Source organism: Haliotis cracherodii, unplaced genomic scaffold, assembly GCF_022045235.1.
Source record: "Haliotis cracherodii isolate W230 unplaced genomic scaffold, xgHalCrac1.p SCAF_20, whole genome shotgun sequence".
In the NCBI taxonomy this organism is placed as follows: domain Eukaryota; kingdom Metazoa; phylum Mollusca; class Gastropoda; order Lepetellida; family Haliotidae; genus Haliotis; species Haliotis cracherodii.
Genome location: NW_027266276.1, coordinates 17,883,211 through 17,936,424, shown reverse-complemented (window position 1 = coordinate 17,936,424; position 53,214 = coordinate 17,883,211). Strand labels below are relative to the sequence as shown.

At 38.8% G+C, this 53,214-nt stretch overlaps 1 protein-coding gene across 2 annotated transcripts; it reads left to right on the top strand.

Annotated features, from left to right (window-relative positions):
* Positions 1-16,134: 16,134 nt before the first annotated feature.
* LOC139470108 (sepiapterin reductase-like) lies at positions 16,135-50,457 on the top strand. Of its 2 annotated transcripts, XM_071252402.1 has the most exons (4): positions 16,135-16,415; positions 23,063-23,312; positions 27,706-27,861; positions 48,777-50,457. In XM_071252402.1, exons 1-4 carry the CDS (start codon positions 16,137-16,139, stop codon positions 48,887-48,889), a joined length of 798 nt encoding a protein of 265 aa, XP_071108503.1. In that variant the 5' UTR covers positions 16,135-16,136; the 3' UTR covers positions 48,890-50,457. The 2 variants fall into 2 exon arrangements, with proteins under 2 accessions (XP_071108503.1, XP_071108504.1); XM_071252403.1 differs by lacking the exon at positions 27,706-27,861.
* The last annotated feature ends 2,757 nt before the right edge of the window (positions 50,458-53,214 follow it).

The following is a 53,214-nucleotide window of genomic DNA, read 5'->3' as shown; positions in this document are numbered from 1 at the left end:
GTAATCGCGTTGCCATGAGCCCAGCATTCAGTATCCAGCGTGACGTTTATCATATTAACAAAAGCTTAATGTATAATTTTTAATTTTACATAAAACTGTAATAAAAGGCGTTCGTAATGGACGTTTCGTAAAGTTTTAAAAATTGCAAAATTTCAATTTTCAAGTGAACGGAACTTACGGGGTCAAAGGCCTCCAAAGAAATAATCACCAATAATGTCGAGCTGGAAGGTCAATATGGCGGACCCGGCCAGCGGTCTGTTGTCCAGGTTCTGGATGTAGCATGTTGTGTTATGGGTACATGACCTTCCTAACACATATCAATCTGTACATCAAATAACGTACGCCTGTTAACGATATACACCAATAACAGCGTTGTTTTATCTGTATCTTGTGAAATCAATACAAATTACTGTACTTTTAAGAATATCTACTAAACTGCAACTGAGGCAATGTTCTGCTTGTTGTCACACCATCGATACTCGTGCACAATTGTGAATTATTGTTTTTAACCAAAACATAACATATTATCACTGGACATGCTGGATGCCGAATAATGATTTCAAATGTGTTTTTGCGAAGTCTACAAATTAAGGACAAGTAGAATTTCCTCTTAGCCGATATTAGCATTTTGCGTCAATATATAGAGAACGCTAGCGTGAAACATTTGTATCAATACAGTTCGTCAGGAGAGCATTTCATGCAATGTCCAGAAGCAACACGTCTGCTGAGGCGTTCAATTGTGACTGTCAAGTCGTGGTTCAAACCCATGCATCAACCCCAATGACCTGGAGTGAAGACATTCAGAATTCATCTTCATGACGTGGCAAATCACCAGGTGTGTGAAACTGTCTCTGAATACACACATGACACCAAGATGCAGTGAGTCATTGAATGGTTGGGGCATTCAATTTCCTTAATGTAATATGTGGGCAGCCAGAAATAATAGACTGTTGTACTAACTTTCATCTTCACCACGACGTCACACAAAATGCTTCAATTTCAAATTTGACGTATTTAAATTTACTCTGACCTTATGACAATGCAAATACTCTTTGTACTGATATGAAAGGTGTCTGCATTTAGATTGAAATTGTATGAAATATTTGTGAGAAATACATAAGACACTCAGCAATATTCTAGCTATATGAAGGCGGCCTGTATAAATAACCGAGTCTGGACCAGACAATCCAGTGATTGATATCACGTGCATCAATCTACGTAATTGGGATACGATGACATGCATCAACCAAGTGAGCGAGCCTCATCCACCCGATTCTGTCAGTCTCCTCTTACAACAAACATGGGTTGGTGTAATTCAATTCTATAACCTTGATCTTCACGGGGGACAATGATAGATTGCTGATCATGAAGATTAAAAAAATTTCAGTGCTTTCCCACCTTTATCATACTTTGTATTCATGAACAAACTATGCATGTACCAACTTGGTCTCGTCGCTATATCGCTGAAATAATGCCGATGCGACGTTAAATTTTAGCTCACTCACTCACTCATATTATATGAGGTGCTGCTTATGTGTATTCCTTTAATGATAAAAACGGCATGGAAACATATCCTGAAATACTCACCTTCTGGATGCGAGACGGGCTAGTTTGCTCTAAAGTGATACGGTGACCAGTGTATGACCACTGTATGCCTGCAATGACCGACCGCCCACTGCATGCCTGGGCTTATGTGAAGTATTGGTAAAATCAGTGGTCGGTCTAAGGTTTCCAGTTAAGGTGATTATAGCATACATGCACGTACGTGTGTGTGTGTGTGTGTGTGTGTGTGTGTGTGTGTGTGTGTGCGTGTGCGTGTGTGTGTGTGTGTGTGCGTGCGGATTATGCCGATTTTATTAAGCTCGCCCACTGAGATACCATGCCACAGTTTATCATGAATACCCTACTCAGACACAGTATACTGACTCCGAACCGACCAGTCTTAGCCCCTTAATGCCGAGCGCCAGACAGAGTAACAACAAGTACCATCTTTTAACGTCTTTTAATCTTTTTTCCAGCTTGGCAAATCCACCAAAACGTCGAAGTCGTATCAAGAAATGGGTTTAAAAATATGGACTACTGGTACAATGTCGATAATATTTACCTAACGATCACTGTATAATGTTAAAGCATGCATCGCATTGACACGCTCCCGTCAACAGCCACACACTTTTGTCTCCACGCAGCCGAGACCGTACCAGGATTGTTCAAATTTTGATTTCTGAATTTCATTGGTTAGGTACTACTTTGAAGTTTATATCATTGTGGTACATGTCATCCTCCGCCTCACAATGGTTGCTTAGTGTAGGAATTGGTTGTAGTCGCTGCAGGCTCCCAAGAAACATACACAACTGCCCAGGATAACATAATATACTCTTCAAACATAGAAGGGGGTCAGGAAATATATATGTTAATGCCAAGTATTAAAACAAAGATAAGTGTTGACAAACGTCCTATGCAAGATCGTTTATGCCTGAAAAAACCCACACATACTATAGTTTGCACGTGCCTCACGCAGTCATTTCCGATTTTGACACTTTCAAGAAAGGTCGATTATTCTCTGTGGATAAATATTTCTGTCAATGTTATTGATTCTGCTTATCATACAGTTGTGATTTATTTCATTTCATCCATTGTTTGTGTATGAACTAGCGATGCGGCAACTGCAACGCACAGAAAGTCTATGGGCTTTTAGCACGCTGGAAGTCAGCGTGCAGTGGCCAATGTTCAATGTTTCAAAGTCTGTTTCACAGTCTGTGATGATCTGACTTTTGAACAGATACAAGCAAACTCAAAATGTTAAGGAGACCCTATTCAGAGCGTCCCAGGTGGACGACAAGAGTGCAAGGTCGACTGATCAAGCTCAAACGGCGAATCAAATTGCTGCAAACTGTCATGCTCCTTGAGTACTCGATGGCGACGTGTTGGTGTCGCACCTTACAAATCGGCATATTGCCAACAGACGTCAATGGTGTACACAACGTCGAAACTGGGGTAATCGTCGCTGGTCACGCTAGGGAGACGTGTGCGTCAACGTCACAGCGCGGACTCCCCAAAATCGCCTTTGGGATCGAGTCTCTTTCGCAGTATAATCATTATTATTATTATTTACAGATTAAAATAAAAACAACACAGCAAAGAGGGTTCAGAAGATCCTGGCGCAGTCAGGCTTGCTCGGCCCATCATCAGCTCAGGTCTAGGGCCCTTGCCCCCTCCACACGAAACGCAGACAGCAAATGGGACTTCTCCCAGGAAGCGCTGCAAAGTCCAACCCACCCAGAACTCTCCAATGTCAGACAACAGATTAGGAGGTACCAAACCTAAGCCACCGAGAAGAATGGGGAATCGGACAACTTTGGACTAAGTATGCAAGCGTGACATTTCGAAAGCGAGGTCCGCATATTTTCCATGTTTTTCCTGAATCTTGTCAATCACATAATTACGAAAAAGGGCAGAAACTTCAATGATATAAATGATTTCATTTGATTTATGAAAGAGGACAATATCTGAGGCTGTATACCGGCCTATTCCAAAGAGTTTTATATTTATCATTTTCCATGACGCCCTCTACTTATACTGGGTCGTACCATGGATGGACCTCTGTGTCAAAACCACAAGCATGGCGTAGACGGTAATAAAAGGATCGAGCCACTCCATCATGTGGCTTAAGATACGGTGTTTGTGCCACAGCGTGGCATCCACTGATCACAGGTTTGGATAGTCTCATTATATTCATTGCATAATCTACATTTCATATTTACATTTTGATGCAAAATCACACACTGACATTTCGAGTGGGAAGTGACTGGTCCTAGCAGAAAACAGAAAGCCTTCTGTCTCACTTTTCTGACCAGCCGACTTCATCTAAGTGAAGGACTCTGCAGGGTTGCTTTTGTTCTCAACACACTGCACACTGGGATGCAGTGGTCGTTCAGACAGCCTCTCTTTGAAAAACTGTGTCTGGGCCGATTGATTATGAGGCTTTTTTTTCATTGACACTCCAGAACCATCAACAAAATCAACATTGACATAGAGATTATGTTCCACAGAGAAAACTGTGGAATGTCTTGTTTTCATTTTGAGTCTTGACGTGCTTCACAAGACGACCATCATAGAAATAAATGCATGCGAAAGTGCACAATACAATTCTATCAAGAAGAGCCTCCACGTCAATCAAACCACGTCCTCCAGTGGTGACTTTATTTTGTTGATGTACACTATCATTGTGATCCCCTGCCTATGGTTCCTCGAGGTTACAGATGCCAGGTACAGATCACAACTGTTTCCAAAACCTTTGACTGGAATCCATGGTGGGTCTTTTCTCATCACTACCTTTGGTTGCATTTAATTGCCTGTTAAAATGTTTTACATCAGATGCTAGTCCCATCTTCTTTTTATTTCTGTCCAAACCTTCAACTTTGCCTTCAGAGAATCAAGAATTTGATTTCGAATTTTCTGTCTTGTTGTCTTGTTGTTTTTTATTAATTTTTTCCAAATTAATTTTAGGCGTTTTGACATTGATTTCCCTGAGGAACGTAATTTCAAGCAAAGTTCTATCCAGGTTGTCTTGCCTTGTTTCATTCAGTTTTATTTTGAATCATGTTTTCCTTGAATTATTGTGTGTATTACCCTTTTGTGGTTCAATAACTTTGGAAATTTTATGGAATTCCTCCAGTGTTCGAGCAGCAGCATACACACAACAATTAATGTCATGCAAAGAGTGAATTCGGCAAAAAGAACAGGTAAACAAACGTGATCAATAAAAATGTGACATTTGTGATGAATAATCACTTGAAATTATGATTTACCGTTTAAATTGTATTTTCTGTTCTGCTAGGCATTGTTTTATGTGCAAAAATAAAGATTACCGTGTGTATTTTCTCGTAAACTAAGCCGGAAAAAAGCAATCAGAAGATGAGTGTATTGACGAATGAGCAAGACTACACTGAAGTTAAGATTCTTTAACTACAAGAAACCGGTATGACAACTGATGAGGGGGAATCCCATGGAGTTCCTGACTTTTAATATACATGTATGTACCCGAGTGCCCTGTGTCAAGAGCGTCATGTCTTTTAATGTTTATACATTATACATTTTGTACATTTAAAAAAATCTATATAAAAATAACTTTGTCAAACAAACTATGCCCGGTGTCTGCAATGGCCAGGAGACGGAACAGATCACACTATAATCCCGCATTGTTCAGCCAATTAACACCTGTGCTACAGCTGACTGCACTTGAGCTCAAAAGGGGGATTTTGAGCTAACTGGGAACTAACCATTTTCAGCAACTCTACTTATAATCCCTCCCTTGCTTTACTACCACGTGCATATTACATAACATGTAGTATATTAACCACACCAGACCTGGATATATAAAACAATCGTAGATTAATTAATTACCCCAGACAGTCTTTGTCTGAACCACTAATTGTACATGTAGTCTTAAGCAACACATGCTTGTCGTTAGAGGCGACTAACGGGATCGGGTAGTCAGGCTCGCTGACAAGGTAAATGCATGTCATCGTATCCCAATTGCGTGGATCGATGCTCAAGATGTCAATCACTGGATTGTCTGGTCCAGACTCGGTTATTTACGAACCGCCGACATATAGCTGGAATATTGCTGAGTGCGGCGTTAAACAACAAACGAACAAACATGTTAGAAAGTCATTAAATGAGCTTCAAGTGAATGACGACAAAGACGCGGGTGGAGGGTTATACGAGGGCTTGTCAAAATGTTCTAAGCTTAATAAACAAAACCAACAATTGTGAAAGTGTTTATAATTTTCTTTTCAACCTAATCTCCCTGCTTTTCAATACACTTCTCATATCGATAGTGAAGCTTTTCAATTCCAGTCAGGAAGAAGTTTTCTGAAGCCACCCCGAACAAACTCATTCGTGGCAGCTTTTAGGTCATCGTTGACATCAAATCGCTTTCCACGAAGGTATTCTTTCAGTTCAGGAAACAGGTGGAAATCACTTGGTGCGAGATCTGGCGAGTGTGGAGGGTAAGGATGCTCTTCGAAACAACATTGTCGCATAGCAGCCTTTGCAAGTCGAGAGGTGTGAGAAGAGAGATAGTCCTGAAGTAGTAGAATTCCAGCAGTCAGCATACCTCGCTGCTTCTCTTTTATAGAATCTCTCAGGCGATGAAGCAAATCAGCATAGTAGGCACCGGTAATCGTATTTTGGCTTTCTAAGTAATCAACAAGGATCACACCCTTTGCATCCCAGCATACAGTTTTCATAACTTTCTTCACTGATCTTCAAGACTTGAATTTCTTTGGTGCCGGAGAAGTGGAATGGTGTCATTCCATGAATTGACGTTTTGACTCGGGATCATAGTGGTAGACCCATGTTTCATCACCCGTTACTAATCGCCTTTTGAATTTGACGAAATCCTCCTCAAATAGCTCTTAAGGAAAATATGAGACATTAAAATGTCAAAATTAAGGTTCCGACCAAGAACTCCATCTATCATGTTATTGTTATATATAAGATAAGTATCGCCTATGGTATGTACTATAATTGCTGATCATATTGGCTTACTTTGAAGTGTCAATGTGAAGCACATATATGCAACTGCTTCAATATTGTCAGTAACTCATTACCAAATCCATTATTTTTCTCCAATACAGTAAGATACATTTAGTCTCTGCCACCACTGCCACTGTTACTCAAGCTCTCAGGTATATGATCTGTGACTGCAGATGAGATGAGTGATATATCAGCCGCCGTATTGTCGTTTGAACCATGGCTCTCAACATGTGTTGCTTGGAAGCATCTTCTATTGGTGGAACATTGTAGCTGCCTTGTCAGTGTTGGAAGCCTGCACATAGCCTAGGTCATTCAGTGCGTTCAAAAGTATAGCAGGAGGACGAATGCTCGAGCAGAGTTTCGGGACATTTCCAGGTGTCTCAATCCAAACCGACTTCAACATTTCAACATGTGTCAGCAATGTCGAGAAAGCTGTCTTCTTTGAATGTATAACCAGACATCATCATAAGAATATCACGTTTCACAATGTTCTTCTAGATCACAATTGCCACCGTGCAACTGCCTTTCACGATTCACTCACATATATATAACAGAGAATACTCAGTCTCGATTATCTCAGCTCATTGCAATCACGCTATTGAAGCTTGGGTCCAAAGCAGTATATCGTTAAGTTAGAATGTGAGTTCAAATATGTTTCATAAGATCTTATCCTTATCTCTGCTAATATTTAGTCATCTAATATGATCTCTGTCTTCATAATAGAGGTGGGCACACTCCATCGCCCCACCCACCACTATAGCTAACCCTCTAAACCGTTTAAACGTTAAGGTACTTGGTGTATCTTGCTCTGAGATGCTTAAAATACAACATCAACACCAAGCAAGAGCTTAAACATGTCCTTTCACATATGTACATTTCTACAATACTTGCTCGACTCTTGCTTGCTGCTGTTTTTATCAAAGCAAAGTGATGAAATATTCAGATAATCAAGTATTTAATGTCTAAATGTGTTTCGATTGGGTATCGTACAACAGTGGACATTTCTCTTCTGACTCTTCTAGACTCATGATATAACGATTGTTACGACAGCAGATGTATGTAAACGTACCTCGTCTTAACTAATGAATGACACCAATAACTTTATTCCACACTTTTGATATTTTGGGATATTGAGCCCCTGACACGTGTTTACATGTCATTAACGTATAGGGTTGAAACACACACAAAATGTTGTTCCTTTCAGCGACATAAATCCAAAGCCTGTTTACATTTAAGTATGTTAAAAACCTATTTTATACCATAGCACATTATTACAATCTATAAATGTGGTAACATCTTATAGACACGACCCTTAAAATTCAGATAACAGATAATTTTTTTAAAGTTATAAAACGTCAACACCAGAGAATAACCAATCCCAAATGTCCGCCAATACAGATTCCACTGGGCGTAACAGCAAAATACCCGTGACAGTTCTATGAATGATCACTGAAAATCAGTGAAAAAGGTAAACGTGTCCTGCCCTACCGGTAACACATTGTCTTTAAAGAAACAAGAGAATCAAGTAATAGACCAGACAGAAAGTCCAGTGACACCATATACTCCTTTTTGTGGAAACTAAAAACCGATATGTTAATTTTCAATTACGTCTGCTGTGTACAAGAGCAGAAGTGTTATTGGAACGCAGCATGGCTACATAGCCACAATATTGTTTTTATGCTATGGGTAAAGATATTTCTCGGTATATATCTCGATCATGTTTATTTGTTGTTACTTTTGGCTGCATTTGACAGTCTAGTCATACCGAACTGTACGCGTTTTGTGGTTAAAGTGACTTTCACTTATAAAGAATCAAGTATGTAATTACAAATAAAATCATAAGCGTGCACTCCTTGGGTGTTAAGAGCAATAGTGTATTCTTAAATATTCTGATTTATATGTCAGATTATGAGGTTAAGATACCTTTATATAGTCTTTGAATGGCATTTAAAAGTGATACACATAAAAAAGAGAATTATTTATGTCAACTTCTTTATTATGAGTAGCATATACTTACTCCTTCATCAAGTAATATGAAACAGAAAACATAAACTAGTATATGGACCTGTAAGAACAACAAAGATAACAAAGCTGGAAACTTAAAGGAAGCCAACAGTTAATTATATTCTCTGCTACATAGCATTAATTCACCTGATGCATGAGTAAGTGTATGCTCTGAAACGTTATATTCCTCATAATAAAGAAGTTGCCCTTATTTCCTTTTATGTGTCATTAGATTGAGTCTACAATATCATCTGCTTGTCTTATTTTGAGGGGAAGCAGTTATTTTGATCTTGTTGTGCACATTTCTTTATTGTCTCTTGGTATATTCTATAGGGAATTACCAACTATACCCAGAACAAATGATGACAGTTGTATGTGTATTTGTAGCATTTTTTAATACTATTTATGTAACAATTTAAAACTTGACCTTCAAAGTGACATTGACCTTCAAATGTACCTCCTCGGTGGTTTAAATAATCATTGATTTTAAGCAAACCTTTAATAATATCCTATATAGAAAAGGTATTTGCAAACGGTGATAGGTATGTGTTGTATAAATCTATTATAAATGAAATTAACAAAATGGGGGATGGGATAACATATTACCAATTCTTTTAAAACTCATAAAAGTTAGTTAGAATATGAACACTGTCATCTCATTATAAGCCGTGTCGGATCATGTTGAGATATCAAATAGCTTTGTTGATAATACTGATAATTAATTACTGGTCTTTTTCCAATAAATGGAAAATGAACATAGAGCAAAAGTCACCAACATTGGGCATATTTCTACTAATAACTCAATTTGTTGGAGGCTATAATTATAAAAATAGTAATAATTCAAGTTTAGAATGTGTTTACAATCACGTAAATATCAAAAATAAGGATTCAATACTTACACTACCTTTTGGGGGGACTTTATTTGATTTTTTCTTTAATTTTAGAAAACTGCACTTTGACCCCAAAACAGTATCTGCCACCAAAACATTTGACCACAACCTCCATTTTCTAGTCTGCTGGATACAAAAAGATCAGGAAAACCTAAGTTTGCTTTGTTCTAATATGAATAGGGGTATGTCGGCAGTTTGAGGGTCTGGCCACTACTCTATATTGTAGTGGGATCACCATATCCCCGATCCCTGAACAGACATAATAAATCCCATGAATCCCCAAGTATTCGTCGTCATTCCACATAGACGTGATACCGCTGATACAATGGCATTCCTTGTGGGATATACGGTCTGTCTGAAGGAGACGATAGAACCCCAACAGCGACAGTGCGTTCAAGGATGTCCCGTGTTCATGACTAATGTCATCGTCGATGTTTCTATTAAACTGAGAAGAGACTGTGCACTGCCATTCACTCTATAAATACGTAATCAGCCTTTAAGATCGTTTCATCATTAGGGATTGTTTCAAAAGATTTCAAGCATTGGTGATTGTAATATCATAAGTCCATGTTAGTATACAACTATGTTTGTGATGTTTATATATATTAGTTGTGCAGATTACATGTTTGTCCCGTGATTGACCAGTCTGCGACTGGGTTTAATATTTACAGCAATTGTATATTGCCTGCTGCCATCATACTTTGCTAGCATATGCTACAACCTGTCATGTTAGACTAGTTAGTTTAGAATAATTAGTTGATACATTAGTTAATCTTGATTAGTTTTCATGATTAGTTGCTCATTGTCGTAATTGGTATGTATTTACATGCAAAGGCATTTTTGTTTAGATTATAAGTTAAGCATAGTTTAGTTTAGTATAGTATAGTTTAGTTTAGTTTAGTTTAAGCCAGTTCAAGTGTTGAATTTGAGCATAAGTCGTTATCCAGCATACTTCATAAAAGCGTTTATTGCCGAGTTAGTTCTAGTTATAACTTTTGTTGATTTCTGGGAAAGTATGTAAATTACCCACCTCCTACATATTAGGTGAGGTGAGGTGAAATTGGGTTTAACGTCGCGTCCAAGATTATTGCACTCATGTAGCGACGTGCATTCACGTTCCTGCATATTAACTTGTGGTTACTACTACCCTGGTTCATTTGGGTAAGGCACAACACCACACAGCTTTGCTCGTCTGTCCTATATCTGTCCTTTGGTCTATCTGAGTACACTTGGGTGTGAATCTGTATATTTGGTTGTATATATTATTGGTTAACTAATTTGTGCACATTAAAATTTTACTAATTTATAAGTATTAATACTCCCACCATTAAAACAAAAGCCACATACAACATGTAGTTTACAAATTACTTCTCTTTTGTGTTGTAGAACACATCCAAACTATTCAATATGCAAACATTTAGCATGCAAACAATGGATTTCTCCACATTCTAGCGCGGCGTCTGTATCTCTACAATGTTCTGCCATCATTTAGTTTGCTTGGTTTTGTACTTCGATATTTGATCGCACCATGTCTCAGTTGGCATCTGAAGAACTTGATTCCTTCCCTGAAAGTTTCAAGAAGTTAAGTGTGATACCTATAGGCAAAACTGAAGATGAACTGAGGGAATGAGTAACCACTGCAACTACCCTGAGGTTAACGGGTTCACTCAGTGTTAAAAAGCCACCTCGGGTGGAATCCTACAGCTAAAGATGAGACGCCTTTTGATGTTTGGCTGTATGAAGTTGACAGTTTGATAACGGATTTATCTTTTTCTGAAGAAGAGATTTAACAGTCTCTTGGGAGAGCTCTGAGAGGAGATGCTGCGCACATCGTTATGAGGTTTAGTCATTCGGCCTCTGTCACTTCCATTCTACGTAAGAAGTACCCATGTTGATTGGCATGGTTAACCAGCTGTCTGCTAAGATTGACAACATGGAGACAAAGATGAGCCAGATGCCATCCATTCACTTACCATAACTTCAGCAAAACAAACAAGTCCATTTTACTGATGACTCCATTCCCTTATCACGGAACCAATATTTTAACATGACCACAAGACGACTGCCTCAAGTACTTCGAGTTGCAATCCGGTGTACAGTGTTACAGATGTGGGCAGTATTGACATATTGCAAGGGGTTGTAGGGTAAGTCTTGACCACTTGAGGCATGGTAATTTAAATTGGAGAGGGCCAATATCAAGGGGCAGACATTAGGTTCTTTTTGACAGAGCCCCTCCGATTTTGTTCGTCCTAACCTACCGGCTGGTTTGATTGGGATGGCAAAAGAAGCCATGGTTACTATCAATGATTTTTTCTAACAAAGCCCTTTTAGATACAGGTTCGTCAGTATCAACCAACCCAGAGACATTCCATTGTGCGCTTTTATCTTCTTTGGATACAGAGGTACAGATGGTGATAGTTTGCCGTATAAGGGTTATGCTGAAGTTTCAGTTGAAACAGTTGGTATGTCCCCTGGACATTCTTCTACTTGTCTTTCACAGTCAGTATAACACGACTGTACCTATCTTACTGGGAACCAACTATCTCATTCCAGTTCTTGAGTCTTGCAGGAAAACTGTCGGACCTCATTTCCGTCAGCACAGCAAATGCACACACCCTGGTATCTTGCATTTAGGTGCATTGTTCTGCAAGACAAAGAGCTGATTAGGAATGATGGGAAACTTGGACTAATGAGAAGCTGCGAAACATCTAGATTAGTGGTAACACCTAATACAACTGTGACAGTAAGGACATCAACTACAAGGAATTGCCTTACCGAGACACCTGTGTCATAATTCAACCCACTAAAAGAGCTTCCATATCACCCGGACTTGAGATAGCACCAGCTTTTATTCCACTATCAACACAAGAAGAAAGTTCAAGTCCCAGTTCAACTTTCCAACCTGACAAACAGCCAGTGGTTATATGTCCATCCTCTGCGAAATTCAGCCAGTCCAAGAAAGAACGCCCACTAGAAAGGTCACAAATGAACGGAAGAAGCTTGGTGATGATTTATTGAAGAAATACATTGACAATTTTTCGCCTGGAGACTTGGACATTATACTGAAGTCAGGCACCGAATTGAACTTACAGATACTACGCCATTCAAGCAACGACATAGACAAATTCCACCTCCAGTTTTCTAAGAGGTGAAGGACAATCTACAACAACTGCTAGCATGCGGTATCATTAGAAGATCACACAGTCCATGGGCTTCTAATGTTGTTCTTGTTCACAAAGCTGATAACTCTTTGAAAATGTGTATTGACTTCAGATCTTTGAATCGGTGGACAGTGAAAGATGCTTGCTTTGCCAAGAATTGAAGATATTTTTTATCGTCTTGCTGGTTCGAAATTCTTTACAGTCTTGGATATGAAGTCCTGATATCATCAGATTAAGGATGATGTAGAGCTCAATGCAAGAACAGCATTTACAGTCGGCCCACTTGGATTATATCGGCTACTCTTTTGACTTGCTAATGCACCAGCTACTTACCAGCGGCAAATTGAGCAAATGCTAGGACAACTGCATTTGGAGATCTGCATGATTTATCTTGATCACCTGATTGTTTTTTCTGTTTCTTTTGAAGAACATCTTTTACGTCTGGAGAAGATATTTCAGCGTCTAAGTGGGAGAGTGGACTGAAGTTAGCTGCCAAAAAGTGTGACTTCTTTCAGGAACATTGTCACATTGTCTCTGCTGATGGGATCCATACAGACCCTGCCAAGATTGAGAAGATTGTTAACTGGCCCACTCCTAAGAACTCTGAAGATGTCAGCGGATTTGCTGGGTATTACAGGAAATATGTCAACAATTTCTCCCATATTGCCCGTCCCCTTTCAGAGTTACCTTCTTCCAAAGTTGATAAGGAACAACATTACAAGAAGAACACAGACAGTACTATAGAGTGGATATTGGACCAACAACAATCAGCTGCCATCCAACAACTGAAAGATGTTCTTTCATCTGCACCCATCTTGTGTCATCCAGACTATTCTTTACCATTTGAAGTTCACACAGATGCCAGCTCCCATCTTTTAAGTGCAGTACTGTACCAGGAACAATATGGTCACAAGAGGGTTGTTGCATATGCCAGCAGAGGTCTCAACAAAGCCAAGAAGAATTATCCCGCACACAAGCTGGAGTTTCTGGCGTTGAAATGGGCTGTCACTGAAAAGTTTTACGACTATCTGTATGGACACAACTTCACTGTGATGACTGATAATAACCCCCATACTTATGTGTTGACCTCAGCAAAGTTGGACGCCAGTGGACACAGATGGTTGGCAGCATTATCCTCATTTAACTTTGACATCAAGTACCGTCCAGGCAAGAGTAATGCAGTTGCTGATGCACTTTCACGATTTCCACAACCAGAAACAGAAGATATGGCTGCAACATTTGTCAAGGCTATTTGCAACAGATGCCAGACACCAATTTATGTGGAAAGTTTGTGTTTATCTGCTAAGATTATTTAAGTTGATGACAACAAGCAGAACATTGCCGTTATGTCTCTCAGGGACTGGAGGAAAGCTCCGGACAAGGATCCAGTTCTCCACAAGGTCATTGATGGAATTCATCAAGGCAACATCCCGGAAGACATACCAGTAGCTCTGTCCAGGGAATTCAATCTTTTACATGGAGTTCTCTACCGTGTAACTGTTCATGAAGGAGTTGAGAAGAAACAACTTGCTCTGCCTGCTAACTTCATCAAGGTAGTCTTGACAGGATAACATGATGATATTGGCCACATGGGAAGAGACAGACATTGGCATTGTGCAGAGACAGGTTCAACTGGCCAGGAATGGCAAAGGATGTGGATCAGTGGATTAAGACTTTTGACAGGTGCATCAGAAGAAAACCTACAGAGAACAGGGCACCTTTAACATCTATTGCCACAAGCCAGCCTTTGGAGCTAGTTTGCGTTGACTTTCTTTCCCTTGAAATGTCTAAAGGAGGATCCCAGCACATTCTTGTACTCACAGATTATTTCACTAGATATGAGGACCGTGTCCTATTGACACAGCTTGCCTTTGATGGGAAGGTGGGAAAATGACACCATGTTGTTGTGGATCAACCTAATCCAGGTGTTCCTGTGTACCGTGTACAGAAGGAAAATAGAGAAGGAAGATCCAGAACACTTCATAGGAACTTGGTGTTGCCAGTTTGTTCATTAGGTTCACCACAGGATTATACTCCGGTTGTTCCTGTTCCTAAGCCAAGGACGACGTGCATGGGGAAAAGGACGGAAGAACACAAGATGCCTGATCAGTCAGATTCAGAAAGCGATTCTGATGATGATTACCCCGTTTTGCTGACATGCAGTTTCTCAGCCTGTTGACCCAGCCGGCAATTCTTCAGAGACCAACATTCCGCCCAATGTTTGTCCCGTTACTGAAGACGTGGAACCCAGTGGATCTAATGGACCAGAATAATCTGTTTCCACTGATGCCATGGATTCGACGAGGGGAGAGGGTGCTGAGGTCACAGTAGGCAATGTATATCAAGCTGAGACTGAGACGGAGACCAACGTGGAACAGGAACCATTCCAAGATCTGATACCGGAACCACCAAGAAGGTCACCTAGGAGAGTTCTCCTAACTCCGCCACCAAGGAGATCCTTGAGAGAGAGAGCCACAAGCACGCATGGCTGACGAGTGGAGATTACTGTAAGAGTATGGTACCAACAGCATCAACAGATTGGAAATGCAGGGCATCATTTCTCCAACGTAGACATGTGACATTGTAAGTCGGGATGGAGAATGTAGCAGAATGTAGCAGAATGTAGCAGAATGTAAATATTGTGTATTTTAAGTTACGTATTTTAAACTTAGGTAAATAATTGAGTTAGGTATGGCAAAAACTAACCTGAGCGCTCTCTACTAATCCTTAGGTAAAGTACGGGGTGTAGTTATGTAAGGTCTTTAGTGATCTGGTCCAGCCACAGCTTGGCCAGTAATTGCCTATTCTATTGTCTCTGTAGCATGTGACCAGGTTGTTAGCTTTAAACACTTAATATTTCTTTTCTCGGGCCACTGCAGCGCCACAGCTCGGCATGATGCACAGCACTGCACTGATTGGGGTAAGTTAGTTTAGACTTCTTTAGTATTTATAGTTATCTTAAGGAGGTTAGGGTCTGATACTTTAGTCAAGTTAAATACACTTTTATCATTTTAATTGCATATTTGTTATATAGTATAATTTGCAGTACCATCCACATGATACGCAATGTTGTAAATATATTACTTATTCTTCAATCATGAGAGAGAGAGAGAGAGAGAGTCATATGTCATAGTTGTATGTATATTGTTATATTTTGATGTGTATTGCATCATATAAATGGGATTTGAAGCTGTAATAATATACTGATGGTTGTTCTGATAATATATGCTTAATATCATGCTCATGGTAAACAATAAATGTAATAATATGTTTGTTTAATATAGATTCTTGTTTATATTACTAATTCAACCTTATTATATTATGTTTTAGGGAATTATCATCCGTATCCATATTGTGGTGAGATCTCTATATTCCCGATCCCTGAACAGACGTAATAAATCCCATGAACCCCCAACAAGTATTGGTCGTCATTCCACACTGACGTGATACCGCTGTTATATATGTGATCTGCATGCCAAATCATTTTTAAAGGGAGATAACTTTACCAGTACGTCGCTTACAATACTCATATCTTCCGACAATGGCTGACTTCACTGGAAAAAAACTGTTTTCTATCAAAACAGTATGCATTGTCACCGGAGCCAGCAGAGGTATTGGAAGGAGTATCGTTGTCAACTTTGCGTCTAAGTTTCCACCAGGATCCGTAGTCATAGCGTTAGCGAGAGATTTGGAACAGCTGGCCGTGACGAAGACTTTGTCAACGAAAGCAAGTACCGGTGTTCCGTGCGTGACCCACCTTTTTGACCAGGGGTCGCTTGATCAACATAAGTACGATGCGTTGCTGAAAGACTGTCTTCAGGTAGGTTCACATGAGGTCATTTACGTAGCTTAGATGCCAGGGACAGTACCAAGACATCGTTGGTACTCTTTAGCTCAAGCAAAATCTTTTATACCTGACAAACTCTATCCTTTAGGCTACATATGCACAGAGTTTACTGTCGTGAATCTCTTTCTTCTTCGACTGCCACGCCCTCTGGCCTAAAGCACGGGAATTGCAAATTTTACACGAATTATTGAAACATGCCTTCCTTGAACTTGCCGAATAAATAATGGTTAGGTCTAGGTGAGGCAGGACTTGTGGGTAGTTAAGGAAAATATAGTTAATGGGCCACATGGGTTGGCAGCAGCAACAGCAACAGCAGCACTAGTGATGAGTGACACTTTTCACCAGTAGCAGTAGCCATAATAAGAAAATAATATATATCCCGCTGAAAGTCAAGCAGAAATTGAATCAAAAGGTGGATTCCCAAGCGCAGATATAAGCAGAGGGCATGGAAGGTTCATTTCATGTACAGTAGGGCTCGGAGGGTAACTCGAGTACTCATGTCGGGTGGGTACTGACTAGGACATGGGTACCCACAGGACTACCCGGATCTGTGGTTTGTCACGTGATATATTGTTTCATGACAAAAATTAAATATATAACTACATGGTTACACGACAATTTTAAGTCTCGAATGTTAGCATTTCTTCATGACTATGAACACGTTCCTTCTCACTTACATAAGTTTGAACAAAGCTAAACCTTCAGTCAACTTCAGTGTATGCCTGACCACATCGTTTTATATATGTATCTATATACATTCTACAGGGCTACTGTCAAACTATTCCCAATCGGACATCTTGTACCTGTCTCTTGACACCAACAGCTGGTAACCGGGTAGGGTCGGGTAATAGGGGTGTGGGTACCCGGGTCGTAAATTTGAGACTCGTCCCAGCCCTAATGTACTGCACTATATGGGATAAACATGACTTCAGCCTCGTAGGCTACATGGGTCAATAAAAATATGATTGTGGACAGCAACAAGTAAAGATCAAAGGTGTCACAAGCTGAGAAGGATCACGCTTTACCATTTTCGGATTTAAGATTGCATCAATTCTTACAACATCCTAAGAATAAATAGTAATCTTATGCACTGTCCCAATACCAAAACAGAAAATGAGATAAGGCAGACATTGCTTGGACAGTTGATAGACATGTCTTAGATTAAACAAATATCATTGTCATTGGCTGGTGCCTGAACACAACATGTTGATATAAGACCATGTTCTGATTGGAATTATTTTGAATACGACTCCCGTACAAACTCTTTCACAAATGTGGGTTTCATTTGTCTACTTTGCATCATTCAAGAAGTTATTGGGTGTCGTGAGAGGAGTAACCCCATTGCTGTCTGGATATAAGGGTGAAACGAGGCACCAAACTCTGATATCACACTGTGCATGGCCTTTGATATGATACGCGATACTTACAGACCTGTACTGCATTTCATGAAGACACAAAGTACTTGTTTATCTGTAACTTTCTCAACGATAGAATAACCCTATCTAAATAGGGATAAATGTGAGCTTGATAGGTCACCTGTGTTTTACAGATCAGCGAGTTGGAATAATTTTGGCATCATGTTACTTTTTATTAACAAGGAAGAAACTGTTGAAATGTTTTTACTCATGGTGTTGTTATTCTGGTGTATCAAGGTACGCATCACATCATAGCCTTCCGTATCTTTGCAATAATGATATCAATGTATCAATAATTTGCGATATTGCGATATCAATGTATCACTAAAAAATCTTCGCTACCCCAGAAACATTTACATTTGATAAGATTATGTTTAAATATGTAATCATGGTAAGGGATCAGCCTATTGTTTATTTAGCATTACGTTGATTAATTGCAGGTCTAGATAGGAAATATTTATTCATACAAACACACAGAATAACTTATTGTTTTAAATCCATATTTCAGGGTATTTTGTGTCGATATAGCAATACTAAGCTTTCCAATCATGACACCAGTGCGTTGCCCCTATACCAGATATAGAAGATCATGCCACTTGGCATTTACTACCGAAATGGCTGTCAAACTAATATAATTTAATGTAGCCTAAATACTACCCATTTCCATTGTCACTGAACCCATAATGCAAGGTAATGTATTTCCCATGAAACGTTTGTCAAGCAACACATTTGTTATCAATGCAGTTGTGAGATTTTAAAACATATGACAAGTAGGGCTGTAACAAAAATATGAATATGTTATGTATCACGAATGTAGGGTAACATATACAAATATTTATTCACAATTACAATAACAAGTCAGCAGTTGATGTATTATTTTTTATATTCAGAGAAACAATAAGAAAATAAATTATTTGACATTGTTTGACCATGTTGACAGTGCTAATTGATCACGACAATGACCAGTGACCACATTACAGTCAAATTAAGTATATATATACTCACCGTCAAAAGAAACCCGAACCATAGAAACATAAAGAGAAATGTTTACCTTAAGAAGAGATGTTTCCGTGTACCACTTGATGACAAAACTAACAATCAGTCAAGTGTTACCACAGAGTGTCGTTATTCTTATCATGATATGCTGCACATGATTTCCAAACTTGACACACTAATCCTGCACGAGACAAATGGTGCATCTAGAGTCATGGATCTATGACGTCACATGTGATGCCTTCTTGAGTGTCGGTTCACACAACATACCAGTATATTCATTTGTGCATCAAACCAATCTGATATCTCTTGAATATGAGTAATTGTGTTGTCTCTGAAGAAATCTATGGATATAATCAGTTCTTATTGATAATTTTAGGTATAGGGTATGTCAATGCATATGACTGCATATTCATGGAGGTAAAAAAATACAGTGATCCCCCAATACATTGATACCATTGGGGTCCCAGTAATTGATGAGCATTAACTGATGATCAGTCGTTAAACCAAGGTAGAGTGGTAGGGGTAGATGACCAATAACATTACATGCTCAGCCTACTTAACATGATCTTCGCCGCTATCGCCTCAGCTCACACATATTAGAGTTTGAAAAAAGGATTAGAATATTGTAGTTGTTTATTATTCACAGTGCAAAAAAATATTTTCAAGTATTATGCACAGTAAAAAGCTACATGATATCCCTTCTGATAGCGAATCAGATGAACGAACAGGTGATAACAAACTTGGTAAAAAAAAGTGAAATTTGAGGTAAAACATCACTAGGTGTGATGCTTTACCATTTAAATTGTTTTTCCTGTTCTCCTAGGCATTGATTTATGTGCAGAGATTAAGATTACTGTGTGTACTTTCTTGTGAACTAAGCTGGAAATATCTATCAGCTGTGTACACATTTTTTCCAAATCTACCAGTGATTCATTAAAAAAATACCCAATAATATAAGTTCAAAGAATCTTGATGCAATGATCGAAGGAATTGTATCTGAAACTGTTATGTTATCAGGAATAATATATTCCAATATTGTCTTATTTTAAATAATTATAACCATAAGCATAGTACTTTGGTTCATCTGCTTTTGCCGGATATTTTTTACATGTGGAACAATTTGACAATCTCACGCTACATGCAATTCGATTGCGAAGACATTATGTTGTCATATAATAGTCAAACCGCAACAATTATGTCTTTTAACAAGTCAAAGTATGGCATTTATGATACATGTATCCATTCCCTGACAACTAAGGTTTGTTTCAAGGCATTGATAGCGGTAATCTGTTTGTGGTTGCTGTGAATAATGTTGGTGCACAATTTCTTTCAAAATTAATGTAAACAATATTGAATGCAAGTTTGAATAGATTTAATAAAATTTACTACAAACATATGTCTACATATACAATAAAAATGTTTTTATAAACAGATAGTGTGATAATAGGAAACAAAATGCCGCATTATGTGCTCATGGTAATCAGCTTGGAATGTCTTTGTGTTGGGGAAAAAACATTGTGTCAGTGTAAAACTTAAGTTTATTGAAAATGTACATCATTTTTTCCATTAATTGCTCAGGTTGAAACATTTCAATGATATTAAAGCAAACAAGCAATATACAAAAAGCCTGACTAACTTTCAACTATGGGCCATAATAAAGTAAAATAGTCAATGTAGTACATTGTTTGAGTAGTTCATTGCGAGTGTATTTGGTCTGTTGAGGCCGTTTGTATATTAAAGTACTGTTGGGAATGCTAGGAAAATGCTTTTTGCCCGTACAAAAAATTCATGAGGAGAAAATTCTAGATGTACATCTTCTAAAATAACAAAATTTGTTTTGTCAACACTGCCCTGTACCAGGAAATGTACACAATTTCTTTACACTTCAGCGAGATAGAGGGAAACCATTTATTAGTTTAGATAGGGTGAATTACTGAACTGCCCAAGCTACTGGGTTTTCAATTCATACCATTAAGTCTCAAATATGATAAATAAAACAAAACAGGTATAGGGATAGTCTCAAAAACAAAACAGGGGCGTAAAAGGATATTAGACAGCTTTGATACAGGGTGATTAGGCGTATAGTGTACAAGCTTTATGAGCAGAAGGTCACTCGACTTGTAGTAAAATTGGGGAGGAAACTAAAGACAGAATTAATGTTTCCCGGACTGCACTAACTATTGCTCTCCACGAGATGTAATTTTGATACACTGTGCGTGGCGATGACAGCAGTTTTCAAGGAAAGTTATTCCATCCTGTCTATGAGGTCACATTATCTCTTCACCATTCATAACTGTCAAAGTCAGGGTTTCCAGATTATTTACCTTGATGACTACATGTGGCTATCATCAGATGGATTAAGGGCACATATAGTACCATCAGGTAAAGGTAATCGTGTCATTGTTTTATCCACCGGAACCCTGATCTGTGGCTTATTGATGGCTAGTTTTCGAGGCAAATAAAATAACTGGTGATTATCATAAGGGAATGAATGGTGATGTGTTCAGAGAGCCCATTTTAAACATACTCAGTGTCATTGTCATGGATAACACCAGTTAATATAACGTCCGGGAATCAGATACTGTTGCGCCAACCATGAGTAGTCTGAGAGTACTCTGTGGGCGGACACTCTGCCACTAGACTACGGAGGCAGTTGGCTTACTATGAAGAGTTCGTGGCAAGACATAATGCAACATTCAAACTCACACATGTCAAAGGGAGGATCAATGCAGTCTTTACTAGATATCAGCCTTGTTAAGGAATAAAGAGAATAACATAGGTGACAGGTTTTCACCTTGTCGTACACCTTTTAGACATTGAAAGTATTCTGTGGTTATTACTTTGCTTTAAATACATGATTTAATATTGCTGTAAATGGAGTATATTATTTTAAGACATTTTCCATTAATCAGTAATTAATAATTAATAAGTTTTGGCCATAATCCCTGTCTCCAGACATTGTCGAATGCTTTTTCAAAATCAATAAAAGCACAGAATAACTTTTTTGTTTACAAAATATGAATAAGACTACAGATTTAAGATATGGTCACTCATAGAATATCCCTTCCAGAATCCAGCTTGAATTTCAGAGAGGGTTTCAGTGTTATCGAGAAAAGAAGTTAGTCTGTTGTTCAAGACCGATGTAAATAACTTGCTCAGACACGATAGGAGTGTAATGGGTCTATAATTGTTTGGGTCTTTAAAGTCTCCTTTATTGTTTTTAATTATAAATGGTTTTAACCAAGACGTTGGATAACATCCAGAATATAAGATTTTATTAATTACAGCTATGTCTATATCTATCGTGATACAAATTGAAGTTTTGATATGCTCATTAATTATATTGTCGCACCCACCTGCTATTTCTTAATTTATTAACCTCAATAGCAATTTCATATGCTGTAAATGATCTGTCCAGATATTCTTTAGCTCCAGTAAAAGCAGGGCTAAAGTCATGATCACCTTCATTTACTTCAGCATCTGGGTTAAGTTTCATTATGTGTGGGCAAGTTTGTGATTGCATCACACAGCTGAATACATCCAAATGTTACCAGTGTTAGGATAGGTTTCCCCAAAGTCTATTCTTAGCCCTTGGATCCCCTTCAAGATCTTTCAACCCTAGCTATAAGATCATTAGGGTTAGGAACCGGTTAATGGCAATTATAGATTCTATAGTGGCTCCTAATATTCTTCACACAAAATGTCAAGAAAGAATGGTGAAATGGTTTTGTGACGAATTTAGTAACGGTTTTGGCTTCTGGAAACTGTCCTGGTACAATTACACAAGCCACTTTCACCTGCTACATTTATTCAATACCGATTCAAAAGCAAACTCACTCTTCGTTCAGTTCCGTAACATCGTAGGCATGACTAGGTCAGTTGCACTAAGTTTCACAGTGCACACATAGCTCAGTTGGTAAGCTGTCGGGCTAACAATCTTAAGGTCACGAGTTTGCGTCTGACAGATTCTCACAAAAACTGGCTGCTTGTGTTTGAGACGTGTGACCTATGGCAGATGGTCCTCACGAGAAGTTGTGGTACTGTATTGCTCCTACCTATGATTCCTTTGATAATTGCCACTTAAGGGATTAATCTTTTATACTATTTGTTTGTTTGTTTGCCGATTTGTAAATGACTGTTGTTTCATTTCAACTCTCTTTTCTTCTTGATGACACTGTTGACACAATCACCTGATTGACTCTGTTGCAGGGAAGAGTGGCAAGTGAGTTCCAGCAAGCAATGATCGTACACAATGCTGGATCTGTTGGCAGTGAGTTCTGTCTAAATTTGACCAACGTGACCCAAGTGTCTCACTACCTGGATGTGAATGTAGCCGGACTTGTTGCACTGAATGCTCAATTTATGCAGATGTTTAAAGATGTACCTTCTAAAGTGGTTGTCAACATAACATCACTATCGGCTGTGCAACCTATGGCCAGCTGGGGACTTTATTGTTCAGGTGAGTATAGTTTAGTATCTGTACACCCAAGGAAAAGGTTTGAAGATGAAATATTGATGTTAAAGTGATTCTGATATTCATGGGGCCTTGGCCATTGACCCCTGAAAACACAAATGTCAATATCTGAGAAACATTTTGTTCTCTCACTGACTTTAGGGCTTTTGGCGCAAAAGATTTCACATCAATCTGAAATTTGATTTTGTGGATGATCGATAGATTAATTTGGAATTATATAATTGTACATTGATATTGAAGTGTGGAATGATAAATTTATCCATGTATAGTCAAGTCTCGTTAATCCGACATCGTTGGTTGCACATGATTGTGTCGGATTAACGAGTATGTCGGATTAACGAAATTAAGTGATTTGTGATCGAAAATCGGACGTCTTCACGATAGATAATAACCGTGTGTACCTTGTAATACAATCATTTAAAACGAAATATTAATATTATGTTGTTTATTCATTCATTCCTTAATTTATAATTAATGACTGTGCAAAAATAATAATAATTTTCCCATTTATACATAACAATAGAGTCATTACTCACTGAATTTATCACATGATCAACGACACACGTTTCCTCGTGTAAATGCAAGTGCTACTGTCTTAACAACTTGTTTCATCTACTTAAAATAGTCTGTCAGTGTTTTCTGTTTCTAACATTTTGAAGGCACATTTCTCAAAGTCCCCTGCTCGCTTGACGTCTAGGGCTTGTGGTTCTTCAGCATCAACATTGTCGAGGTGTAATTTCATTTGCTGTTTCTTATAATAAAGCTTGAAATTCTTTATGATCCCGGCATCTAGTGGCTGAATGTGCAATGTGGTGTTTGGTGGCAAAAAGTGACATTTCACATTAGTTATGTCGACAGTAGCATGGGATGGGGCGTTGTCCAACAGCAATACCACGTGGCGTTGCTCCAATCGCATTTGCCGATCCAAGATCAGTAGCCAGGCTTTGAATATTAATGAAGTCATCCATGCTTTCTTGTTTACATACCAGTCGACCATGGTGAGTCGACCATGTTTTATATACCTGTTCGTATTTTAAACTGGCTTCATGCACATTTATCAGGCTTCAATTTGTAAACTACATTTGTATAGCTTTGTACATACAGGTTTGAATACCTTTTCCTGTTAATTGTTAAGTTAATCTCTGCAGCCAGTGCGTGTCAAAACACGGGGTTGTGAACTCGCGGTCAGTTGACCACGGAGTACGCTGACCACTGTCGGATTAACGAGACTGATTAATGAGTGATTTCGGGATTTCGTTGCAAATTAGGTGTGTCGGAGTCGGAGTGCGAGAATGTCGGATTAACGGGACTAAATAGCACTGAATCAATCGGTTCCCATCATTTGTGTCGGATAAAGCCGAGTGTCGGATTAACGAGTGTCGGATTAACGAGACTTGACTGTATGTATACTTTATAACAAATCTATATAATCATATGATCATGCTAATGGATGAATGATATATACATTCAAGCACATATTGATGATACATATTCATTGATGACTCATATAAATGGATAGATTAAAATGTCATACAGACTGTAGCCAGCATCCTCGCCTAGATGGACACCACCAAGCTAACTGTTGTTCTTTTGCAAAAAAAACGTGAAATGTTCCGAGCAGAGGAATTCAACTATGTATGAAAATAACATCAATTAGGGACACTATCATCATTCGACAATTTCTTTTAGATTGTGCTCATTCCACCTAAACTAATGCCGTTATCAAAGTTTTCACATTTCAATCTTTAATGATTTGATTTTTTTAATGTTCAGAGAATGCTCTACCTACTATTAGAAATCATGAAGCTTCACACCGTCGTGCCTCTGGAAATGCAACTGCGCCACCTCTAGCGGTAATCCCTGTCATCAGCAGCCCATCTAGCCTTTTAGTATGACTCAAACACACAGAAACTTCACAGAACATTCATATTAATCCATTTTCAGCATTAACCATGTCTGGAATTCATTCGAACTCCCAACTTTATAGGGTTCAACTTCTGTTTCAAGTGAATGACTTTGTCATTTTATGTCTTTTGTAAGACCAAGGGACGTAACGTCCAATGGAATTTTTAGGATGGATGACGTCATGACAAATGCAACTCACCGTGTTACTATAGTTAAGGAAGAAATTTATGAATGTCAACTTCTTTATTATGAGGGACACTTACTCCTTCATCAGGTGAATTATTGCTATGAAGCAGAAAACATCTATGTATTTATAAGAACAACAAAAGTAATAAGGTAACAAAGGTGAAAAACTCAACAACGGAAGCCACGGGTGGCAACACTTTCAGGGGGTCTAGTATTTACTTCTAATTAGATTTTGAGTAATTAGATTAGTTCAAATCTACCAGGGAGAATCTACTGGGGCATATCATGCTATTGCCAAGTTGGTAATAAAGTTATAATGTTGAGGAAGACAGATATTGACAAGATGAACAATCTTTAAATTTAATTCTTGCTTGTTTGTTTATCAGATTGGTTGGTGGATATATGAACCTTCCACATATTACTATTTGGAATCAGGTGAACATTACAAGTAGAAGTAACATTCTTTTGACTAAGATGTCACTGCATTGTCAACTACACTATACTGCATCAGAAATTGAGGGAAAACTGTAAATATGCATCTGTTTATCCACATGTGTTGAGTTACCGGTATATATGAATGTTTTACACTTATTTGGCTAACATATTTGCAAAAGTTGAATGTTTTGTAATATACTTTTATTCACAACTGTTCACAATTGTGTGTGATTTCCCAACATGAGGAAGTAGATGCAGTTGCCTTGTGCAAGAAAGTGCACACAAACTCACTTCTGTTTTCCGGTGGACAGTAACATTACATCATCCACTTATCATTTATCTGTGAAAAATGTAAATACTCTGAAAACAGACCAGCAGACATCCTTTGTAAATATAATGATCTTCATGGGCTGTTGGAGGCGTTTAAGTTTTGCTGTGCAGTACCATTGACCTGCAGTGTGGTGATGGCTGAAGTACCATGAAGGGGAAGAATAATATGTTTCTGGCAAGCCTTTCTGTGTCATTTCCATGAGGACACTGGCACTGGAGCAGCTCGACTTCCAGGTGTTGAGCTATGCCCCAACATGGCGGTATGTTTCTGGCAAGCCTTTCTGTGACATTTTCATGAGGACACTGGCACGGTAGCAGCCCGACTTCCAGGTATTGAGCTATGCTCCAACATGGCGGTATGTTTCAGGCAAGGCTTTCCGTGACATTTTTATGAGGACACCGGCACTGGAGCAGCCTGACTTCCAGGTGTTGAGCTATGCCCCAACGTGGCGGTATGTTTCAGGCAAGGCTTTCCGTGACATTTTTATGAGGACACTGGCACTGGAGCAGCCCCACTTCCAGGTGTTGAGCTATGCCCCAACATGGCGGTATGTTTCAGGCAAGGCTTTCCGTGACATTTTTATGAGGACACTGGCACTGGAGCAGCCCCACTTCCAGGTGTTGAGCTATGCCCCAACATGGCGGTATGTTTCGGGCAAGGCTTTCTGTGACATTTTTATGAGGACACTGGCACTGGAGCAGCCCGACTTCCAGGTGTTGAGCTATGTCCCAACATGGCGGTATGTTTCAGACAAGGCTTTCCGTGACATTTTTATGAGGACACTGGCACTGGAGCAGCCCGACTTCCGGGTGTTGAAGGGGGCGGTCAGGTAGCCTTGTGGTTAAAACTTTTGCTAGTCACGACAAAGATCCGGGTTCGATTCCCAACATCAGTACAATGTGTGAAGCCCATTTCTGGTGTCCCCTGCTGTGAAATTGCTGGAATATGGCTAAAAGTGGCTTAAAACCATACTCACTCACTCTCCAGGTTTTGAGCTTTGCCCCGGGTCCTGTTGACACCAACATGTTGGTATGTTTCAGGCAAGGCTTTCCGTGACATGTTCATGAGGATGCTGGCACTGGAGCAGCCTGACTTCCAGGTGTTGATTAGTCAAAATTTACTACCTTGGTAACCTACCCCTAATTACCCAACCGTACCCGGTACCCACTGCAGGTCTCAAGAGCTGGGAACAAAATGTCTGATTGGGAATTGTTTTACCAAAGCCATGGCCAAAATTATTTAAATATACATGTATCAAACGATCAGATCATGCGTACACTGAAGTTGATTGAAGTCAAAAGGATTGTGTACATCACAGAAAAAAATGTGAACATTAGGCAGCTTGTAGTGTAACCATTGAGCTAAAGTGAGTTTTTGTCATTAAAGAATATATCATGTGACTAACCACGGGTCTGGATAGTGCTGTTGGTACCCATGTCCTGCTCAGCACCCATCCGACTTGAAAACCCGAGTTACCTGTCCCAGCCCTGCTGTTGACACCAACATGGTGGTATGTTTCAGGCAAGGCTTTCCGTGACATGTTCATGAGGACGCTGGCACTGGAGCAGCCCGACTTCCGGGTGTTGAACTATGCCCCGGGTCCTGTTGACACAAACATGTTCCACAAAGAGGGGCTCCAGGAAACAAAAGCTGAAGCCCACCTTGAAGCTTTAAGAGGTAAGTGCTATACAAGGGCAATATGTGAGATTGAATTGATTTACTTATATTTTTTACTTATCCTGCATTACTCCTTAATGCATTCACTGCTTAAATTACGACAAATAGAAGGACAGCGCAACTGCGAAGGTCCTGGGTGAAGAAATAAAGTTGTTTTTCTGAAGTCCCAATTACTGACCTTTCGTCGAGGTCCTGTGACCTTGATGACACTTTAGGTCATCTTCACATCCCCGCTTGTCACAGTGCAGCAAGGACGTGTGCCAGCGGAGCTCTCCTTTTGGATTAATTTAGACCTTCAGTTTTCGTCTTCAATCCTAAAATTGATCTGTGATGGGTGATGTATTCTTTTCATATTACTTTCACAATGTTGTGTCGTTTTATTTGGATTAATTAGGCGTGAAAAGACTCTTGTCTTTTTTCCCACCGCATATTTGTTGTTCGCCGCCATTTTGAATTGTGTTACAATCGATTACCTGCCTAGGTAGTCAAATTGTTTACAATTCTCAGCTACGTATGTATAACATATTCTTGTGTTCTTAAATACTACTAGCTTTGGCGTAACAGTTAGTTGCCTATATATAAATTATTGTATACATTACATTTTCAACTCGTTAAAATCATGTTTGCCGATAGATTAATATCAAATCTACGGCTTTCTTCCAGTCCCGCTTCATCAACAATTATTTATTTGCGTTTGCGCGATTGTACTAATTGTCGTGGAAAAAATCTTACAAGATTATCATCGACGTTGTTTGGTTTGCACCCAGATGTGCTCTCCAAATTCTACAGGTAAATAGCCTTGGTTTACATTAAGTTGCATATATAAAAATATTGTATACCCTTGCAACTCATTTTTTTGCTGATAGATCATTGTTCAATTCTATGGCATTCTTCCAGTACCATTTCTTCAACAATAGTTTAATTGCGTAACTAATGTTTGGGTGTTGTACATATTGTCGTGGAAAAAATTGCCCAAAGATGCACGTTGCTCGGCATGCATGTAGATGTGCTCGCCAAATTCTAAATGTAATTTTTGTGTAAATCTCTCTCCAACGAGTTACTCACAATCATATTTTGCAGTAATCCTGTTGTGAGACGAGAGGAATGTCACAATCGCGGAATAGTGAAAGACATGGTTCGATCATTACTTCCCAGCTGTTATTATTGGCAGGTAATATGACACCCGTACTGTGTCTACAGAAGTACACCCTCCACTGAAATCAACAATACCGGAGGGTTTTGTGAGAATCGTAACTGCTCCTATTTTTCAGCTGCCAGACACTTCCAGATATGTTAAATCTGTGAGGTCGGCGACAGCACCAGCGTCTCAAGATGCTATGATGACGCAAGCCATGGTCCAGTCAATACCTTTGAGCTTTGTGTCTCAGTTAACTGCGCCGAGCACAGCGCCTGACTACTACCCAAGCACCTCTATTACACAAGCAACGCACGATCAGCTTAGCGCTGTTCCAACATATCCAGCGCAGAAGATGTACGCTCAGGCGTTTAACAATCACTGATGAGCCTTGTTTCATAGACCTGTGCTGAGCGCAGCGTCTGCGTACCAATCATGGTCTCTACAATGACGTCAGCCCAAGAGCTTACAGTGTGCTTGGTTATGCAACCGGCACATGATCAGCTAAGCGATGTTCCAACATCCTTGGCACAAGAGTAAACGATTACAACGTATACCTAATACCTAAAATCTGGTACAGCATACATCTCTGGGCAGTAAGTACAGGAACATCACCACTCGACTCCTTATCCTGGCGTGTCATCAAAACCTGCTGATAGGGAAGGCACTATGCACCTGATCACCGGCTTAGCACAAGTACCCGATTGGGTAGCAGACCATTTCGTGTCAGTAACGCCCTCCCCTGGTAACGGGATAAATAAGAGGGACACCAAGAGGTCATTGGAGGAAGACTTCTCCAAACTCACATTTGCTCCGTCATTTAAGCCACCAACATCGTCAATGTTTGCGGTGGATCAGGATCTATCAGAGGATAACCCTATCTGATAAGATCACTTCCAAACTATGGTGATTTTCCTACAGCGTCAGATTAACCACAGGAAAATTCATCTTGAGACCGCCCTGAAGGAGTTTACCGTTACCCCATGATTTTTACAGTGTTTCCAACTGATATTCTGGTTTCAAGGTCAGGCTGCTACGTCAATCTAGGTCATCTACTCCCCTGTTCAATGAACAGATCGCAGACACGCACGCCAAGTTCCCAAAACGATTGGAATGACACTGTGCTCAAGACTCAAGAGCACGTCTCTTTTAGTCTATCCCAACAGGCTGGCAAGTCAGGCAAATATAAGCCTAGACAAGGTCTCTCAAGGTAGACCAGTATTCTCTTACTGGGAAAGGGTGTGGCAGAAACAAGTCTCAGGGACGATTTCGTACTCATCATACTATATCATGGTTTCCGTATACACGGTAGAGGTAACCCCACCGTTGACCGCAGTTTGATTTGGAAAATCCAACATAGACATACTGTTGGTAAGAAGAGCTGTAGAGTTGGTTCACAACCCAGTCTTTACACCGGGGTTTTATACTCACATCTGCCTGGTACCCATGAAGGACCCAGACAAGATGAGAATGATCCACAATCTCTCAGTGTTCAATGAATGTTATCTGAAGCGTCCACATTATTGCCGCCTCACCACGTTGAAACCTCTCATAATCAACATCAATATGTTTGATTCTTGATCAGTCTCGACTATCCATCCCAACCGTAGACTCCTCAGGTCCAATTCAATGGGGTTCACTACCAACGGGGAGGTTTTCCCATTTGACATGTTCGTGACCCTATGGCTATTTACAGGAGTAATGAAGCCAATAACTGCGTATCTACACTTGACGAACACTTGCTTCGAGTCGTAGATGGAGGACATATACTGTCATCAAAACATGTAAACGTTAGTACGCCACCGGGAATTCACCAGGCTACTATATCTTTTTAACTGGAATGGATAATCAACGGGGCGAAGTTGGGTGTTATCTCCTTCCTATTGGCTTCAGTTCATAGGAGGCCAGTTCCAGACAGACCAGGATCTCCTATCTGTACCGAGGGACAGATGACACAAGTTTCTACGTCTGTTGTCATCTGTTCTACTTCAACCACAAATGCTTCGCCAATGGCAATTGTTGCTAGGGTTAATCACTGCAGCACTACAGTTCATAGTTCAGCACATCCCCGGATGTCGAAACATACTGGACGATACCTTATCACGTCCAGACAGGGTGGCTCCCACCGAGTGGAAATTTCTCACAGATGCATTCCAGTTACTGCTTCAGAAGTTCAGGCAACCGAACATGACTTGTTTCTTACTTGCCTAGACCACCAACTCATGACGTATATCTCTCTGTTACCGGATCCGCAGACTTGGGCAGTGGATGAGTTCAGTATCCCTTGGGAAGGGCTAAAAGCATACACTTTTATGCCACCAGTTTTACTTCCCAAGGTGATACAGGAGATCAAAGAGACAAGGTATCTTGCTCTCACCTTGGTCGTGCCCTGGTGACCGGTGAGAGGGTGGTTCGTCAAGCTCAGAAAAATCTAGCTGAAGACGATCCACGACCCCTCCCACAGTGGTCCAACCTACCCATCCACCCTCACAGCAAATTGCCTCACCCAACGTCTGTACGCATGTTTCGTCTTCAAAAGGCGTTTAAGTGCAAAGGGTTATTTCGACACGGGGAAGAAAAGCTATAGCTTTTGTTCATCGTTCCTCTCCCAGAGGACTATACGAAGACAAGTGGGGATCATTTGAGATTTTTTGCAAGGCTAAAGAATAAAGACCCTAAGATTGCGTCACAATTCCTATGGAATACCTCCTACATTTGCATACCCAAAGACACTTGGAAGGTAGCACCATTACTGCGTAATTGGCTGCACTTAACTCAGTGTTGGCTGTTCCGAAAAATCACAAATAATTAAGGTCACGGAACTACAGGCACTATTACGCTCATTCAGTCTTGAGGATCAGAAGGCCAAGTTCCGCCCACCTGCTGGGGATTTGAACGTGGTACTTTGAGGTTTGCGAGAGTCCCCTTCTTCCCCCTCTATGCGTCCTCATTTTATGACCTCACCAAGAAAACAATGGTTTCTCTTGGCATTAGCAATGGCGGCACGCATGAGCGAACTACTTGTAATAGACACCACCCAGATCCGTTTTGAGCATGGGAAGCACAGAGCGGTGTATCTCGGGTTATGCTGGGATTTTATTGCTAAAATCTACTACCAGGCCAACCCGACCGTTCCTTCACCATCCCACCAATATCGACTATAGTGGGAGTTGTACATGAAGGTGAATTTCTTCTGGGCTTGGTGCGAGCAGTTCGAGTTTTCATTCGCCACTCGAAGTCTAGGCGTGGATCGAGGAAGCGGTTATTTATACCCGTGTTTACTACGTCCATGACCAAAGTTAGTAGCAAACTCCATATCTCTATGGTTATGCGCAGTAATCCTTCAGGCCAACGAGATCGCCAAATGGAATCTGCCAAGAGCGAATTACCATCACGATTTCAGGGTGTTAGCCTTACCAGGGCTCAACACGGCAATTGTTTTATTGGAACAATCAGGGAAGAATATTTCTGGAGGTTCGACACAGGTTTTCGTTAGTCATTATCTTCGTGTTGCGGCTCTTGAGGATGTCGAAGGCATGCAAAGTTTGGCCCTCTGGTTGTAACCCAGCAGGTTACAAACCCCTGACGCAAATAATGAACTTGCCCTATACAGAGCCAGCCTACTTCCATGTGCAGTCACCACCAGTGGAAGAATATTAGACAATCTCGTTTGTCTACGACGGCTCTATGACGTAGTAAGTAAAGAATTAGCTGATTAGCTATTATTTTCTTTATTGCTTAGTGACTATAGGGAATTTCTCTTTAATTCCAATGTTCAATGGCATCTTTTTCTGAACTTTTCCGCTACACGGTTTATCGACCAACTGGTTTCTGTATTCTGAAGGTATACCCACCTCCAAACTGTCCGATACAGATGCATTAAGGAGTAATGCAGGATAAGTAAAACATTTAGTAAAATCTAAATATTTTTTACATTTGTATACTTATCCTGCATTACTACGTTTATGGCCCACCCATCGCAAGACTTGCCTCCCAACTTGGGCTTAAGAAACCTCAAAAGTATGTTTTTCTAAGAGCTTGGGCAACAGGCAGTGATGTGAAGATGACCTTAAGTGTCATCAAGGTCACAGGACAGCGACGAAAGGTCAGTAATTGGGACTTCAGAACAACAACTTTATTTCTTCACCCAGGACCTTCAAAGTTGCTCTGTCCTTCACGTTGTCATGAGGAAAGCCGTGAATGCATTAAGGAGTAATGCAGGATAAGTATACAAATGTAAGAAATATTTAGATTTTACTAAATTTTTAACATTATTTACTTAGTCAGATTTTCAAATTGGAATAATACATTAGTTTGTCAAAAAATTAGACTTTTGATTGCCATTATGTTCAGCAGTATTGAAAAAAACTATTTATGACAAGTATTCAGTCATTTTCATTCAGAATGTTATGAATTTGGTTCATGTGTAGTTGGTGGAGGAGCTCAACACCTTTGGTCCCATTTCCCCTGATTCTTTAAAGTTTGAGTTGAAATTCGAGCTTCAACCATGCTCTTATCTTCTTATGTATGATAACCTTTACTTGGATTTTATTTAGATTTTGAGACAAAATTTAATTTGGAAACTAACAGGGTTATCATCTGTTTAAGATATAAACTGGACTCCCAATTTCCATTCAGGGTTCAAACTTATTTGTACGTTTATGCAGTTGGCACAGTTATATGTACGTTTATGCAGTTGGCACAGTTATATACGTTCCTGGAACCTGAGGGGCACACTTAGAGAGTTCCTATTTGTTGGCGGGGGATATAGAAATGGGTTCTGTCCGTGTGTGTGTGTGTGTGTGCGTGTGTGCGTGTGTGCATCCCGAAATCGTTTCCGGAGCATAACTCAGAAACCGTTAAATATTTCTCTACGAAACTTTGCATGTCTATCAGACTCATGCTGAACTGGTGCCTTTTGCTATTTAGGAATTTTATAAATTTTTATGTTTCCATGGCAACAAGTTGGACTTGGGTTCGATAAGGGTGGTGTTCGTTTCCGGAGCACAACTCAAAAACTGTTAAATACTTTCTTACAAAACTTTGCATGTCTACTAGGCACATACTGAACTGGTGCCTTTTGCTATTTAGGAATTTTAGAAATTTTTATTTTTTATGTTTCCATTGCAACAAGTTGGACTTAGGTTCTACAGGGGTGGTGTTCGTTTCCAGAGAGTAACTCAAAAAACGTTAAATACTTTCTTACAAAACTTTGCATGTCTACCAGGCACATACTCAACTGGTGCCTTTTGATATATAGATCTTTGGGAAATTTTTATTGTTTATGTTTCCATGACAACAAGTTGGATTTAAGTTTTGATATAGGATTGTTTTACTTAAAGCTCTCAACGCTACTGTCGAACCAGTATGACAGAGTCTGTCACTACCCGTGTTGCTATTGTCAAACCAGTTCGACAGGCGAAATAGCATAAGGACACCCACAAACAAAACTCGCCATATCTATTTACCAAGAAGGCTTTGCATAACATTTAATTTACGTATGACATGCATAAATGCTCAGCTTGTTCAATATCAAAACTTCCAGTCATTTATTTACCTCAAAAAGAAAATATCGCGAGTTTAAAATGTTTCAGCCAAACTTCGCGGCACACAACTACCAGAAACGGCCATTGTTGACTTTTGGCACTTCACGTTGAGCGGCATGCAGTCCGATATTTTCTTTATAATGTTATCATTTTTCACATTCGATCATAATTTATTGTTTGCTGATGAAGGTAAAACACTCAAGTTCCTTAATTTCTAAAAATTAGCAATTTTCGAAGTAATTAATTATAAACAAAAACAATCTGAATCGTAACATCATCGATTGGATGAAACTTGTACGATCATGGCAACGGTGGTAAACAAACAACTCCACATGAATAGTGATCCTGTTAGACTATTACAATAATTTTGTTACATCTAACTTAATTTTCTAGAATTATTGACACGCATGTATAAATCTGTGTAACAAAATATATTTTTTTTTTAGTTTTCAAATGATTTCGTTTGATAAACTTTCGGACACATTGACAAGCCGACAAACATCAGTGATACGTTTGGGCGTGGCCTAACTCGCGATTTGTTTAGTTGAATAAAGTCAACAAACACTGTAAATAATGACAAATATTGGATGATACGCAAAACCTGAACTGATATACATTCTAGGTAAATCATTCAATAGCAATATAATGCAGTTTACGGAAAATAATCGAAATACTTGCAATTTTAGCTATCATTTCTGAAACCGGAAGCACGTACCGCATGACACATGGAAGCAAAATATGCAAAAGTTACTAAGCGATCATAAAACAAATTCCGAAATAGATTCAAATTCAAAAGAAAATACATAGTTTACGTTTTTACGACAACTGTTTACTATTTATTCATCTGGATAGCAGTCTTCACTCCTATTTGTTTCATATTTATTCGTGATTGCCGCCGGTGCGTAACATCAAATTTGTAAGTCTAAATCCGAAACCGTAAAGGTTTCCACGCTCGATGATTTGAAAATTATTTTCTGAAAACGACGGCAGCGGAGTGCGATATAACATATTGATAAGCCATAATAATAACAACAGAATATTGTTATTTGTCTGTCATTGAAAGGACAATTTAGAATATTAAGGATTGTTTTTAAAACATTTACTCCCCCTCCCCAATCTTCAGAACAGATGAAAGTAGATACACACGTCGACTGGATGAATGTAGGGCCTATGTGATTTTGTCCATAAACAAAATTGTACCCAAAGCACTTGATGATTTTGTACCCTAAAAAACTAAACTAAATCTGTTTGATCATATTTATTTTTTCATGTTTATTGCAAACAATGAGCTGAACATTATTGTAAAACATTTCATCAAGTTCATAATATGACTAACCTGAATGTACGTGGTCCTTGAGTGTAGTCAGTCCACATTGGCACAACTCAAATTGACTGATTGTGATAGGAAAGTAATAAATACTTGTCACCGGAGAAGAGGCCAGTAAATTGGTGAACCATAAGGTAATTGTAGATCTTTTGTTTTGACAGAAAAGTGATAATAAAGTAACTTTTTTCATACAAAAAGCAATGTGTAAGTTTGAAACTACAAAACTGTAATACAAAAATATTCTTGGCACAAAAACACATACCTGTTTGGGTGCAAACTCTCAAGACATTTTACATACAAAAAAACACATTTCAAATGGATTTCGTAGAACGATGGGATAAAAAAAAGATATCTAATCAGTGAAATTCCATTTCACATTTTAAACAAGTATTTGTTTACGTAACCAAGCTCAGGTAGACGGCTCATGTTTTGTCCTAAAAGTAGAAAAAAAATATGGACACCTCAGAAATGAGGGCTTTTAAAGTTATAATTCTATCTAACTTGTCAGATGGTTTGACGTTGGTCCATCAAAGAAAAATCCTTTGAAATTTAAAAAATAATTTATGACATTAACAAGCACTAATCCTAAGATTGTTCAAGGAAGGACAAATGTGGGTTTTTTGTTATTGCAAATGCTTTTGTTTTTGGCATTTCTTGTTTCATGATGGCAAGGTACTTTTATACACACCAACTGAGGAACTTGTGACACACCAGCTGATGAAGTTTGATACTGTGATTGCATATACAAGGGAAAAACAGGTTTGCAGCAGTACATGTATGCGAAAATTAACCACATAAGGTGACATAAAGTCAGGGGGTGTGGCTGACAGGACAAAATACATCTGACAAAGGTTATCATGTATACAGGGACATTTCTTTTCATTCCACCCAGAAGGCTGAGACACAAAGAACATAAGGACCTATACTGAGTGTATATTCAGAAACCCATCAAAATGATCAAGGATGTCAGATCCAAAGCTGGTGATGATCTGCATTTATTTTGAATTTTTGTACATTATATTGACTGAAGACAAAAACCTGTTGATCACATTTCACAATGGTTCATGTTCCTTCAGGGGACATGCATGAGTGTCACTGTCAAGCACACGAGAGCATACTGCAAAGAACCTATAAAGTCCTGCCACACTAATTACACATTATTTCATTGGTGAGAACCCTGAAAATAAACATAAGGTAGGATATTTCCATGTACATTTCTCCAACAGAACAGAACTGCAAGAATTGTCAATGTATGTATATGTGCCCTATTCCTTTTTCAAAAGATAACATTCTCTTATACATATATGGCTAACTCTCCAGCTAAGTGCCACCCTGGTTCTTGTGATTAAACAATCAAAAATATCATGTTCTGTTACAAGAAATTAATGTATCGTATTCATATTACAATTATATTTAAGAATTAGTTTTTTGGAAACAAACAACTTCATACACAAGATTAATGTCCATATGAGTCCATATGTTTAAACTAAAGATAATGATTAAAGTCTGATCAGTTACACAGTGCTGATGCATTGACCTGTTGACCAATATCTAGTGTCCATACACATAATCATTGTGGGAAAAATAGATACTAAATATAACTTAATATTTTAGAAGCTGTGAACAGATGTAAATAATTAAACATTAATAAATCTATCATCAATACGCAATCATGGCGGTCTCTATATTGATGGAATAAATTTTAAGATGATCCGTGAATTGTTGTAAAATCATGCTAGAATCGATAAATGTATTATAAAAGGAAAAAATATTTAAATATCCCACATTTAATTAGAAACTAACACTGAAAATATGTATATCGTATTTTTTTTTATATACATCACCCGCCTGCGTATATCCTATCATATTCGGCATCGCATGAATGCTATTTTGAAAATGTTTTGTCACGCCTATTTTCGCGCACCTGTTGTGGGGTGTGATCGTTGCCGATCGACGATTTCTATGGACTTATTGCTTCACACACATAATTATTATAGTGAAACCAAAGTCATCAGCATGTACATCGCAGATACATGAATCATATCACTTTATATTCAACGTAACATGGAATGGTGATCCTTATATATCAACAAAAGTTCAAATAAAAGATACATGCAAGGTCAAACGCATTGAAAAAATACGCCAATTATATCGTGAAAATCACTTTGTAATTTCATGTTAGTTGTGATTACTGATAATATGTAGTGATTTGTGTTTATTCTGTATAATACAGGCGAAATATTTCCAAATTGACTGTAATTGTTTTGTTTCGAAAGATTATCAGCAGACTACCCCTGTCTGTGACATTACATCCGGTGACCTTTGCTCAAACTGAAATATTGCTGTCAGAATTTACGATCTATATTTTCGTTTTTCTCTCGTCATGTTAAACGGAAAATGACAAATGAAATAATCTTCGATTGAGAAGATTGTCAACTTTCGCCAAGGCATATACATGAAGACAGTGTAAACTTTGTTGATATAAAAATAGCAATAATTTATGCCGAGGTCGGGCGAAGCGCGCCATGTTTGATGTTCGAACGTCTGCTAGCATCATGACACGGTACTTGTATTTTCGTATATGGTAAATATTCAACCAAAACATTTGAAATAAGGATTGGTGAATATTTATGAGTCATTTATTGTTTCCTGCAAATTTGATAATGTGACATGTTAGATTAACTCGAATGTTCATATTTCTGCAACTGACATGGTGACCTCGAAAATTTAGGTTTTTTTCTGTTTAACGTTTTGATAATAAATTTACAGAAATGGTTCATAATTTACCATAGCGCTGTTATGTACCAATAAAAAACATCGAATTTATACTCAGTTAAAATTAAGATATCGGAGATCTGATTATTGAAATCAATTTGCACAAATTTAACGATTTAAAAAGGTTTCTAACATGAAACGTAAACCACCTTCAATAACGTAATTCAGGCAAGATCACGAACATTTTAAAATTTTGTGTTCGATCAGGAATAAATGTGCAAAATATTTCTTCAATTGGCCCTTGTATAATGAAGCACCAACTGTTTGAAATCACCCACCCTCTTTAGAGCGCCTTATGCTAAAATTAATCCAGCAGGCAGGGCTAAGAAGTGTGAAAACAATTCAGCAGGCTAAAGGTTAAGGAGTATAACAAATAAACTGTTAAATATTTCCTTGCCAAACATTGCATGTCTATATATAAAGCGCATACTGAACTAGTGCCATTTGATATTAAGGAGTTTTAGAAATGTTTATGTTAGAATTTCCATTGCAGCTATTTTGACATGGGCTAAGAGAAATGTTGGGTCAGTTACCTGGTTTGGGACCATAACATGTTAAAATGGGCGGGGGATATAGATGACTTTGTCAACTATACGCTTGTAATAACTTGTGACAATGATGCTTAAATGAACCCACAAAACAAATGTGACAAACGTGTGAAAATAATGAAAATGTGAAACGACTAATGCACAGTATGCGTCACCAAATCTATTTGGTCTTTTTTAGAAATGAATCTGACCTTACATTATAATACTAGCTTCTGATTGGTTAAAGAGCAGGCAATTATTTTCCATATAGCCCGCATATGTACACCGCTGCAAAATCCTTTGTGCCACACCTTAGGTAACTTGCTGATCTCATATACGAAGGCCATCTGTTTGTGAAAGTAGATATCTTACATTTGTCTGTGTGCTACTTCCTTCAAAACAGTAATGTGAATACAGCTGGTTTGAAGGAGAGCTGTAAGAGGCACTAATTAAGAATGTTTTGCATTCAATCCTGGTTCGGTGAAATGCCATGGCTCAGTGAAGCGGGCACTGCAAAACTTTTTATGGGGCTATGATGCTTTTGTTCTCAACGTAGGACATGAACTTCATTTAGAAACTTATTTACTCACAGAATGAGATTATCGCTTTCTATTCAAGATAAATCAAGAAAAATATAATTGTTCTTTGCACTAATTAATTTCCTCAATCTTCAATCAGTTGACTGAAATTGAATTTTGCTGAAAGTACAGTTAGGGAAGTCAAACTTCATGATTGCTTGAAAAGCACTAAACCTTTCAGAAGAGGACTGCAACACTTACAGAAGTGTTAGAACAAATCAACACTGTTGTGAAGAACCTACACAAACTCAAGCCTAGGCGTATATAACTATTGTCAGTCACATATACTTTGGTCACTTTCCTTCTACCTCAGTACTGCCCTCCTTATCTGTACACAGAACTGCCATGATGCTGGTACATTCAGACTAGGTACTGCTGAATCTAAATACCATATTCGACGTAATAAGCGCCCACAGCAATATTTGCTAATATATTGGCTAGTGAACAATCCCAATTACCACCCCTTCCGATTGATCAATGTAAACAAGACTTATTTATTCGCCTATAATATGCACTCATGTGTTATATGCACCCTTAATTATGGGCAATTAAATTCTGGAAAAATATATCTGTCGTACATAAACATTTCAGGCTGTCAGCATAAATCACGAAATTTATTTTTCAACTCTGTTTTTTATACTAATCCCCCTATTTCTAATTTGGAGAGCATCCTTGGTGCTTATTACGTTGAATACGGTAGTTGTTTCCTTTACATGACTTAAACCAACAAAATGCATGTAACTGGTCTTGTCAAGACTTTTCATCAAAACCCAATACATCTATTAACCAAGGGTTGACTGAAGTGGTGCCTGTTGCACACACAAAGACCAGATTGTCAACTGGTGCCTTTTACTATTAAGGGAATATTTAGAAGAAAAAACCTCTGTTTTCAAGGCAACAATTTTGATTTTGACTCTGTTCATAGTGGTGTGTATCTGACATAGAAATACAAAGTTCTGAATCCCAATTCCATGGTATTTTTTGCTAGCTCAATCAGATGATATGTTCTTTCGAATTTGTGGGGGCCGGGGGGATTTGTCATCTTCTGATGACTCTTGTATTAAACAGAAATTAATTCAAGAAATGAAAATAATTAAAATTAATAATTTTGTTTTGGGGATGAAGCTGTTGCTCACTTGTTGCTGGCTGAAACAGATAGATTTGACTTGTGAAACAGAATGGACTGAACTTAAGCCCCAGTTGTTAGGGAGGTATTTAGATAAAGTAGAGTACATGTAGAACGGATGGATGAAATAAATGATCAAGTGAAATTTAATGTGGATAACAACAATTTGTTTTCCTATTGTTTAGTTCATGAGGAACCAAACTATTTTAACTCAAATTTCGATATTGAAACTATACATTTTGGTATTATCACAAATAATAAGAATTGATAAAACCTTACCAAATAAGTAAGGATGTAATAGCAAAATGGATGGCCCTATCTAACATTTAAATTAGTCCTTTGATTCCCACATTCACTTGATTCTGTAGGTGTAATTTGACTGATGTTGCACTGTTATTAATGGAGTACAAGCATTATCATCAAATGTAATGATTAAACTAAACATTTAACCCCTTTTTCTTTGATGTCATGTCTTTGGTGACATCAGAGAAAGATGACATTGGTATGTTAATTGATTTTTATCTCACTGAAATTTTGTTCATCTTATGAAAAATCAAAACATAATTTGACACTTTTTCGACAACACAAAAAGACCATGTTTGATATTGAATATTAAAGCACCAGGACGTCGGCTGTTCTAAGGGATTATTTGTATACAAAAGGCCTGAGCTTACTCTGCTTCTGCACCAGTGACTGCACTGCTGGAGGAGAAGGATTTAAAAGTAAAAACACCCAGTTGAAAATAAAATAATAATAACATAAATCCTCATCATGATTGAAACTCTAAACAGTGTTAAAATAGACAGACACAGGTTCGTCATATGTACCATATATCGTTATGTATAAGGCAAGATTTTAGTACCTAGATTTAGGTGCCTTAAAGGGGTCATCTTATACACAGGTTTGAAGAATTTTGATGTTTTTTTCCCCCAAACACAAAGACATTACTGTGAGCATGTAACACCGGAAATACCATGTCAACAAATCCTTACTGAAGTACGCAAATTAATCATGTAACTGTCTGGTTATAAAAAATGTTCATTGCATATCTTGACTTATGTCTCTCCGCCACACACTTCCTCCTCCACGCAAATGACGTCCTTGTCATTTGCCAGGTTTATCCAGTAGGGATACGATCATCTGTGACATGGCTCCACCAAGTTGCTCAAAGACTCCAACCTCTGCCAGCTGCTTTTGGAGGATTGCAGACGAAAGGCCAAACTCCTAGAGCAGCTGCCAGAGGTTGGAGTCTTCAAAGCTTAAGAAAGCAATTTTAACGTTTGGATATACTGCTTTTAGAGATGCTCGAGGGTAGCATGCTGCACAACCATACCATGCATGGCACGTGAGCTTTTGTTATGCATGACTGATTACACTATCTCGAGAAAACAATTCTTCCCGTAATTATATCTTTCTATATCTATATCTTGTTACAAATCTTGGGACCAAACAGTAATGAAATATATTAGGGTGTGCCTAACGTTTTTCTTTGTGTATACATACCTGGTTTTCACACTTTCAAGTCCACAGCCACATCTTCATTACTTAAGAATTGACCTTCACTTTGTGTGAGTTCATTGGAGTATGAACCTTCATAGAGTGAAGCTCCGACGTTCATACAATGTTTGGCCCTAACTCTATGAAGGTTCATACTCCAATGAACTCACACAAAGTGATGGTCAATTCTTAAAATTTTTTATCACAATTTCTTAGATCTAAACACAATTTTATTTAGTACGTGTGACTACATGTATAAACTGACAGCCAAACAACGACCAGCTATATCACAGAATAAAATAGTTCCCAAAAAGAGAGGTGACATGAGCGAATGGATGCAGAACTTACTCTTCAGAAACATCTTACGCACTACATGTGTTCATATGTTATCCCCATTAGATGAGAAAGGTCTGTAATGAACTACCACAATGACAGCGCGTCGTAATACATTTCATCTAGTCCAAGACTTCAAAATGGCCGACACAATAAACGTGACGGGAGGATTTCCGAAGTTGTTAATGAACCTGTGGCGGTTACATGGGTTAGTCATCATTGATCAACTGACCGATTATTTAAAGGTGATTAAAGATGCGTCAAACAGACACCAAGGTAAATTCGTAGATTGCTGGAGACGATCACTGTCAGACTAGACACAGATCGAATCGATACTGACGATAGTTTGGATGTGCATTTTTTCATTTGTTCATTAGGATGGGCCGTAGCGAGGAAATTCGTGAACAATCATGCAGTCAAGCTCTCTTACGTTTCCTAATGTATACTGAAATGCTGAGACCAAGATTAACGGTTCTAAATGATCAGAAAGAACACTTACGCATGTTTTCGTGCTAGGGAATTCCCAGGGGTTTCCCCAGGAATGTGGAAGTAGTCCGTCAGTGTTTACGTCATATCAAGAACACTGTCTCGTGAAAAACGTATGAACATTAAATTGTGTCGTTCATACACTTATGAACGTCAATTTCGCGGTCATGTGAACGACTTCTCGTCCAATGGAAAAGCCGTATATTGTGTAAACGTCAAATGAAAAAGTTATATTCCTTTGCACACAACTGGTCTTGGTGGAGTTTTCTTGAATTTTGAGCAAATGTCACTTTCACGAGTAACTTCAGGGGTCATCTCACTTTGATCAGTTTGTGACTAGATTAAAGCTGCTAGGTACAGATTGTGCAATTAATACATCTGATGAAATGGTGAGGGACCGCATTGTGTTTGGCACATCATCTACTAAACTTTGTGCTAAATTCATAAATGAAGGGGAGAAATTGACACTCTAGAAGGCAATTCAAATGGGACAAAGTTCGAAATACTCTCAGGAACAGTTGAAAACAATGGCCAACCCTGAAGTACATACAGTTTCAGCCAGTGATAATTCCCATCGACACAAAAAGTATCATTACTCCCGGCAGAAATCACAACCTGTAAAACCCCACAACACACCAAATAGGAGATCATCAAACAGTGATGAATAAACACATAGTCAGTGTGGAAACTGTGGTAGATCACATTCTCAGCGTGAACCGTGTCCTGTCAAAGGTAGAAAATGTGACAATTGTGGAAAGTGGAATCATTTCAAGATTGTGTGTCTCTCAGTGAAAGTCAATGAGGTTGTGACAGATGAACACTTTGATTCAAGGGACTCAGACTTTCTCATCGACTTAATTGATAGCATGGATACATCTAGTGATGTTGACAGTGTCCACTCCAAAGCTGAGGATACTAACCAGGCTTTTGTTACTGTGAAGGTAGGAATTAAGGGCATACCAGTGGAATTCAAATTAGATACAGGGTCTCAGGTAAATATCATACCAGCTGGATTATTCCCCAAAATTGGCACCACAACTGTACTCAGTGAACCGCCCAAACAGTTGATGGCGGTACACATCTTCAAACTCAAGGTACATGTAGCTTACCTTGTTAGATTGATGATCGTGAATTCACAGCTGAGTATTACATTGTAGAGACGGAATCAAACCCTGTACTCAGTCTCAAAACATGCCTTGAATTGGAGCTTATCCAACTTACCTGTGCTGTTGATACTTGTGGGACTAGTGAGCAATCTGGAAAACCTCTTGAGAAGAGCACCATTCTTGCAGAATATGCCGATGTGTTTGAGGGCATTTCCAGGTGAATGTACAATACATATTGATCCAAGTGTTATCTCTGTAGTTCACCCACCACGAAAAGTTCCAGTCGCACTTCGTGAGAGACTAAAAGACGAGCTTGATCGAATGGAAAAGTCAAACATTATCACAAAGGTTGATGAACCAACTGAATGGGTCAACCAGTGTTCCCGTTTACCGGTAATTACCATTTTTTTACCGGTAAGATTAGGCTTGGACCATAAACTCATGTGACTGCCAGTCCCTGTGGAACAAATAAGGTAACGTCGGTCATATTCATTTAAGTACATTTTTCAAACAAAGTCAGCTTGTCTGTTACCATCAGGGTTTCCTCTTGTCTATTTTTAGGTTAAATATCCGTTTGTAGCGACTTCATTTCGAAATATTAAAAAACAAAGAGACAATTGCGACTGAAGTTTGTGTGAATGACTTAAAGATCTAACTAACGTCGAAAGGCTAAAGGTTAAGAGAAGACATCTTTGCACTGAACATGAAGTTGAAAAAATTAAAACAAATAATTTTCATAGTTTTTTTTTATTTTTTGAGAGTTGGGACTGGTGAAAATTAGGGGTGGACTGGTAATTTATAGAGTTGCCAGTCTACAAGGACTGGCAGTTTCCAAAGCCAGCGAGAACTCTGGGTCAACTCTGTAGTAATCGTTGAAAAGCCACACTCAAGGAAACTGCGCATATGCCTGGATATTGGACCTAAATCGTGCTATACAGCGTCCACACTACCCAATGAAAACACTTGGAGACATCCTTCCAAGCATCTCTCAGGCTCGTTATTTCACTAAACTTGATGCACGATCTGTATATTGGGCCATCAGACTGGCTGTGGAATCTTCATTTCTTACAACGTTCAACACCCCGTATGGACGTTACAAATTTCTTAGACTTCCCTTTGGGATACATTCAGTGCAAGATGAATTACAGCGAAGGATTGACGAGTGCTATGAAGGACAAGATGGTGTTGCAGCGATAGTTCTGTGTTTGGATGTGACAAAGGTATTAAGCTTAACGAAGAGAAGCTTGAAGGTGATGTCACAGAGATCCAATACTTTGGACACATCTTGAGTGCTAAAGGTCTCAGACTGGACCCAGCTAAGGTCTCTGCTCTATGCTCAATGAAGCCACCATGTGACCCCTCTGAATTGGAAACAATTCTTGGAATGGTGAATTATTTAGCCAAGTTTGCTCCTACTCTGTCCAAGATCACCAGCCCTCTGCGACAGCTCCTTCCAAAAGACGTTGCATTTGTGTGGGATCATCCTCAGTCCACAGCGTTTCAGAGAATTAAGGATATTATCACACAAACACCTGGGCAACTTCTTGCCATTTCATCGTTGTGTTTCTATATATCCTTTCAAGGTTGTGTTGCCTTCCCAGATATTGCTTTGGGTACCAGAAAAAATAACATGACCATAAAGAGCTATGTGGCTCCCTTGTCAAAAAACACACTTTACAGTTTACAGTTGTACCCGGTACCTTGCTTATTTGGACACTTGAGCTTTTTTCAAATATTGCCCGGATAAACATATTTCCAGAGATCTGAATCCCGTGTTAACTGATCAGAGTTACATCCCCTACCCAAATTCTACTGAGGCATAAAAATATAATGCATAATATATTTATTCAATACATTGTGTCCTTAATCAATAAATGTACAAGTATAACCGATAACATCAACTGCACAGGTCATTTGCATCAGCATTTCATCATTTACACCTCAGAAGCCAAAGGTACAATGAATCTTCTATGTTTTGGTGTTTAATGTCTAATGAACGTGATGACTTTGATGAACCTTCAGATAGGGTCAACAATATTTGTTTTACTTATAAAATGTCACCAATAGTTTTGTTTGTTGTTTAATGCTGCACTCAACAATATGCCAGCTATATGATGGCAGTCTGTAAATAATCGAGTCTGGACCAGACAATCCCGTGATTGATATCATGAGCATCGATGACATGCATCAACCAAGTCTGCAAGCCTGACCACCCAATCCTGATAATCGTCTCTTACGACAAGTATTGTCGCATTTTATAGTTCACCAATAGTTGATTTTCTGATGTAATGTCAAAACTAAGAAAACATACAACTTAATGGATAACAACTTCTTGTTTGTTTGTGTCTAGCGATGTTTTGATGTAGATTCTTACACTGTTATCAAGTTGGAGTGACAACAACTCAAGTGTTATGAGGTACAGATGCATGATATGTTGTGATAGGCAGCAGATTCACATTTAGAGGTAATAGATAACAAGTGGCACAAAGAAGATTGGGTGAAGCTAAATGTACAGTAAGAATAGCAAATAGCACATAAGTAATGAAGCCAGATGTACAGTAAGGATAAGGATTGAACAGTTGTGACAAGCTGATTGGATCCTAATTATAATTGTCTATTGATTGATTAGATCTTCATAGGTAGACGAGATGTAATAACGTTGATCTCTGTTTATCAAAGGTTTGTGACAATGGATTTCTAAAGCTTCTGAGAGGTTTCTTTTGGTGAAGTCCTGATGTTTGGTTGAGAGGATTTCATTTGGACTATGTCAAACTAAATTTGCTGGTGGTCAGAGAGGGCTGCTGTCTGCTTTGGCTGTTGCGGGTATCTACTGGGTGAGAGGTTTCACCAATGAATGAGTCGGCACTGTCACAATAAACTTTATAGATTACCCCTTTTGGGGGCTGCTTGTTGGAGGGGGTCTGTGGTTGCGGCCATTAGAAATCTACAAGACCCATTTTAATATGAAGCGTGGTGGGGACTTCGTTTCCTGAGCACAACTAAAAAATAGTTCGATATTTTTCTACAAAACTTGGCAGATATGTCAAACAGATCCTGAAGTGGTGCCTTTTGCTACTTTGGAATATTTCAAAATTGTATTTTTCCCTGTTTAGATTTAGTTAAAACAGAGTGTGTTGTTTCTAGAGCAGAACTGAAAAACTAGTCAACAGTTTTCATCCAAACTTGGTACATGTATTAAGCAAAAGTTGAAATGGTGCCTTATATTATGTAGGAGTTTGACTCGGTTCGTAGTGGTGTGTTAGTTTCAGCAATATCTCTAACACTAACATCGGTAGGTATTCTTTCGTGACACTTTGCACACACAAATACCATGTTGTCAACTGTGCCTTTTGCTGTTTAGGGATTTTAAGAATTTACATTTTTTCTGTTTCCAAGGCAACAAGTTTGATTTTGACTCTGTTCATAGTAGTTTGTACCCGACATAGAAATAGAAATACAAATCCATGGTATTGTTTTGATAGCTCAATAACTATTGTTTATGGACAGACAGATCAGATAGATATTCTCTCATCAAGTTCGACTTTAAGTAACTCTCAGATGATTTGTTTGTGGGGGCCAGGGGGATTTGTCCTCTTCTGATGACTCTTTTTATTGCCTGTGAATTGGGTATTGAAATTCACTCTCTAGATCCATTAACAAGATTTCCAGATAAAAGAAGTGTTTTATGTACCAGGGTAGTATTTATTTTGTGTAATGTAAACATCATACGGTAGACATGGGTTCAGTGTGTCTGGGGAAGCAATGTTCTACTGTAATTAATTATCACAGGTTCTACTTCGCACTCAAAATTTTTTATGTTTTCAAGGCATCGCTTTCAGATGCTGAGAGTAGTTGAAATGTTATGGCGCCTTTGCTGCTTAAGGTGGTGAAATGGGGTCTAACATCACATTCAAGATTATTACACTTGTGTAGAGGTGTGTGCGTGTGCGTGTGCGTGTGCATGTGAGTGTGTGTGCTTGTACTAGTACAGACTAATGTTGGTTTTACAGTACTAGCAGACTGAGACACCATGCCACAGTTTAACATGAATAACCCACTCAGAAATGGTATACTGACTCCAAACCAACTTGTCCTTGTTTAGGTCCCTTAATGCCCAGCCTCAGGCAGGGTACTAACAAGTACTATATTGAACATCTTTTAGTATGTTGTGGCCATAGATTGAACCACCGACCTTCCATTCTGTGGGCAGTCGCACTATCCACTAGACCATAGATATGGTCTTGCTGCCTCCTTAAGACGATATTTACTGTGTACAAGTGCCCTGTACAAAAGCTTTTGTGTCTGTGGTCCTAAAATTGTTTCTTCACATCATTGTCAGTAGATTTCATCTAACATTTGGGATGTTAGTACTTGCTACCTTAGGTGACGTGATTCAAAGAATTTTGAAAGTCTTAATTTATTGGAATGTGACTTCCATATCTGTTCTTCAAGTTATCTTGTATGTATTTCTTCTTTCAGCAATGGAGAAGTCTCTCCTGAGCCCAGAAACTACAGTCAACAGACTCATCGCCATACTGGAGAAAAATGTTTTTGAAAGTGGAGCCCATATTGATTACTTTGATGATCAGTGATATCAGTAAAACTTTCAGGAGTGAAAAGGACTTTGATGCTTTGCATTTTCATCCAGGTGTATGATTGAATTCTATAATAAGAGTTTAGCAAAGCAAAGGTCTTATCAAGAGTTTGAGGTGATTTGACCTGTCATTGGTAGGGTAATCTTTAAGCAATTAAAGTCAGTATGGATTGATGTCTTAATTCATGTTTGACCAATGAGTGACATGAATCAGGTGATTGTTTGATTTATGTCAATAACTGTGTCACCACAAACTCGGCTGCCAATCAACAATCAACAGAGAGTGGCATCAAACAGTTCAGAGGACGTGTCAATGAAGGTAAAAGAACTACAGCTGTCAGAGTGTAATGAACAGGAACAAATATATCCTGTGCAGCTGTTTCAAATGACATGGTTTGTAACTGCCAGAGTCAAACATTACTTTCCTGAGAAAGGGAAGACAAAGGTTGAAAAATGCAAGTTAGAAATGAAACCCGAAGACATGAAATATGTGGAACACAGGTGAGGGAAAAACACCAAACAGGTGAGCAAACCTGCATGTTTGCTGTTTCATACATTGCTGTTTCATTCCTTCATTTGTCTTGAAGGGTGGCTTGGATGATGAATATGCCTGAACGTTGCTAAAACGTCCTGTGCATGATGATATAGGTGAGAAGAAAGGGAATTCCCTCGACTGTAATTGGGATTCCCCGACATTCTGTTGAAAGTTGTCTGCTTTGGTGGGCATGGCTTTATTTTTTACATTCATTGGGATGTGAATGCAATAACACGTGACCAATTTAGCTATTCAGAATGCAGGAATTACAATGAACACAATAAAAGTGATTTGTAACCAGGGTAATGTTATTTCTACAACATTCTATAGAGATTTGATATTTATCCACAATTTTGTGAAGTAAGACCCACTTAATAATCATCATTCATCTAAAAATATCAATAATCAGACTATGTGCGGTTAACTTTACACATTTAAGCTGTTGATATATATACATGCAAATAGTAACCATCATTTATATGTACCGGTACTGTGTTTTCACAACAGATGAGGATCACACTTTTGCAAACAATAATACTGTAAATACTGTGTTGTAGATGCATGAACAGTTCTTCAATAATACACAAGCAATCAACACCATAAAACTGAAGTCTTTGTAAAACTGAAAGAAGATTGAGGCTCCCTTGTACATGTTTGTTTGTTTGTTTGTTGTTTAACGCCGCACTCAGCAATATTTCAGCTATATGACGGCGGTCTGTAAATAATTGAGTCTGGACCAGACAATCAAATGATTGACATCATGATCATCGATCCACGCAATTGGGATACGATGACATGCATCAACCAAGTCGATCCCATTAGTCACCTCTTACAACAAGCATAGTCGCCTCTTGTATATGTCAAAGTATTAGCTGCGTTGAATAGATAGGTTTCACAAGTAAGGCTGCCATTGAAAATATTTCCTTCCTACCTGCAAAGTACTGCTTTCTTAATGACTGGTCCATTGGTGCTATTCATGCCAATTCAGGAGACCGTATGGGCCTTTCATGGTAATTATATTCTAATAAGTGACAAGGAGTATCAGAAACTAATTTCAAAAGACTCCACATATTTAAAGTGTTTTTATGTAATTATTATAGAGTAGTTAGTGCACATAAATATATTTGTCATGTTAGACCATTACGTTTATGAAGGAGCTCACTCCACCTTAAACTAGTCCAATATGAAGGAGCTCACTCCACCTTAAAGTAGTCCAATATGAAGGAGCTCACTCCACCTTATACTAGTCCAATATGAAGGAGCTCACTCCAACTTAAACTAGTCCAATATGAAGGAGCTCACTCCACCTTAAACTAGTCCAATATGAAGGAGCTCACTCCACCATGAACTAATGCATTATGAAGGAGCTCACTCCACCATGAACTAGTGCATTATGAAGGAGCTCACTCCACCATGAACTAGTCCAATATGAAGGAGCTCACTCCACCTTATACTAGTCCAATATGAAGGAGCTCACTCCACCTTAAACTAGTCCAATATGAAGGAGCTCACTCCACCTTATACTAGTCCATTATGAAGGAGCGCACTCCACCTTATACTAGTCCAATATGAAGGAGCTCAGTCCACCATGAACTAGTGCATTATGCAGGAGCTCACTCCACCATGAACTAGTCCAATATGAAGGAGCTCACTCCACCTTAAACTAGTCCAGTATGAAGGAGCTCACTCCACCATGAACTAGTGCATTATGAAGGAGCTCACTCCACCTTATACTAGTCCAATATGAAGGAGCTCACTCCACCTTATACTAGTCCAATATGAAGGAGCTCACTCCACCTTAAACTAGTCCAATAGAACTTTATTAGTAACAGACTGATTTTACCGGATCAGTCTGTTACTAATAAACCTGAATCAGGAAACAAGATGCGGCTGAGATCGAGGCCGGGATTTCAGCCAATGTTAGGCAGATGGGTATGCCATGTGAAGATGTAGTTCCGGTAAAGTTATCTTCATCTGATGTGAAAGACAAACCTATTTTAACTGTTGATGTTGGAGTCCAAGTAGATTTATCTAAGTTGGTAGGGAATAGTGTAGATCCCTTGGTGAACCAATCTTCACTCCATGGTGTTGGGTTGGGGAAGAGGTTATCTTTGTCAGCGTCAGGTGTAGGGAAACCGATGAGGTCATCTTCGTCAACACGGACTGGTATGTCTAGTCCACGGAAGAAAATTGTTTTGCGTTCTTTGAAGCCTTTAGAAATGTTTGTATATAGATGTTCTGATGAAAGGGGTTACCTCAAGACTGTTGTTGGATACTGGGTCTCCAGTCTCGATTATCTCACAAGATGATGTCCTTAAACTGGGTTTACATGATGATAAGCTGAAGGAAGTTCATAAAGATTTCTTTACGGCCAATGGTACACCTATAGTTCTGCTTGTTTTGAGTTTTGTGTTGGAAACGTGCAGTTTCAGCAAGAGTTTGTGGTTGCAGATTTGGGTACCATGGGTAGCATTCTTGGTATGGATTTCCTGGAGGATTATGATGGTGAGGTATATATGTGAGACGAAAGACACCGTCTACATCTAGAGGTAGGCTCAAATTGTACAAATTGAACACAAGCAATTGTGCACTGGTCAGAATTATTGATAAGGTTATTGTTCCCGAGAATTCTGAGAAATTAATCAAATGTACTGCTGACAGTTCATTTGAGGCTGATTCGGGTTTGGTTCAGCCAAACAATTATTGGAGAAACAAGGGAATATTTGTGGCTAGGAGTCTAGTCCAACCTGACAAGGATGTAGTAGTCATTTCAGTGCTGAATATGAATAGCAAGAGGGTAACCATAGATAGTTAATCAGTAATGGGCACAGTGGGCATGGTAGAAAAGGTGGTTGCTTGTGAGGATGTTGTTACCGCTAATGCTGAAAGCCAGGGCTTACCAAGTCACTTGCAGTCACTTGTTGATCGCTGTTCCACTGATCTTTCAGAAAGCCAAGTCTGTTTTTGATTTAGTAGGAGAATTTCAGAATGTTTTCGTTGGTGAAGATGGTTTGTTAGGGCAGACAAATGAATTTACGCATACCATCAATACTGGTGGGGCAACCCCTATCAAATTACCTGCTAGGAGGGTTCCTTTAACTAAGAAACAATTAGTAGAGGAGGAAGTTGACAAGATGTTGCAGCAGAACATTATAGAGCCTAGTAGTAGTCCTTGGTCTGCTCCCGTTTGTCTAGTAACCAAGAAAGATGGATCCTGCAGGTTCTGTATTGATTTTAGGAAATTGAATGACGTCACTTTATGAGATACCTACCCTCTGCCCTGAATAGATGAAACACTTTAAACGTTAGGTGGTTGTCATTGGTTTAGTACCCTTGACTTAGCTAGCTGATATTGGCAAGTCAAAATGGATCTGAAAGATAAGCATAAAACCGCTTTCGCTACTCATATTGGACTCCATAAGTTCAATGTAATGCGGTTTGGTCACACTAACACTCCAGCTACTTTCGAGAGATTGATGGACAAGGTACTGGGAAAATATAAGTGAAAAAAGTGTCTGTGTAATCTGGACGATGTCATCGTTTTGGGGTCAGATTTTCAGTCTGCTTTAAACAGTCTTAGGTTTATTTTTCATTCAGTTTCGACAGGCAAATTTGAAACTCAAACCTAAAAAGTGTATTCTCATTCAACCTGAAGTTGCTTTTCTATGACACATAGTCTCAGTCAATGGTCTTAGATGTAGTCCAGAAAAGGTAAAAGCTGTCAAAAACTGGCCTAGACTGGAAACCCGGTCAGATATTCAGAGTTTCTTAGGGCTTGTAGGTTACTA

Excerpts from the sequence above, each read along its gene's own strand:
- LOC139470108 (XM_071252402.1), top strand. The coding sequence starts at position 16,137 with ATGGCTGACTTCACTGGAAAAAAACTGTTTTCTATCAAAACAGTATGC. Across the intron at positions 16,416-23,062 it reads TGCTGAAAGACTGTCTTCAG|GGAAGAGTGGCAAGTGAGTT; the intron begins GTAGGTTCACAT and ends ACTCTGTTGCAG. Across the intron at positions 23,313-27,705 it reads CTGGGGACTTTATTGTTCAG|GCAAGGCTTTCCGTGACATG; the intron begins GTGAGTATAGTT and ends GGTATGTTTCAG.